This window comes from Cucumis sativus, chromosome 7, assembly GCF_000004075.3.
Source record: "Cucumis sativus cultivar 9930 chromosome 7, Cucumber_9930_V3, whole genome shotgun sequence".
In the NCBI taxonomy this organism is placed as follows: Eukaryota; Viridiplantae; Streptophyta; class Magnoliopsida; order Cucurbitales; family Cucurbitaceae; genus Cucumis; species Cucumis sativus.
This window is the reverse complement of record NC_026661.2, coordinates 15,350,995-15,401,949: the sequence shown is the minus strand read 5'-3', so window position 1 is coordinate 15,401,949 and position 50,955 is coordinate 15,350,995. Positions and strand designations below refer to the sequence as shown.

General features: G+C 31.4%; 3 protein-coding genes across 3 annotated transcripts; all 3 read right to left on the bottom strand.

Moving 5' to 3' along the window:
* Positions 1–8,807: 8,807 nt before the first annotated feature.
* On the bottom strand, positions 8,808–14,744 carry LOC101203876 (E3 ubiquitin-protein ligase PRT1). The gene is made up of 7 exons (XM_004139587.3): positions 14,474–14,744; positions 12,962–12,990; positions 12,702–12,881; positions 11,648–11,971; positions 11,257–11,460; positions 10,474–10,568; positions 8,808–9,595 (listed from the first exon to the last, which is right to left on the bottom strand). The coding sequence occupies exons 1-7, from the start codon at positions 14,533–14,535 to the stop codon at positions 9,410–9,412; spliced, it is 1,080 nt and encodes a 359-aa protein (XP_004139635.1). The 5' UTR covers positions 14,536–14,744; the 3' UTR covers positions 8,808–9,409.
* Positions 14,745–19,919: 5,175 nt separating this feature from the next.
* LOC101204121 (desumoylating isopeptidase 1) lies at positions 19,920–23,713 on the bottom strand. The gene is made up of 5 exons (XM_004139588.3): positions 23,571–23,713; positions 22,800–22,887; positions 22,559–22,656; positions 20,777–21,093; positions 19,920–20,685 (listed from the first exon to the last, which is right to left on the bottom strand). The coding sequence occupies exons 2-5, from the start codon at positions 22,806–22,808 to the stop codon at positions 20,303–20,305; spliced, it is 807 nt and encodes a 268-aa protein (XP_004139636.1). The 5' UTR covers positions 22,809–22,887; positions 23,571–23,713; the 3' UTR covers positions 19,920–20,302.
* Positions 23,714–33,190: 9,477 nt separating this feature from the next.
* On the bottom strand, positions 33,191–36,730 carry LOC101222872 (probable serine/threonine-protein kinase PBL25). The gene is made up of 5 exons (XM_011660879.2): positions 36,121–36,730; positions 35,291–35,511; positions 34,648–34,837; positions 33,840–34,231; positions 33,191–33,658 (listed from the first exon to the last, which is right to left on the bottom strand). The coding sequence occupies exons 1-5, from the start codon at positions 36,305–36,307 to the stop codon at positions 33,257–33,259; spliced, it is 1,392 nt and encodes a 463-aa protein (XP_011659181.1). The 5' UTR covers positions 36,308–36,730; the 3' UTR covers positions 33,191–33,256.
* Between the last annotated feature and the right edge of the window lie 14,225 nt (positions 36,731–50,955).

Sequence of the window (50,955 nt, the reverse complement as noted above, 5' to 3'; positions counted from 1 at the left end):
ATATCATCTAACTTTTTCTTTGAGCTTTTCGGGACAAATTGAAATGGAATGTGGAAATGAGAGAAAGTACGAAACACTTTTTTGAGTCATTTTCTTGGGATTTGTTGTGTGAGACTTCTAAACTTCTTCAGCAAGCCATTAACTACAACAATAATAAAATAAAAAACTATGGAATTGAGGGTATTTTCATCAATTTGTTATGAATCCCAAGATGAATTTCACTGAAAGAAAAAAATACGGCCCGAGTTTGGTCCGACTAACATTGAGATTCACAAACATGAATCTTTCTATTTAAAACATCGGTGGTACTTGGGACAACATTGCACCGAGAACTAAAACATGAACCTTTCTGCTTAAAATCTCAGACAGAACATGGAACAACATTACACGAAGATCTAACACATAACCTTTTTGTTTAAAATATTGATAGATCTCGTGACAACATTGCATTGAGTTCTAAGACATGAACCTTTATGTTTTAAATCTTGGTGGATCTTGGGACAACATATTGCACTGAAATCTAAAATATGAACCTTTGGTGAATCTCAAGATAACATTGCATCGTGTTCTAAAACAAATATCCTTTGTTGTGCTTCTTTACACAATCCTTTGTTGAAATTATAGTTGAAAACATGTATTTGAAAATTAGTTATTACAATAATTAATTACAATATATTTTTAACAACACATTTATTAGGGTAATTAATTGCAAGACATTTATTAGAAGTATTAATTATAAGACATTTTTACACAAATTAATTACATAATACTTATTACAAGACATTTATTACAAGAGTTAATTACAATAACTATGTTAATCTACTAGAAATATTTATTCACCCATAACTCATCTACATATTGTTGTCTAAAAAACTTCATATTCTTTTAGTTTAGACAATCCTTTCAAGAATTAGATACAAGATACTCAACAAATTTAACACAAGAAATATCAAAATCCAACAATTTCCCATATTGTAGTACTTCTTCGCTCCTATTTACTAGTCACGAGCCACTAGTTGAATCGTGTAGTTGAAATATCAAGTTCGACCGCTATAAGGAGTGAGAGAATGACACAAATGGTTGTTTGGAGAACTCTGTCAATAATCATTTGATCGATCTAGTTTGGAATAGAGCTGAAGACATGTATCTTGCAGTGCTTTATGTCAACTACGACCATCAATCAATGTTGTCTTATGTTGATTGGCCTAAACAATTCACTTTCGACCATGATCTGAGAACCTCAATGATACCAATGGCATAGTCAAAGAAGTATCTCATCTTCAGATCGATCCATAGTTGGGCATAGGCAATTTGGTTCGTCCACATTGCCTTATTGCCATCTTGCATGAACACTCTACCGTCATCTAGACATGCAGTGATCAATTCATCCGCCTGAATTGTATCCTTAGAGAATACAAAAAAGAAAAATTATAAGTATTATAGCGTTCATTAATCTAATTTCGTTAAAGTCTTTTTAACTAGAGAGAACTAACCATAAATGATGTGTCCAATACCGTAAACTGGTAGATGCACAGATCCGTTCTTGAGAGCATTTTCTTCTGCATGTTCATCATCAATAGATACATGGTCTACAAAAAAGTAAAGTATAACATACGAATAAATGACATGTAACTCTAAACTTACATCTTCTATGACCCATGTGTTTTTCTCCAGTATCAGTAAGAAATCATTTTTTTCAGAATGTGTAGACAATAGTCTGCTCTTCGTTCTATTTTTTTTTTTTCTTCAGATTTCCCCTCCAAGAAAAGTACACCCTCCATAGGTTTCTATCAACTAGCCAAAGGGGATCATATCTTGGTATCCACCACTCTTTGACTTAAGGAATAAAAGTTATAGACAAAGGTTCCAGGAAATGGTTCCAGCCAGTTCTTTTTGTTTCTTTCTCTCACGAGAGGGGAGGAGGTGGAATTTTACCAGCTTTTTCCTCTTACGTCGTGGTGGAGTCGATAGGGTTCATATTTTACCAACCCAAATATTTTGGGTTGGTCCATAATTTTTCTTCAACCTTGTCCAACCTGGCTTATGTACACTCCTAAGCACGTTAACAAAATGGCAGAGTCATAGATCTCTCTCTTTAAAATATTATGCGACTTTGCTCGGATGTGCAAACAGATGTGAAGTGCCCTATCGTCCCTAGGATAGAACAAGCTCTAATTTGTCGGTAGGAATTGCATTGGAACCAACCAGTATACCAACACTCCCTAGATACTTAGTTGCTCCTCAAACAAAATTAGAACAAAAGAGCAAGGGTGGGAGAGAATACGAAGTAGAAAATGAGAGGATGAAAATTTGTTTTTCGTTTTTTATATAGAAATGAGAAGAAGGTGTGTCATATATATAATGGAGCAAAACGTAACGATTCAACTAAATGGTTCAATAACGATTGCAATGTTTGTAACGTTTGTAACGGTAAATAAAATCTATCACCAAATTAGATTGTTATCAAACAATATTTTTAGAAACTAAATTATTATTTTCATAAAAATTTAGAAAGTATAAAAGAATTTTTTTTAAACTAAAAATGTAGAAGTGGAAATAACAAATAAATGTAAGCAAAGAAGTGAAAAAATAAATGTGTGATTTATGGGATTTGTATTTTGCATAGTAATGGGTGAAAAGTAGCTTCAAAAATTTTGGTACACAGTAAAGCCCTAAATTTAGGTTTTTTTTTTTTTTTTTATTTTCAATTTCTTTTACTTTTTCTTTAGTTTTTTTCGAGGAGTAAATAATAAATATTATACTTTCACTTCTTCTACTCATTCATCATTTCATCTTTCATAATTCAATATCCTTTTACCTTTCTTTTTTCTACAATTTTATTTGCAGTTTTTATAGTAACATGAAAAAAAATATATATATATGTTTGTTTGTTTCACAAATATATTATCAACCAATTTAATCCAAATGAGTTCACTCATGGCAAAATTTAGAATGAAAAATAAGTCCATAACTCGTAACTTTAAGATTTAGAGGTAACCGCGAGAATGATTTGGATAACAAACTAAAAAATAGTAAATTTCCAAAATATTAAGATTAATGTCAAAACCGCTAGCTATGGACATTTTTTTTTTACCGAGTATAGCCATTTATGGTGGAATTTTTTTTTTCAACAGATACAGTGTAGTTATACAGATTAAAAATGATGCATCACAAATTCTGGGATACAGTGTATTTGCAAACGTTTAGTTTTGAAAAATCTTAACTAATTTTTTATTTTCGGGCTGGATAAGATTGCACCAACATTTAGATTTATGCCTCTAATTTATACCAAATTTTCAGATCCTTAGGTTTCAAATCAAATGATTAACAATTTATTTCTATAATTCATAACATATATCTAGTAATAATTATTTGAATTCAATTTTTTTTTGGTACCGTGCTAAGATAATTTTATAACTCTCTATTTCATAGTTATACATAATATTTATTAATATTTTGTTATAGAATACATAATACATATTTGTCCTATTTCTAATAAGAATTTGAATTTAGATTTTATAACAATTTTGACTTGTTTTAGACGATCATTTCCCACAAAAACATAAATTAAAAATTTAAGAATTATTTATTTGCTTTAAAAATTTATAAAAATATATATTGTTAATACTAATTTGAATTTAAAATTTTATCGATCTCTAAAATCGTGCTAAGATTATTCACTTATTTTATTGAAAACAATTTGAAATTTGAAATTGAAATTTTATTAGTTTTGGTTTTTTTTTTTTTTTCATGACAACGTTTTAGCTTAGTTTGATATGGGAAAATATTTTATTAGTTTTAATTTATGTCAATTATTTTCAAAGTTATTTATTTATTAACAAAAAAAAATCCAATTGATCCAAAATATTTCATTCACCTCCTTAAAAATATTGGTATGGTTAGTAAATAAATATATTTCATTAACCTATTTAAAAATATTTTTTTCTTAATTTAACAAAAATCGATTTATTGATTAAATTGGTCGGCTTTGATTACATTGATTATCTATAGAGTTATATTGTATTTGTACGTTCTACATGACAATATTATTCTTTTCAAATTAGTTCCACACTGTATTGACAGAATGTATAACATATTTTGCTGACACAATTACATTGTAATTTATGCTTTTAAATAGTGTGATAAACTATCTATTTTATAACATGATCACATATTCGATTATTAATATTTATTTGCTCATATAATCATATACTTTTCTAATCCAAAAAACTTAACATTAAGATGGATTTGTTACAAAACTAACAATAAGAACAATTTCTTTAATAGTGTCGTTGAATCATAATCAGACTTGTTTAACTAACCAAACTTTATAATAACCAATAGAATTAAGATTTTTCAAATATAGTATATGTCGAGTATGAATGGTGTTATAGACAACAGATTTTGGACACACACAAAAAGATAAAAAAAAAATTGGTCATCAAGATATAGTATCATTTCCTAGGTATAGAATAATTCATATATTTTAAATACAGTGTATTTGCATAGCTGAAAAGATGAGACAAAATATTTTGCAAACAACATCCAAATTTGGTAAAATCTTAACGAAATCTGTTATTTTGTTGTTGAACAAGATTGCACCAACCTCCTCTATAATAATGACAAATATATATACAAGATTTCCTATTTTTGTTATATTTTAAACAATTTAATTATTAACAATTTATTAAATAATACAAAATATATTTTTAATAAAAATTTAAATTTAAATTTTAGATCCTCTCCTAAAATAATATCAAATATAAATACAAGATTTTTAAAAAAGGTATATTTTAAACCATTTATTAAATAATACATAATATATTTTTATTAACAATTTATCCAAAGTAAACTATTTATTTTGCTATTCTTCTTGTCAGCACTAAAATTTATAGGAATGAAAATTAACAAACTCATCTCAATTGAAATTGTCGAACGACTAGAATACCCTCACAAATAAAAATGTGAAACGACATTTGATTATCGTTTTATTGTTATCGACTTTTTCTAATTACCATCTAATTATCAATGATATCGATTGTTATTTGATTGTTCTATGAATACCGTCTCATTGCTATTTGATGTTAATTGTTATTTTATTGCAATTTATAATAATTTATCATCTCATTGTTATTTAATTTAATATTGATTGTTATCTAATTGTAAATGATATTATTGCTATCTAATGATTTTTTTTTAATAATTACTAAGTAGTTTTTGATAAAAGACAAGTCTATTCAAAGCTAGATCTCAAATAGGTTATCTATTCATATGGAGAAACTGCTATATGGCGAGCAGTGAAACAAACCATAACAGCCACATCCTCAAATCATGTTGAAATTGTTGCAATTCATGAGGCTAGTGGAGAATGTATATTGTTAAGATCTATGACTCAAGACATTCGAGAATCATGTGGTTTGTCTTCTAGTAAACTCTCTCCAACAACATTATATGAAGACAACACAACATGTATAGCTCAAATAAAAGGAAGCTATATTAAAGGTGATAGAACGAAGAATATCTCACTCAAGCTTTTCTATACTCATGATCTTGAAGAAAATGGTGACATCAATGTACAACAAATTCGTTTAAAGGATAACCTAGCAAACTTATTTATAAAATCATTACCTACAACAATCCTTGAAAAATTGGTACACAACATTAAAACGCGGCAACTCAAAGATCTCAAATGATGTGTCCATTAGGGAGAGTAAATTTTATTTTTGTAAGTATATATGAAATATGTACTATGTTTTTCTTCACTAGAATTTTTTCATTAGGTTTTTCCTAGTAAGGTTTTAATAAGCATATTGTAATGGACATCTAAGATGGAGTATGATAAATAATATTAATATAAGTACATGCTCATTAGTGTGTGCTTAGTGGTCATAGCCACATGTAAACCCATTAGTGTGCTTAGTGTTCACCATGTGTCAGCAAACATAGTCTCTTAGTGGCCCGGGCTTTGATGGATTTGTAAGAACATACTTGAATTAGATGAGTTTCCAAATTAATGGAAGATAGTGGAGAAATTTGAGACTTTGTTTCTTTTTTTCTTATTTTCTAAATTTCTTATTTCTTTATTTGCTTATTTATATATTATATTATTATATTATATTTTTTATTGTTTAAATATTATATTTCCTCTCTTTTTGTATTTGGGTTGTGTCCCGTTTTCATAACTTATAAAACATTAAATAAAAATCCTACATCCTTTTTGTTGCATATACAAAATATAAAAACAGAATCCACATTTGCAAATATATATATATATATATATATATATATATATATATATATATATATATATTTCTATCCAATCTAATTTTCCTGTGTAATTAATATTTTTAACAAATTGGTAAAATATATGGTATAGAACACTTTTGAAAATGGAAAAAAGGTCACAGACCCACAATGTGAAACACATCAAACTAGTTAACACTCGATTAACCGACCACACTCATGCACACATAATCTTTTTCTAAATGAATGTGACACTACAGTTTAAATAATGGTTTAGATCATGATACATGATCGTTTACCATAACTATGCGACTGTTTTAGATATATTACAAAGATAGACGATCGTGCAGTGAAATAATATACTTTAAACGATCATGTTGATCATGGTAGACGATTGTTTTTGTTATGGTAAGTGATGGTGTAATCCAATGTAAAAGATCTTTAAAAACTTCAAATCTAACAATCGTGTTGGTTATGGTAAGCGATCACGTAGACCAATGTAAAATATGATCGTGAAAAACTTCAACTCTAACGATCATGTTGACTATGGTAAAAAATTATGTTGATCATTTAAAACGATATTCAAACGATCTTGATATTCTCGAATATGAGAAATATAAAGAATAATATTGAAACAACCGTGAAATAACTTCAAAGCATCTTGTCGTAGATGATGGAGATGACATAGGAGATTTAAACGATTGGATCTTGTACTCTAAAACGCCCAAGAAAAAACAATAGAGAAGAGAAGATGAATAAATCACAAAGAAAAAGAAAAAAAGAAGTGAAGAATCGTCACGTAATATTCAAGGACAAATATGAAATTTATGAAAAATACTTTCATGACTTCTGAACTTTTATCTTTTATTACACGAGCCCATAAATACTTTTAGATTTTGTTCTATATGTAAATTTAACATTAAAAAAATAGAACATTTTTTAATTCGCAAACATAGCACTAATTTTTCAAAATTATCAAATATAGTAAAAAGTTTCAAATTTATTTGTGGAATTTACTCATATGCCAAACATGAAAAATAGAATTTTATACAACAAATTTTCCAAATTTATCATTCACAAATATAGAAGTGCTTCTGCATTTACTATTATTGTTTCTTAATTTCAATCTTATCTGTTATAGAATATTAGTTTTCTAATGCATTATTATATTATTAGTTCAATTAGGGCTCAATCTACAGTGTTAGAAACCATTTTGAATGAATATTGATAAACTATTGAATTTGAAATTTTTGATATATTATTGATCTAATAAACAAATGTATTTGTAAGAAGTAATGATATACTAAGGATGCACCAACATTTTATACTTATAAATGAGTTTTGAGTTAACATTTATATACTACTAGTACATCAATCTTATTCATGAAATTTTGTTTACCACGTTTGATATATAAAACTATACATAATGAGATATACTTCAAATTACTTATTCATGTTTGTGGATGAGAATCAAGATCTACCCAAGTTCAAAATCTTACCTATTCTTTTTTATTTTTTCAAAATTTAAGTCACATTGCCAAACATTACACAAATTGGAGAAAATTGAATCCAAATAGATTGAAAGACAAACAATAATGAAAATACAAATGTGTTTGAGGTAATTCGAACCTCTTGAAGTCCCAAATTTGAGAGTTGAGATAACTCTCAAGTCCCTCGTTCAATCACCAAATATTGCTCAACTCTTTTCCTACTCACTATATTGGTAACCAAACTTCCCTATTAAATGATATTTATATGAAAACCACTTTAATGGATAATTGAAAATATGTCAAAACACAGGATTGAGTTTAAGATTTGCAAGATTAAATAAGATTTGGGAAGAATTACATGATCAAATTTAAGAAGACGTAAGAGTTGGTATAAGAATCAAAAGAATGTATATTTGGTGTCATCCAATACAAAAATAACACCAACATTCTATATATTTAGGCTTTCTTGATCAAATCTATCTACTTTCTAAATCTTACATAATCTCTTGCAAATTTTCATATTTTCCAAATTAAAGAAAATGAAAGTGCAATATAGAAACAAAAATTTGATAATATAGTTTGATAAAGATACAACGAAATTTAAAAGATGGAAAATTTGTTAAAAGATTTGGAAAGATTTAATAATGTTTTAAAAAGCAAAAACCTGGTTTAATATAACAGAAAATTTTATTGAGAGAACCTCAAACAATTGATATGGTGGAAAGTTAATTCTAACTAAATCGAGAAGGTCGATCTAAAAAGCTATATGCTAATTGAAAAAATTGAAACTTCAAAAGGGATTATTTCTGACAATTTCTCATTTCTAAGATTAAAAATTATTAACATAAATAATGGTAACAATTTCTAAAAAGAACTGAATGAAGATATAACTTTATCATAATCCAACTTTTTAAAGAACACGTTATGATTTAATTCTAATAAAACATTTAACCATCATTACTCTAAAAAAATAGAATACTTCTCCTAATTTGTATGTTGATGAAAACTTGAGTGAAGAAATCAATACATAAGGATAAAAGTTGAAACATCTAAAACATAATCAATAATATCACCTGATAATAACTCTTTGTGCAATAACACTAAAAACTAAAATGAAAGCTCATTTTCGAAGTTTGCTCAGAAAATGTTATTTGAATAAACCACCACCATTAATATACTTACAAGTTGGCTGTAGCTAATTATAAGAAGAAACCAACCTCAGATGACTCCACTGTTTGTTCAAATTCAAGAGGAAGAGGAAGCAGCTGAATTTTGAAGAGGATTAGAGGACACTTTTATGTACATTGATGTGAGGTCTTTTATGCCTCTTTTATCATCTTCCCTCGTAAAAAAACATAGAAATTTCAGTTTATGAATCATCCACACACTAGAGAAAGAGGTCGTGTTCCGAAAACCAGAGTGGAAACTCCATACGAAGCAATGTTGTATTTTGATTCCAGATATTTTAACATTTTAGGTGGGTTCAGAGTGATTTTGATCAGTTCTATTGTCATTGGAGTTTGTTTGAGTTCTACCATCCACGTCGGAATCATCCTCATCACTCTCACGATCATCGCTCGAAAATTCGAGAATTGCACCTATGTTATCTGAGCTATCTGAACCTTCACCATCAGCAATAATAAAGGTTGTAGAACCTTCCTCTAACATTTCTGTCACTACCCCTCCGTCATATTTTGAAACATTGAAGGATGTACAAGCTGGAACCTGTGTTCTGGTCTATGTTGCTGGTTAAACCGACCGGGACGTTTTGAACGTGTATTGTAGCAGTCACCACAGAGATCAAAACCTGATGCCTCTAAACAATCCTTGCACTTGTATCTGTCGCCAATGAGGGGAAACATCTGCAGTGTATAACAAAAGAATAACAAAGTGAGCACCTGGTAATCAAATTCTAGTCAGCAAACTAGTTTCAATATTTGGATCCAATTTTTAGTTCAGGCAGAAGAGTTATAGGTTATCCTCATATGAGACATTATGTTAAATCTCCATATATCTATTCACCAAGTCCATGGTGTATGAAATGCAACTATTTTATTAGGTAAGGCCATGTTTGGGAGTGATTATGTTGGGACCCGAACTTGAGTTCAATCAATAGAACTTTATTGATGTAATAGTGTCTGAACAGAATACAAGAATCAATAGTATGAAAAGATCAAATTGAGAATTTCTCAATTCGATTACAGTCTTCCTCACTCTCTCTCTGTTACCTTGTCTTCCAAAGGTGCATAGATGACTTCTCTCTCTACCAAGATCTTAACTAACTTTCCCTCCTAAAACACAATCTATTTATACCCATTCTTCTAACTGCCTCTTTACTTAACAGACTGCTAACAGACCTCTTTACTAACAGACTCCTTCATCCGCACGTGCCATCCTTAGCCTTCTTTCCTCTTCTACTGTATTGGTGAACGATAGGAGGTCTATCAGATTACAATCCTTGATTAATTAGAATTAGGATAAGTTCCCTTGATTGATTAGGATACGGATTAATTTCCTTCATTAGTTAGGTTTAGGATTACTTTTTTTCATAAATTTGGATTAGGATTACCTTGTTTTCCTATTCTCCATAAATAAATGGATTATCTTTTGGTATTGATAAATTTTGATCCATAAAAAAGACTTTGGTTTTATTGATCTCCTTTTATCACTAGGCTACACTAAATAGCCTTTTAACAACATTGACAGCATGATAAGAATGGTGAACATATAAGGAAATTACCCCACAATAATCACAGCCAATAAAAGTATGCACTTTAGAGGCAACATCACCCCATCTTGGCAGGTACTCTCCCTTTTTACCCTCTTCATTGGAACCTGGAAGCAAATAATAAACGTAAATAAACCAAAATGATATTATACAGACTAGTTTGTGTTAATGAAGCATTTACAATATTGTAGAGCAACAGTACGCCATCAAGTATTATAAGTACATTTCTACCCTTACCAAAAGGATTGAAGAATACAATTGTAAATAACACAATTATTTCAAAATTCCTACATGTGTACAATATCTTGTTTTCCTGAAATTACCAATACGAAAGAAATGAATAGAGCATGGATGGTAGTAGAACAGCCCTGCTATCAGATAAATGGACCTAAAAACATTAGTAAATTTTGATAATATGATGCGGGTTTTCGGAGATGATGTAGAAATACCAGAAATAATGTTTTAAAAAGCATTATAAGTACATTTTCCATTTTGAATGAATCATTCCATCACTTCAAAGATGATGTAGAAATACCAGAAATAAATGGATACGATCATTCAAAATCATTCACAAAGAAATTTTCCTACAACCTCTAACAATTACATAGTTTGGACAGCTAAACTACCTTCGTCCGCACAAACAAAAGTGCAATAAATACGTGAACTAGAAATTAAGAAAAAAAGAAGAAGAATGTAACAAATACCAAGAACTAAAAGCAACAAAATAGATTAATCCAATAACACAAATGCAACAATATTAAAAACGATTATTTAAGCAAGTGTAAACAAACATACAGGAAGTTGGATTGTCATGCTTCATACTGTTGGCTAGTTTAAGTTGAACTGAGTCTCTGCGGATGCTATATTCTTCAGGAAATTTTTCCTTCAAAAACTGATCAAGCTCCAAACACACATTTCGAAATCCCCTTGGTTGCAGCGACTGACAAACTTGGCACTCAAGTGTCTCAACTTGTGAGTTGATACAACTCTCACAAAATACTATAAACATAAGAAAATAAGTTATATTGAAACCTTTTAATTTATGGCATTGAAGTCAACATATTTTGGGAATGGTAGTAAAGTTGAAAAATGAAATAAACCGATACTTAAACAAATACTTTTACTACATAACTGAAGGTAAAATAGAATGCGAGCTCACACAGGGATGAAAAAAAAGAATATATACCATGGCCACAGTTCATAACCACAGGTCGGAAGAGCAATTGGGTGCAAGCTTGACATAGCACATCAGCAACTGAAATTTTCTCCTGATTTTGAGTCTTTTGAGCACAAGGATCTTGAAGAGAATTGAGGCTTACAACAGAAGTAGAACTAACAACGTCAGAATTTTCTTCTAATATTAATTCAGCAACAGCGTCATCATTTTTGGTATTTGTGTTCAGCTCGCCATTAGCAGAATCTTCTAAGTGTTCCACTTTCATACCAGCTTGGGAGCCACAAGCAAGGGAATCAAATTGTGGAGAGAAAAATCCAATTTTCTTTTCCACCTCTGAAAATGAAAATCATTTAAATGGTGACAAGGTTAAAATAACTCTACCAAAAAATTTGAAGAAAATAGACAATGAATGACTACTCATTTGTTGAACCGACATTAAGAAAATATCATTTTCATGAATACAGTTCCATCAATTAAACAATATGTTTGAGATTTATGTGTATTTTAACACAATTAATATTTAATATCAAACGCAAAAAGTAATGGATCATTAGCATTCTGCATTCTAATTAGTTTTTTCATTATGAAACATTATTATCATTGATAAAAAGAATTAAGCAAAAAATAAATAATCTGAAAGATGGAAGACAAGATAAATCTTACAAATTATTAAATTAATCAAGGAATACAGCAAGGGCACTAGCAGTCTTGTCAAGAAAATATAAAAAACAGGTACACTAGATAGATAAGCGGCTCAAAAAGATGTGTTCCCTTGTACATTAAATAGATAAGCCCATTTTCAAGCCAGTTCTTTGTGTTATTCTGGCTTTGCAACTTTGATCTCATTGGCATTTAAATACATCATCATAACAGGGATCGACTTTCCCTGTTCTTTGCTCTACTTTTCGTTGGGTTTTACTGACTGCAGGTGGAGTAGACACTTAACAGATTCAAAGCTAAAACCATTACACCTCAGTCATATAATATTGTTTTTAACAGCCATGATTGCAGCCGTTGCAGACATTAGCACATTAGTGATAACAGCATCCACTAGAAAGCTCACCTAGAATTTGACTTTCCCTTCTCTTATAGGATGCGGGATAAATCTTCAGGATCAATTGGTGAAGAATCTCACAGATGGTAGGAAAGTGATAATATGAACGTCTACAAATTGGACAGTGGGACTCACGAAAGCCATTCATGCATTTGTGCACGCACCAAAAACATGAAATATGACCACAAGCTGGAATAGAAGAAACTAAAAATTAACAAAAGGATGACACCTCTCAAAAAAATGTATGGTCAACATCTAATTATACTCACGGAGCACTATAGGCTTGTAGAGAAGATCCCTGCAATTCACAACCAACTTAAATTAGCCATATGAAGAAGAAACTGGTGAAGACAAATAATACCAACAAACAACAGAATAAAACAACCTCCTTGCACCCAGTTGTTTCTCGTTTCTAATAATACTATAAGCCAATACCTCATGATCATGTAATGGTCAATTCAAAGTTTAACTTTCCTCCAAAATCTAGGAAAACCCAGTTTAGAACTGTAGTCCTATTGGATAAGGGACTCTTAGAAGATAAATTATACAAATTGAAATTGCCTACTATGTACACATTTATTTGGCATAATTCAGGCACAAAAAGTATGCAATAGAAAGGGGCCTCCATTATTTGGCAATACGTGCAGAAATCTTATCAAAAGAAAACTAGTCAATGCTTGTTTGAAGTCATTACTGAGATCTTGAAAAGAGCTGAATTGATATAGACCATCCATTCTTTAGTTATTTGAAGTCATTCCTACAATTTATGCTAGTATATTTTCTTATATATATGTGAGTGTTTGGGCCAGCTTACGCACCTCAACTAATCTCGCGTGGGATAACCGTCTGACACTACAACATTTGGATGTCAAGAAAGCTCATAGAAATTAATTCTGGGTAGATGACCATCATGGATTGAAGCTATAACCTCTAAGTTAGTTATTGAAACTATGTCTCCCTTTTTACCACTAAGCTAACCTATGATGGTTACAATTTATCATAGTATTGAACATGAACAAATTCCAAATGCAATGTCCCACTCTACTATGTATCCCTCAGCCAAAGAATAGTTAACATCAAGCCAACTGTTTCTAAACTTTACAATGACTTCAAATGAGCATGCAAACAATTGAGTGAGCTTAATAAGAAAACAAAAAAGTCCTTGATGTCTCTCAGTGTCTAAATCTTAGGGTAGGTTCGAGCTTCCGAATCAGTTAGAGTGGGACGCCACATCTGGTTCTTGAAAGAATAGCTAAAAACCAGTCAACCCCAACTCAAAAGTTTACATCGAGTGTTCACTTTGGATCCAATAGATGACAACAATGCTTTGACAAAATGAAACGAGTCCTTTTTATCCAATTCTATTATTTACCAACCCACCTAGGTGACTTTCGGGCCAAACGAGGAATAGGGCAATTCACGCAAATAGAAAAATACTAGGCATCCCAAAATGGGATTTTGAGAAATAACGTTTAATAATGATAGCCTTCCTGAAAGCCTCGCCTCTTCTTAAGAAAGTATAGACCGAACATGTAAAATACACGGCATAGCTATTAACATATAAGCACATCGCGAATCGAAGATGACCCAGAACAAGAAATCATTAGCTTTGCCATTGAAAATAATTGATTGTTCAAATTCCTAACCTCAACAATAAACCATCAGAACAAAACAAGAAACCCACATAGATATATACAAACATCGAACAAAAAATCATTCCAAGGCGTATTTTGATTCCAAAAATGAAGGTAAAACAAGAGAGAGGGAGAGAGGGAGCTGACAAGCAGACACAGCAGAGGAATGCGTCGGCGTCGACATCGTCAAGCATCTGATATTCCGCCATTGATAAGGTTGAGGAGAATGTTGAGAAGGGAATCGGAGGAGAGAAAAGAAATGGCGGTGAATAGAGGGAAACGTGAAACTGGGGGACTCTGATTAACAGAGCAGATTAGAGTCAAATGGCAGCCTGTAATTACTCGGAACGCCAAGTCCGTAACCAACCAAAATCAAGATCATAATAGTAACTCTAAATGGGTTGGATTTGTTTGGCTTAGAGATATTTTGGATGAATAGGTTTGTCGAAGTCACCATCCAAATAACTCAAATCAAAATTCCAGCTGACCAGAAAATTTAAATTTTCAACTTTTAGATAAAATAATAAAATTTAATTTGAATTGGTGTAATACCAAAATCGTATCAATATTTTATTGATTAAGATTTATGGTATATTTTACATTCGAATAACCGAGGGATAAATAAGCAATATATACAACATAAATAAAGTAACAAATGTGATTAAGCCTAAATTGAAGAATTTACATTACCCTCCCTCAAACTCAAGATGGTAGAATGGTGGTCAGCTTGAGTTTGGTAAGTAACTGACTGAAGCGACTAGGTGGTAAGGCTTTTGTGAAGATATCTCCTGGTTGCTCAGTAGTGAAAACAAATCGTAAAGGAGGGTGTTGCTCAAGAGATGATGACGAACAAAGTGACAGTCATTTTTTATGTGCTTTGTACGTTCATGAAAGACATCATTGTGAGCAATCTGAATGGCACTACGATTGTCACAATGAAGGAGAGTGGGATCCTGTTGAGGGGCACCCATATCAGAAAGGAGCCAACGAAGCCATAGGAGTTCAGCGGTAGCATCAGCAAAAGCACGATATTCTGATTCAGTACTGGAATGAAAGACAACACTTTGTTTCATACTACGCCATGAAATGAGAGAATCGCCTAAGTAGAAACAGTAACATGTGGTAGATCGTCGATCAGTGGGGTCTCCAGCCCAATTTGCATCAGAATAGCCAGACAACACAAGAGAAGATTGAGAAGAAAACTGAAGACCATGTCCCAAAGTTCCCTTGACATATCGAAGGATGCGTAGAACAACAGTAAAATGGATGGTTCTCAGAGTAGCCATAAATTTACTAACAATGTGAACAACATATGCAATGTTTGGACGAATTACTGTTAGATAGATGAGACTGCCAACAAGTTGTTGATATAAGCTCACATCTTCAAGAGGAACACCATAAAAAAGGGTTAGATGGGTATTGAGATCTAATGGTGTTGAAGCTGTGTTGGAGTCGGTGACCATCCGAGCGTCGAAAGACTTCAAGACCAAGAAAGTAGTTGAGAGATCCAAGGTCTTTCATCTTAAAATGTTGACCAAGATAATGTTGTAGGTCGGATATGGTCTGTGGATCATAACCAATAATAATCATATCATCAACATAAAGAAGAAGAAGAACAATACCATGTGGTGTCTGTCGTGTAAAGAGTGCAGTGTTATGAGAGTTGGAGGTAAAGCCAAGTTGAGTAATGGTGGAGCTAAATGTGGCAAACCATGCTCGTTGAGCTTGTTTATTAGACATATAATGCATGAAGAAAAAGACACACTTTGTTAGGAGGAGGAGAAGTATCAGGTGGTGGCTTCATATAAACTTCTTCAGAAAGGGTCCCATTAAGAAAGACATTCTTGACATCCATCTTAAGAAGAGGCCACTGCTTGGCAGCAGTAACAGCTAACAGACTGCGAACAGATGTCATTCGAGCCACAGGAGCAAATGTTTCTTCATAGTCAATCCCATATCCTTGCGAGTATCCTTTCGCAACAAGACGAGCCTTATAACGCTCAATAGTGTCATCAGAGTGAGTTTTGATTTTGTAAATTCACTTGCATCCAATGGGTCTTTTACCAGGAGGTAAATCAACATAATCCCAAGTGTGTGTCTTTTCAAGAGCCTGTAATTCATCATTCATTGTTGTCTGCCATAAAGGGTCAGTATTGGCCTCTTGGTAAGAGGTGGGTTCAACAAGGGAAACAATGGTGGGAAAACAGTGATATCAGTGAGATGAGTGGGAGGTTCTCTTACGTGGAGCGACGAAGAGGAGTATCTGAAGTAGGTTCAGGAATGTCATTGGAGACAGACGGTCGGTTCGAGTTTGCAGGAGTAGGTGAAGATTGAGCAAGCTCAGTATCCAGAGTGAATTCAGAAAAAGAAAAAAGTTCAACAAATGTATCAGTAAAGAAATGATAAGGACTTGAGAATGAGGTGTGGAAGGAGGACAAACGAGAAAACATAATATATTCCCAAAAAGTGACATGTCTAAATATACGAAGTTTTCTGGAAAGAGGATCTTAACAACGAAAACCTTTATATTCGGTGCTATAACCAAGGAAGCAACAGAGACGGGCACATGGTTCAAGTTTAGTATGTTCATGAGAATGGAGAAGAACAAAGCAGGCACAACCAAAAACTTTAAGGCTAGAGTAGTTGGGAGAAGTACCATATAGTCTTTCGAATGGAGAGGTGTTTTGAAGAACATAAGAAGGAAGACGATTTATGGTAGAGACAAATGTAAGAGCAGCTTCACCACAAAAATTTTCAGGACAGGAGGCAGAAAGTAGGAGGGCACGAACTGAGTCAAGAATGTGGCGATGTTTGCGCTCAGCACACCCATTTTGTTGAGAGGTATGAGGCCAAGAGCGCAGAACAAGAGTGCCCTGTTGGGAGAGAAATGAAAGAAGAGTGGAGTCTTTATACTCTAAAGCATTATCAGTGCGAAGAGTTTTGATAGGACAAGAGAATTGAGTGCGAATCATGTTAGCAAACTCAATATATGTGCGTGATAATTCAGTATGGTGTTTAAAAAAATAAATCCATGTAAATCGAGAGTAGTCATCAATGAATAAAACATAATAGCGATAACCATGAACAGTAGTGGTAGGGGCAGGACCCTAAATGTCAGAATGAACTAAATCAAATGGTTTATCACATATAGAGGTTGATTAAGAAAAAGACAAAGCATGCTCTTTAGCAAGTTTGCAATTTAAACAATTGAAAGGAATAAACTTAGTAAGATTATTCAAATTGTTAATAGAAACTAAATGATGAAATTTTCCAAAGGAAGCATGACCAAGACGAAGATGTCACTGATATGTGTCAGATTCAGTGACGGAAGTAGAAATGAAGGAAGGAGAAGAAAGTTGAAGAGATATGAATTAAAATCTTCCCACTTTGCGACCCATACCAATCGTTCGTCCCACCTGCAGATCTTAACTTGACAACCATTGGGAAAAAAAGAAACAGTTAAGCCAAGGTCACATAATTGACCAACAAACACGAGATTAAATGTCAAGTTGGGGACACAATAAGTAGGGGTGAAATCGCATTGGGTTAGGTTGGGTTGGAAGAGATTATCAACCCAACCCATATTCTCAGGTTATTTGGGTTGACAACTCGAATTTAGTTTCTAACCTAACCCAATCCAACCCATAAAATATGGTTTGGGTTGTTGGGTTGTATATATAAATTTTTTTAAAATTTTTTTTTCCCGTTTTCTAGTTTCTAATGGTTATAAAAGTTTGAAATTATTATATTTAAATTTCAAACATACATAATTCAAACTTTCATACAATAAATTCAAAATTTATATACCTCTAATTTGTTTTTTATTAAAATAATATATATATATATTATATATATTATATTAATTCGAGTTGGGTTGGGTTGAACCGAATTTTTCAACCCTCCAACCCGAGACCCAACCCAACTCGAAAAAATCAAATCTTTTTTACCCAACCCAACCCATATTTTAACCCAACCCAACCCAACTCTTATAATATAGGTTGGGTAGTCCGGGTTATTCGGGTTCAACCCATATTTGTACACCCCTAACAATAAGTATGGGGAAGATGCAGGCTAGGAGTGTCAATGGTACTAGTATGAGAGATGTTCATACAATTACCATCAGCAACATAAATAGAAGGTAAAGATTTTGCAGAACTAGAAGTAGACATAAGAGAAAAGTTAGAGGTCGTATGGTTACAATAGGCAGAGTCAAGAAGCCATCGGTTACCTGGCGAGACAACAAGAGTAGAAGATGATGAAATTAACTGATTCAATAGGCTTTGAAGATCACTTATCTAAAGGTGGGAGGTGGAATCATCTGAAATATCAGCAACGACAGAGGAGGTCCCAGGAAAGTTCTTATCTTTTGTAGAAGAACTAGGAGGTCGAGGTGGTCTTGTAGGAGAATTATCCAGAATATGACCACGCTTATGACAGTACCTACACTCTATTTTAGGACAATCAATAAATTTATGACTAGAGAACTTACAGTTCTTACAAAAAATGTTTGGTGCTCTATTGGGTTGATAAGTGCTCGCAAGGACAACATTAGAATGCTTAGCAGGATTGATGCCAAGACGCTTCTCTTCAAACAGAATTTCGTGGATAGCTGCATCCAATGAAGGTAAGGGACTGCGGTGTAGTAAGGTTGCCCTGACATATTCATATTCTGGACGTAATCCCATAAGGACCTTAATAAGTCAAAGATGATCTTTGCTAATATTAGCTTGATCAAGCTGAGTCCAGATAGGTTGGACCAATATCTTGATGGAGATGGACAAGTGTACCAGTTGGTAGTAATGAGCTAATCCAATAGATTTAAAGCGTGTAGACAGAAAACCCATAACTCTTTAGCATCATCAAAAGCATCAATAGTTATTACATGGTACATTGTTAGATGAGATTAATTGGATATTAATTTTATTACATGGTACATTGTTGGATGAGATTAATTGGATCTTTAGAATATACCCTTTTAGAATATACCCTATTTTATATAGAACATTATTGCACATTATTGCAGTTGTTTATAGTATGAGTTTATTATATACAGTTATATGAAGTATATATAGTATGAGTATATATATGTGTGTGTGTGAAATAATTAAATATACATATATATATATATATATATATATATATATATGATAAAGTATGTAAAATATATCTGATGTAACTTACTAAAAATGTATAATTGTTATAATTATATTTTATATAAACATGGTATATATTTGAAATTAATAACTAAACAAACAAGTGCACTGATGGGCGACGAACGATGGTTTGAGATGCACGAACAGGTAGATCAAAGGGGTAGCGTATTAAAGAAAGAAAGACCGAAGGACGACTGACTTTGGACTTCGGAAGAGACAGAAGGAAGACTTTGTGACAAAGAGCAATAGGCAACGTTAACCAAAACTCAACTACATATAAGCTTACGAACAACTTATTTCATCGAAAGGAGTTCCACACAGGAGAAGGTAACGACAAGTGATGATTTTGCAAGGAAAGAAGAAGGTGGATACGAGCTGAGAGTCTCAACTGACTTGGTTCTGATGGGATGATTTTGCCTCCGTTCAGAAAAAATAATATCGAAATAATAATTTCCCTTCATAAATTTTATTCAGAAATTCGTTAAGCATGGAGCAAATAAAATACCTATAGATTATGGGACGGGACTCACTTAATCTACTGTATTCCTAATTAACACGAAGTTAATTCTTCCATCAGACAAAGGAAATACGAGAGAGGCATGCTGAAAAGTTCCATCTTCATTTTTCCACAAATTTCCTTTCTTAGACCCACTCCATCCCAGTCTAACAAAGCCCTCAATTTTACAGCTATCATTAAAATTTGTATTGATTTTGAATGGCTGTTGGGTCATCTTTGAACCCACAAAATAATACAATCCCTTCTTCTTTCTTTCCAAACGTATAATCAAATGAAAATCCAATCATCAATCATATATGATACTCACTATCCCTGAGATAGAGTAGCATGTCCATACTTCTGCATCACTCTTTTTGTTGCCAATGCTGCCGCTTCACTCGCACGCAGTGTCCCCGTTGCCATGATTGCTGCAAATTCCCGGCCGATCTCTTCCTGCACCTTGCTACGAGCATCCCCTAGTGGGTCGGCTATCCCATTTGTATTTGATGTCTGCAGTTCTGCAGGTGTTGTCTTCTCAACAGGCTTGGCATGATCTACCTCTGGCTTTGGTTTGACATGATCCTGAGTCCTAGAGCTATTCGAAACCGATGATGATGATCTAGGGACGTTAGTTGAAGCAGGGTTGAACTGGGGTGCCATCGGAACTCCACCTGCCTTCAGTGTAGCTTCCAACTTTTGAATCATGGGCACTGGAGAAGAAATGGTGTTTTCAATTAAATGAACATGAATTTATTAGACCCAATTGATGAATTGTGAAAGCATGGTGTTAGAGTCACTTACATATGAAGGCACCCATAGGACTGCTCATAACTATGTTAGGGAGGTCAAGAATGTAATCAGGAATGGTTGCACCGACTAAAAATTGTGCAACTTCATTACTGAAGTTATTGCAATTATGTGAGAGTAAACTATAGGTTTCGGCTGTGTAACGCGGGCTGATTTCCTCCAAGTACATCTCAAAAACATCCTTGGGAACGTGTGTTGTTCCTAAATCTATCGACCGCATCGGTTTTCCATATGGAGTTTTTCCAGCAGAATCATGTTGAATACCTCCACCAAAGTAGTATTCATTGCCATACACATCAATTCCTGTGTGCCTGTCAAATTTGACCAAACCATACAAATCAGAACAGAACTCTATTGACCCAAAAGAATAGGAAAGAATTTTCTATCAATCATCAAACAAAGATCATATGGAAATACAATGGCAACATGTAAACTGAGTTATTTACATAACTTAGCAGAGAAATGAATTGTGACACAATATAAACTAAAAAAATAAAAAGTCACTTCTAACAGGCTCAAACTAAACAATGTTCAACCCATGACTACGAGCATCATAAAAAAAATGAAGGTTGCAAAAAGCAAAGTTGCAAATTTTCTACAAAGACAGACTAGAATTGATCATTCAAGTGTCCAAGGCATACTGGAAATCTACAATGACAGGAAGAATTACATTTACAACTAATAGCATTGTGAACTTTTTTGCTATTAGTTTTAATTCAACAAAGTATCTCATGACTGCCACAAAGTATCAGACTTTTCCACATGCAACAAACTGTAATCCCTAGAATTATAATACAACATGCAAGTACTCAAAGAAATCCAAAATTGATGACATGATGATGATAGAACCAAACGCTACATCTATGATCAACCAAAAACCAAAACTTGGGCACAGTGCAAAGTGAAAAGTAAACAACAGAAATGGAATTGCCTGCATTTAAGGGAAACATATTATCTTGTGATTCGTAGTGCATATACAAACAGAGAGATAACTTCAAATCCACATTTTCTTTTGCTACATATAAATGCCATAGTTGTAGGAAACAAAAGAGAACAAGAACAAGACGAAGAATACAATAGCTAAAGCTATTTCATTATTGGTTTTTAGAAGGTGAGCTTATAGACACTAATTCACCTATGGCGTTTCTATTCTGTTATAAATTGTTAAAGAATGTTCTTATAATCCGAGCAATGCTTTAGAAACTGAAGAAAATAGTTATTAAAAAATTAGTTTAGTCGATGGAATTCGGCTGTGAATTCAAATGTTTACTTGTGAAATATGAAAACGTTAAGAAAGAAATTAGAGAAAAATTAATACAATTTTCAAAAACTAAAATACAAAAACAAAACAATTATCAAATGGAGCCTACATGAAGCATATGTTTACAAGAGAGACAATATGGCTTCTCAACATCATGTTAAATATCCAAGGTCGATACCAATAAAAACACCAAGTAGGTAAATTCATTTGGATCATCCCAAATACAAACATCTAGAGCCTGCTTAGTAACCATCTCATTATGGTTATTTATGTTTTGGAAAAATACGTTTACAATCACTGCTGCAACTAACAGTTTTCAAGTAATAAAAAATAAAAACTAAACTAAGTAGTTTGAAATTTTGCTTAGAGTTCCAATGTGCTTTTAAAGTAAAAAGCTTACCAAAAGATTATATACAAACAAACATAATTTTTAATAATGAAAATTCCAAAAACAAAACGGTGATATGTTAATAGGCTATACCCATTTGTCTACTAAACTTGGAGTATTGACTTACCATATGGCCTCGATAGGTCTCCCAAGGAAGGTAGTGGAAAGTTGTCGCGCTAGACCTTGGCTCAAGTCATAAACATTCAAAGTGACTTTGTGACCCTCCTGCAACAGATCCCATAATTTCAAAGAAAATATAAAGGATCAGCTTCCAAACATCACAAGGCACAAATGGGAGAAGAAGTTCAAAGAAATTCAAGTATGTAAGAGGAAATTGAGCAGAATTAAAAGGCGTTAGCGCGCTTTACCTCAGCCATAACTCAAAAAATTGATCAACAGTTATTCTTATTATCTTCAATTGCTCAAGGAAGCAACCGACAATAAGAAACGGATGACCTGTACAAATCACAACGACAAAAGATGAGATACAATATCAAGAAAAAGAAAACGCACACCAAAACAATCCCATTTCATAACCATTTGCTTTTTAATTTCTGAAAATTGATCTTGTTTTCTTAGAATTTCTTTAAGGGTCCTCATCTTTCTAAACGTAAGATTTGAATTCTTAGTCAAATTCAAAAACCAAAACTACCCTTCTCGATTTTCAAATTAACAAAGACATCCCTAAACCCATATAGAAACATTAAGCCTCACAATATTACAACCTCATTCATAGATCTCTCTCCACATCCCCAAAATCCTATTATCACGGCAAACGGAACAGAGGATTCTGGAAAGCCTCCTCAATCTTAGAACAACATCCTCTGTTTCAAGTCAATTCACAAAACACAGCACCTTAAAACTAACGCATCAAGACAGATCTCCACGCGCATTACCAATACACCGGACTCCAAAATAGAGGGTAAACATAAGGAAAGATCCGTATTGTATAATAAGGTTCAAGAGATGAATACAATTTGCTGAAAACCCAACTCAGATTCAAACTCGAGGATTAGAGAAAAGAAGATGAAGAAAATTGCAAAAGACCAACAAAGGAAGAGAATTAAAATCCCAATAAAGAGGGAAAATGCAAGAAACCCATTAGAAAAGTGATGGAAAAAAAAGAGAAATGGACGAACCTGAGAAGGGTAGAGAAAGGGAGGCGATGCGTTTGCTAGAAAATACTAAACGTAACAACGAATTTGTTAATGGAAGTGATATTTATAATTGGAAAGTAAGAGGAGCCATTGGAATTGTCGATGACTTTCTAGAATCTACCATTTCACCATTCAATTTTCCTCTCTTTCTTCTTCATATCCAAGCGTTTGAAAAGTCAACTTTTTCTTTTTCTTTTTTGTTACCTTTATTTTTCTAAAAATATTATGCATTACTTATCACCATTCAAAAACAAAAACAAAATGAAATGAGGGAAATGGTCAATATTCTTATTTACAGCAACAATTTTAAGTAAATCTTATCAACATAAAATTCTTGATAATATTGCCATAAAATTTTTCAAATTAAAGGTTTGAAAATACTTTTAAAATATATATTCAAAATGCACTAAATATATATATTTTTTATTTTGAGGCAAATAGAGAATAAAAATGAAACCCACCAATGGGAACAAAGCCATTAAGCTTGGAAACCATGGTGGACTGCCACATGGACATGGAAGCAAGCCTGTACGTACCACTCAACATTTTCAAAGATTTTGCTTCTGAGAGGGTTTAACTATCTGTATTACATTTAAATTTAACTCGACTTTTAAATAGAAAATTGTCAAAAATAACTTTCAATACGTTTTGTCTCGTAAAACTAACATTCTTTTTTAAATTGCTTAAATATCTTTTCTCGAACCATCTTGAACAAAATCTACCCTCCATATTTTCCTACGTTATCAATTGCTTTGGCTTTTCGGCTGGTAGGGGAATTGGATGTTGATACAAAAATATTACACCTACTTAATTTGGCTTTTAACTACGTAAAATTTGCGTCATAAACAGTTTCAACGACACACTTTTTGTGACAACTAGAGGTACATTCAAGAAAGACTATTTAACGACATTGCAAACACATATCCATTTTTCTTTCATAAACACAGACTCACAGTGTCACAATCGTAGCCTTTCAACCTCGGAGTAGACGATTGTGTTGCACTTGTTTGAACTCGATGAACAAGTCAGCCGATCAAAATCCAAAAACTACGGACAAACTCGCGGTATGAATCAACCTCCTGTCACGTTCTTGAGAAAATGTTTTAGAAAACGTGAGAGAGAAAGAAATTCATTGAACTCGACGTTACAATATACATTGAAGACTCTCAGTTGCAAGGGAAAAAGTTTGCTTGCAGAGAGTGTGACAATGCTTAGGCGGGGATTCAACTACTATGCATCCTCTATAGTACATTTTGGACTTTTTCAGCTCTGGTAGGCTTGCATATAAAAAATCCAAAAAATGTTACATAGATTTATTACATGAAAAGGAAAGCAACTAGCTAGCTAAACTAAACATAAGACATAAAGATAAGATAAATCGAGATATATGGTTATACGACCATAGGCAAACAACGCCTTGGACAAGTACGATCGTGACACGCAACACCCCTTTCCACAAACCATATAAATTAAACATTAGCTTCTTATTCAATTTTACTAAGAATATGGATTGTTCTGTGCGCCAAAACTAATGTTATTCACACTCGTCAGCATCTTGCATTTAGAGTACTATGATGTTCACTCCATCACAGCTTTCGAGAATTTTCCTGATTCTTTTCTTATTGCATAGGTCGTTCACACAACGCCTTTACACATTATATGCACACCACTTAACAACTGCTCACTTGATTGGAACAAGACTAGTGGTTTACTCACACACAAGCATCACAATCATCGATAGAAATCGTCAGTTCTATTTTCAATTAACAACATATCAATACAACAATACATAGGTAGATATATATAACCACATACTCAAATGGAATGCTTTCAAATATATTTAAGAAAATCATTCACAAAAACTTATAAAATCATCCATAGAATAATTTTTTCGTCTATGAAGGTCACTTCACGAAAACACTTGATCTTCTTCTATCCAGGGCATCTAGCTTACTTCTGCTAGTTCCAACTTACAACTTTACTCGTGTCCATTTCTCCAAGTAACAACTTAGTTGTTAGCACTTCTGTGCCCATTTCTCCAAATAACAACAATTCTCCTGACTACTTTACTTCTATTTATACTAATTCTTTTGACTGATCCCCCTCTTTATCTACCCGGTTCGACTTACAACTTTACTCATGTCATTTTACTGCATGTCAGACCAAGCAACCGACTAAAACTTTACATGTTGCCAACTGGCAACTCATAATTAATTACTTTCGTGGGAAGTCTCGACTTATTTTCTAAGAATGCTCATATGAGAATTAGACATTTTTCTTGAAACACTAAATTTATCTTCTTGGAATGCTCAGGTCTTTCTCCCCGGACTTCTTTTCGCGATAGATAGCAATCGTCCATTCCTTCTGGCCAAACTTAATTTCTCGCCACTACGTGAAATGCGTAATTAACTTTTGACTAAACTCCTGCTTCTCTTTGACGCAAACTTTCACCCGCATTGCTTTTCTTTCAAACACAACCTTCTCCACATAACACTTCAAAACTGAACTTACCCGAAATAATCTATTCATCAAGGCTATACTTCAACCCTTTTGGATCTAGGCCTCACAGAATATGTGTCGTTCTTTTACAATTCCCCCATTCTTCCCTTCCAATTTCATGCTTCCCATTCTTGCCCTCATTCTTCCTCTTCACATCCCTACTATTTTCTCCTTGGCAGATGGCAAATGAATGGTTTGGACGTCGACTCAACGAACGAACTGTCTATGACCATCTGCCAAGAACGTGAGCAACCTTATTCTTCACGTGGGGTCCTATCGTCTGTGCGATCTCTCTCTATATCTAATCTCTTGTTTTGCCACAACATCTTCGAACAAAAGGTGAAGAGGATCAGACAAAGGCGATGCGATGTGGCGAGGGAGTTCGAACAATGTGACAAGGAGACTTCCATTTGGTTGCTAAACTTCTTAGTAGGTGATAAATTTTTAGTTGATGTGAAAATCTTGTTTATTGATTTTTGCTTCAAAAATTTGTGTGAAAAATTTATTTCCAATTGATCATTCCATTGCTGTATCGTATAAAACCTAAAACAGAAATAACAACGAAATTTAAGGTTGAAGGGTTGTGTAAGCGTGCAAAATAGATAGATCTAAAACATCTTTTCTATCCTTGCCTTGGAAAATCCAAGCATTTCTTTCTTTCCAAATATACCACAAGACCACACTCACAGTCACAATGTTTTGCATAAGCAAACTTCTTGGTAGTTTTGGAGGGACAGTTGACATTGCATTACATCAATCGGTAGCATTCTTGACCAAGCCAATCAATCTTGGGGAGATACACATTGACAATGCAAAGGCATTAAAAGATTCTTCCCACACTCGCAACTAATTGATGAACTTAATTATATATTTAGAGAGAAACTAGTAAAGGCACCAAACAGATAAACTTTAATTTATGATTGATTCAAGATTTTCCAAACACGTTTGCAGTAATTTAATAAACTTATACTTAGATGAGCAGGCACATATATTTTTACTTTTACCTAGACTCGAAGTATTTGGAGAGGAAGAGTTCAGAATGGGAAACTCTTAATATTGGGGGTTCTAAGAAGGTACTGTGTAGAGACTCCAACACTCTCCAAGTTTAATGGCTATTTGGGTTTTTTTTAAATCTATCTCCATTCATTTTCAAAATAAATAAGAGGATTCAGGCAAGTTATTGAACCTGAGATATGGAAAGAAGGATTTGTTTAGAAGAAGTTCATATCTGTAATTAAAACCTTGCTTAAACAAGTTTAAAATCACTATATAATATTTTTTAAAACACCTAAAACACACACCAGATAAGGCTAATTAAAAACTTCAGTTTTCCATGTTGTGAGTCAGGTGGGACTTACGAGATACAAAACTCTAACTGAGTTTACTAAAACATGTTTAAAATCATCTCAAGTCTAGAATTGATTTGAGGTTTAAAATTTTAATTTTGATAGCTGCAAGATTGAGATAATCATAAAATAAAAAATATGTAAATGGAAATTTGCTAAAACATGTCAAAAATTACTCTAAATGGCCTAAACTAAGTATAGAATTGGTTTGGAGTTGATATTTTTATTTTTGAAGTTGCGATATATTTGAGAGTTTAGTTTAGTTTTTCTTTTTTTAGCTTTTTAATTTTTAAATTTATCATGGATTAGAATGTAGCATGGTCAGGTTTTGCAAATTTAGAAAAAAAAAAGACTCATTACACCTATTTTTTTGCATATTGCGAATATGACAAAATTAGTGATATCAGACGGCTATCAAAGGGTTATCGGTTTTTAATAATTTGCTACTTTTGCAATTTAGAAAATGTAATGACATGAGTCCTATTATCATAATATTTTTTGCTATTTTTGGAACCGTCACAATATATAATTGATTTGAAGTTGAGTATTTCAAATTTAGACTTTGCAACATGTTTGCAAGATAAAAATAAAAATAAAAGCTAACAAACTCTATCAAACATGTTGTAAAATCACCCTAAATCACATAAAACACTTAAATTTGGAAGTTACGAGATGAGTGTGAGATAAAAAAAATTAGTAGCTAAAAATGTTCTAAAATAGATATAGAAGCACCCAAAATCACGTAAAACAAGTATATGATTGATTTGAGATTGAACGTTTGAAGTTTGGAAATTGTGAGATATATTTGTGAGATGCCCGAAAAATGTTTGTGAGATGAAAAAGAAAACAAAAAAAGAACATGCTAAATATGAATTAAACAACCCTAAATTACATCCACCGACTATAAAATTGATTTTAGGCTCTACATTTAAGATTTAAACATTCCACCGAGATAACCTTAAAAACTAGAAAAAAATTCTATATAACAATAATATTTAGAAAAAAAACAAAAAGAATTTCCAAAATAGCGATAGAGTTCGTTGATTAAGAATATTCTAAGAAATGACTAGAGAATTTGGGAGAAAAAAAGCTGATTTATTTATTTATTTTGTAGGGATAGTTACAAATTCAGCAATTAGATTCAAAATAATTGAGTATATAGCAACATTTTAAAAAGAAATCTATTATCGATAGACTATGTTGTAAATATTAGTCTATCACTGATAGACCATACGATACATTTGCTATATTTGCAATTTTTTTAAAATGTTGCTATATCCTTCATTATTATTCCTAAAATGACCGTCAATTATAATTACCCTATTTTTTATTGTAGTTTTTTAGGGAAAAAGAAGAATAAAGAAATTTATTATGTAAGGGCATTTTTTACCTTTCATACTCCATTTGTCCTAAAACTTGGTTCCCTTTATTATTCAAATTTCTCAATTTTGAAATAATGATCCTAAAATAGAAACACAACATTATTTGAATTTGTAAGTCTTTCTAGAGCATACTATTCTCACTTTTTTTTTTCTTTCCCTTTTAAATGGTAGCTTTTGAAAAGTCTACCATTTTATCACACTATTATTTTCTTTAAAAGAATAGGACTAATATGTTATGGTTGGAAGCATTTAAAGGTATAATATACTTTTTGGTGGTATCACATATAAATACGACCGTGATTGATTCCATTCCCACACTATGTCATAAAATTAGTTCAATTATAAAGAAAAAAATGCATAGTAAATATTCTTAACCTTTTACAAGTTTAAAAAATGATCTTCAATTTTTATATAAAAGTGTTAATAAATATCGTTATACTTAATTTTTTTTTGGATGAACGACTGTTGACGTTTTATTTTTAAAAAGCCCATGATTTTTTGAAAATTTTTCATAAATACGTTTGAGCTTTAAAAAGTTCGAAAATACTCTTATGCAAATTTTCTTACCAACCAAAACGAAAACCTAAATTTTAAGTTAAAGTCATTAAATTTATTTAAATATTAACACACAGTGTTTGATTATGAATGCAACTAATCTCTATCATGATTATGGTAAGTAACACAAAGTTAATTTTTATATAAAAAAATAAATTTGAATATTAATGTGTTATTTTTTTTGTTTGACTAATTATTGTTTTAGTATGTTTTAAAGAAAATATTTTATTTTGTAACTTTGTTAGATTTTGTGGAATTTTGTGTTTTAACTAGGTTTAAAATATTGATATATCAAAGTCTTAATTTTACATCAAGTTCAACTTTGATGGATATTTTTGAAAAAAATTATAAAATATTTAAATTTTAAATTTAAATTACTAAATAAATATTTTATTACTTTCAAATAAGAAACATGTCTATTATTTATATTATATTTATATCATTGTCCTTTTGATGTTTATTTTTTGTGATTCGTGGATTTTTTTAAGATGTAACGGAAGTATTGCTTCACTCGTTCTATTGATTTCGAATCCATAGAAATGTGAAAATACTGATAGAAACATTGACATTTTGATGAAAAATTAAAACTACGTTTTTAACTTAAAATATGATTTTTATTTTGGGTGCTAAGAAATTTAGTGTAAAAATTGCATTAATGAGAGTTTTTTTTTTGTTTTTAATTTTGTTAAAGTTTAAAGGTATCTATATGAAACTTTTATAATTCAGAGGTTGATTTTTATAAATATAACAAAACACCAGAATATTTACGGTCTGTGTAATAAAATAAAAAAGTCCACGAAGTCAGTAGAAAATTTTCATAAATTTGATATTTTTCCTTGATATTGCGAACGACTTGTCACTTCTCTTTCTTATTTTTTTGTGTGGTTTATCCATTTTTTTTTTCACATTTCTTCAAATCATCTTTAAGATTTTCTTTCTTCTATTTTTATTAAATTTTTTTCTTTCTTTCTTCATCTTCTCCCTTTTTGTTACAACTCCTCTTCTAGAATATCAAGATTATTTAAATATCACTTTGATATAATATAAACAATCGCTTACTTAGTCAACACGATCGTTTAGCATGGTTAACACATTTGAAACATTTTTTCCATCGTTAAAAAGAACTACACGATCATGTATCATTTCTTTACACGATCGTGTATCATTTTCTATACACGATCGTGTATCATTTTCTATACACGAATCAGATTGCTTCGGAAATCTCGTGCGAACTAGCCAAATAATTCAACACAGTGATTCATGAACCATGAATTTAAAAAAGTAATAATAATAAATTCTAAGCCGCAATTTTAAAAAAAAAATCAAGCCATAATAATTAAATTAACCTAAAAAAAACTTACATAGCAAACATGTCTGACTTAAATGCAATAAAATTGAAACCACACCTGATTTGGAGAAAATACTTCTTTCTCAATCCTCCCAAATGACAAGTAGATGAAAAAAAATTTACAGTAAAACGTGTCTTTCTTCTAAAAAATCTCAACGTCCTCTCCTGAAAAAAATAATCTTCCTTTCTCTTTTTATAGGGCAAGATTGATCGTTTTATTTTTAGATCAGAGTGAAAACTATAGGAGAGAAAGTGGAAAAGTGGGAGAAAATGGGAGAGTAAGAGCGTGGCGAGGACACAAACAAAAATAGTGGGGATGATTGAGAAAAATAGGGGAAAAGATTTTTTATTATTTTTTTTTTTTTGTTTTTATTTTTTCTTACTTTTTTAAAAGTTAAATTCCAAATTTAAATTTAAATTTAATTTCTTATATAAAAATAAAAATAAAAATAAAAAATAAAAAATGTAGAACAAAATACCGTAGCTACACTATTGATTTATTGATTATTATGAATTACATGTTCTTGTATTTCAAAAGTATTACATGTTCTTGTATTTCAAAAATTAAGTAAGCATGATGTTAATGAAGCTTTTGATGCCACCATTGATAGAAGTCTTGTGGAAAGTTTAATATATTTAACTACAACTAGATCTGATCTTATGTACTCAGTCAATTTATTGAGTAGAGAAGTCATTGGGAAGCTGGAGAGAAAGTTTTTAGATATACGACTGATAATGGAATCCACTATAAAAGGAATGTTGATAATGTTCTTGTTGGCTACAATGACACTGATTGAGGAGGAAATATTGATGATTTCGAAAGTACTTCTGGGTATGTATTCAATATTGGTTATATGGAGCAGTTTCATGGATATAAAAAAAGTAGGATGTTGTAGCATTGTCAACAACGAAAGTTGAATACTTCTTTGTCGGTAGCTAGTTGTCAAGCACTTTAGCCAAGAAATGTACTATATCACATGGATTGAGTTCTTTAGAGAAAGGGATCATCATGTTGTGTGAAAATCAATCATCTATTCACTTTCGAAGAATCCAGTTTTTAAAAACAAACACATAAAGATCAAGTATCATTTCATCAGAGAATTGATCAAAGATGGAGAAGTATATATATATCAAGTATTGCAAGACACAAACTAAGATCAACTTGCAGACATATTTACAAAAGCATTAAAGACAAAGTCATGCTTGAAAATGAAAGAGAAGCTCGGAGTCTAGAAAGTCTAGCTTAAAGGTAAAGGGGCATGTTAGAAATTAATAAGCTAGATACATAATGCATATAACACATTCCTAGATGCATTTATAATTCTAAGATACATGCATTTCTAGATACATGTAATCGTTCAAGTACATGAATGATATGTGTGTATGTACTTCATTCATTTTGTGTCTTTTAGAAAGTGTCTCTTGAGTACTATATAAAGAGTTCATTTTCTTCATTTGTATGCAAGAGAGAAAAGAATAAAGTCAATGGAATCATATTGAAATTTAGAAAGAAAGTGAGTTTCAAGAGAACAATATTTTTCTATTGTGTGTTCTTAAGTTTTCTAAGAGAACTAGTTTATTCTCTTATTAAAACTGGGACATTTTGTGAGATAATTTAGAGTGAATTAGTATTTTTTACAAATTACCTCCAATCTTGAAATAGTTTACTCTTTGATGTAATTGTTGTGTTGCAACGTAACTATTGCATTAATCTTTCTAATCCTTCGACGTTTCTTATTAAATTAAAAGATAAAAGAAGCAGGAGTGAGTGCCTTTTCACTATTGCATGATATCATTAGATTTTTCCACTTTTCAACTTTGGCCACACTACAAAACCTTCCGAATGAAAATGGGCCATCATCTTGAGTATAAGTCGAAATTAGTCTATATATAGATTAATACCAATTACAAAAAACCTGTATGCATTTCTTCTTTGACCTGAAGTTTACAACTCTCAAGATGACCAAAGTTGTTTCACTTGAAATAATAGATTGGACCCCCTCTTGAAACTATGTCAGACACAAACATTAATACGTGGTTACAAAATAAAACCATCTAGTTTGATCGAAAACTTATTAGTTATTATATTAGACAACTATGCTCAACTAGTTTAGGCTAATATGGATAAAAAGATTAGAGTTTTAAATCTTCATCAACCTGTTTCTAAACTAAAATAATAATAATAATACTAATATATAACTATTATTGATTAGTATATTGTTACATAATTGGAATCATTATTTACCAACATGTGTAAGGCAACGAGTATAATTAGGAAGAAAGGACAGTTGATTGGTTTGATGAATAAAAGAATTTAAAGCACACAACGCCCTACACAATCCTACTTGTTTTTCTATATTTTTGTATCTCCTTTTAAGTTTTTCCTTATCTCTTCTTCTTCATTATAATATTTCTTTCAATTTTCCATCGAAACAATCAAGAGAAAAATTGTGGATAATACAACACATAACGTAGGTTAAATAACACATTGCATATATATATATATATGGAATATGAGAGAGTGTTTTTTTATTATATTTACAAGGAAGAATAACTTCCCGGGCGTGAAGCAGCAGCATTTTGCTTGGACGTTGCACCCCATTCGATGGCTTCGGCGACTGCTCGTTGGCGTGCCTCATCTGTTTCGTCGTCGTGAAAATAGTCGACGGGTTTGTTGGATAGATTGATAAGATCTTGGTCATCAACTGGTGATGGGACATCACCTGACGATGAGGACGGTGATGAATGCGTGGTTTCTGCTCCCAAGAAGCTGAGAGCAGTGACGACGTCACTGATCAATGGTCGGGCTGTTGCTTCCTCATGAAGGCACATGGCCGCAACCGCAACCGCTTGGTTCAGACCCCTCACAGGGAAGTCTCCACCAAGAAGAGGATCTGCCAACTCCTTGAATCTTGCTGGTTCCTTAAATATTGGATATGCCTATACGTAGAAGAAGAAACAAGAAAAGTTGAAGGAATTACGGTTCTATGGAAGTTTTTGGTAACCCTGTATTTGTATTTCTAAAGTAATGTCTTCTGTTTATAAGACATGTTCGTTATTCTATCTAACAATAAACGTTTTGTTAACAATATAAGATCTGGACAAAAGAAAGTTGACTCACCCAAGCGACCAAGTTTTGTTGTTTAGCTGGACGAGTGTTGTCAATAACTCTCTTGCCAGTGATGAGTTCCAATAAGACAACTCCAAAGCTATAGACATCAGATTTCGGAGTCAGTTGGCCAGTTCTCTGATACTCAGGAGCACAATATCCATAGGTTCCCATAACTCTGGAGGAAACATGGGATTTGTCCCCAACAGGACCAAGCTTTGCAAGTCCGAAATCTGACAGCTTTGCATTGAAATCATTGTCCAATAGGATGTTTGATGCTTTCAAGTCTCTATATATCACTGGTGGGTTGGCTTTATCATGCAAGTACTCCAGCCCTTGTGCTGCTCCCAACCCTACTTTCATCCTTGTTCCCCAATCCAATGCCTTCCTTTCAAATGGAAGATCTATAAATACCAAATGAAAAAACACACACACAAGTTGAATGAGTCGTCATCTTCTTTTTGATCGAAACTTCCATGGAGAGCATGGTGACATTAGCATTTATATTTATATATATATATATATATATATATATATATATATATATATATATATATATATATATATGTATGTATGTATGTATGTATGTATGTATGTATGTATGTATGTATGTATGTATGTATGTCTATTGAACTATTTCTAGTAGGGCTTATTAATTACTAGTTTTGATCATAATTAGTTGACTAGTTTGATCGCATATGCATATTTGTTTATTTTCAAAAATGAAAAATGTATATGGAAATCAAATTAATTAGTGCGAAAAGTGAATGTTTAGGGCGGATTTGATTAACAATTAAAAGTTCTGTTTTAGAAATTTAACCTAGCAGATGATCTTCTAAAGATCCCAAAGGCATGTACTCATAGACCAAGAGCCTTTGATCACCATCAGCACAATATCCAATGAGATTGACAAGGTTTTGATGGTGTAAAAGGCTTAGCATCAAAACTTCCACAAGAAACTCTCTGTTCCCTTGCAATCCATTTCTATCCAGCTGCTTCACTGCCACTACCTGTCACATCTCACACATACATTAGTGTTATTTTAACAAAATTACATTTCAATAACTCACTTATATTCTTTGTTTGATAACTATCATGGGTGTTTTTCCTTGCATGTTCATTTATATATATAAAAAAAGTTTTTAGGAGCATTTGTAATGAAATTAGGTGGACTACAAAGATGATCAAAGAACTATTATTGAGCTCTTTTGAAAACAATATTTCATGTAATTTGAAAGAATAAGCTTAGGATTATTATATATACATGTGAACTATAACTTTAAATTTAAGAAGAAATTTTAACACCTAACATTAAACCAAAATCTAAAACTAGAAGAATATCATCTGTTATTGTTAACAAATAACATAAAAGGTCATTTTAAAAACAAAAGCATATATATGAATTATATCAAACGAACCGTAAAGAAAGCAGGTGATGAGTGAAGGTTTGTGTAGGGCATTACCTGGTTAGTTTTATCGAGTCTGCCTTTATAAACTCTCCCAAAACCTCCTTCACCAATGAGACATTCTTGACGGAAATTCTTTGTAGCAGTGGCCAACTCTCGAAAAGTGAATGTTTGTGCTGCAATGTTATTCTTTTCCCCAATCTCATTCTCTCTCTCTTTCTCTTTCTCTTTCTCTTTCTCTACAGCTTCCTTTTGCACAGGGTTTGCTTTTGGATTTTCTGTTCATTTACAATATCCAAGTTCAAATGCACATTTATATACATATAGTAACTTGTAAGTGACTTTGAGAAGATTTGTTCTCTCAACTTTTCGATTATGATTTGTTCTCTCACTTTGGTTAGGTTCAAATGTTATTTTCTGTTCATTTAAAATAACATTTGAACCTAACCAAAGTGGTAAATGAATTTTAAACAAAATCTTTAGCTCAATTGGAATATAGCATGTTTAGTCATTAACAACTAATTAGTAAGGGATGGAAGCCCCATCCCTCTTATGTTTTTTAATAAAAAAAAAATCCTTATTTCATAGATCAATTACCCTACCCTCAACATTTAAGTAACAAAAACTAAATGGATAAATGGTAACTTTTTGAAAGCTAAAGTCTAAATTTATAATAAGACCTAGAACCATGGAGCTAGGTTTGAGATATGTTTCCACCATTTTTTTCTTGTCTCGGTTGAGATTTAAACTTCTAACCCTATTTTTACAAACTGGGCTGGGTTGGGATGCTTTTTCCATTCTATTCCAGTCGAGATATTCGATCTCTAACCCTATTTTGGCATTTACAGAATAATAAAGAGAGAAAATTAAATAAATGTTATTGGAACCTGGAGGAGTAGGACGAGGAGGAGGAGCAGGAGCAGGAGCAGGATGGTGATGTTGTTGTGGAGGTGGTTGATGTTGTTGTTGATGTTTACCACTACGTGAATGTAATGAAACAGATTGTTCCCTTCTGCCACTCTTTGCTCTTTTTGTTGCTTTCCCATGAGATGAAAAACATGGAAAGCAACTCATATTTTTTCCTTTTCTTTTTTCACCAAATCTCAATTTTGTATCTTTCTATCAACAATAACGGTGATACACAATAATATCCTCCACAATAATCTTAAATAAATCAATGAATCAATCAATTTAAAAAATAATAATAAAACCCAAATGGGGTTTTCCTATCTCTATTGTGAGTATGAATATGAAAGAAAATTCATAAAAAAAATGAGCCAACAATGGGTCTCCTTTGGTCTAACAACAGAAAATCATTCACCAAAATTGATGAACTACAAAAATGTAGGATTTGAAAGAGGAGAGAGAGAGAGAGAGAGAGAGAGAGAGAGAAATTTGTAAAGAAATAATGAAGAGAGAGAGAGGGGAGGGGGCACCCTCCCAAGAGGGAAAAATTGAAAACCAGAAAGAGGTTTGAATGAGGAAGTTAGGGATAAGGAAGAGGATGATGAAGAGCTAAATTAAAAACAAAATATTGAATTGGATTATTGTTATTGGATTGAAAAAAAGATATTTCTTTTTTAGTATTTCCGAGTAGTATGGGGAAATGAGAGTTAAAAAAAGAAACATAAAACAACTCACACACAAAAGAGAGAGAAATAATAGAGAAATAGAGATCAGACGTGTGAGGCATGCATTTTTAAAGGAGGGGTCATGCTTAATTGTGGAGGATAATGCCCTTCGCCTTCTTTAACCATTGACTTATATCTTTCCCTTACAAACATTTTTCCATAGGTAGGGAATTCAATCTCAACTACAATGCTATACTTCCTACATATTTATTGATTTGGTTCACATACTTTTTAGCTTCTTCACTTAGAATGCATACAGTTAATTTACCATTTTTCTAAGGTGTAGATTTGAATCTATATGACATCTTAATTTGATATATGTATTTTTAAGTTAGAGAGCTACCTCAATTATGTCTTTGAGAATGTAGTACTCTTCTCATTTAATTAGGTGACCCTTAACAATGATAAGACTAACTCTCCTTAACTAATAATTAATAGAAGACTTCAATAGAGGTTTTAAACAAAAGAAACAAGAACTTGTTTCTAACTTTCTTAGACTCTTTCACAGACAAAAAAATTCATGCATTCAAATTTCAATTCTATTCTTGATGAAAAATGTCCCAATTATTTTATATGCTGAAAAGATATTCTTGATGACTAAATTCATCTATCACCCTCTCAACTTTATCACTAATATAAATACATGAATTAAATGTGTACATTATTCACTAATGATATGGGTGAATCTGAACTTTCGAATTCTTAGTGGCTTTTATAGGCAAAAATGTCTTTTGATACACGTTAAACCTTAGTTTGGACGTGAAAGGTATCGTTTAATGTTCTAGCCTCTATCATTGACATTTATTTACTTATCAAGCGTGTTGATGATAAAGGATATTTAAATAGGTATAACCATGAGTTTAATTTATGGATTAAACGTGCAATCTAGCTAAACTTTTAAATAGTTAAATATATTTGTTCTCTCAATAATTTGAGAATATGATATAGCAAATATAATACAGGAAAATTTTTACTTATAAAAGAACTATCTATCTTAAATTTGTTATTATTCATAAACTACTTTCAATAATTTATTCCTATTCTTCTTTTTAACGCTCCTACTCATTATTTATTTATTATTTCACTTTCTAAGGTCCTAATTATTTATTGATTCTTATACGATAAAAAAATATTTGTTCTTTTTATCTTAATCTTGATTTTAAAATATCAATAGTACAATAATTGCAATATGAAATATGATGTTTGTTGATTAGAGTAATTTAACTTCATTTGTGATTTTTTTTTTTTTTTTACTTTCTTCAATGTGTATTTTCAGTTGAATCTGATTTCAAATGATTTTGTTATATTTTTTTTATATTAATATTAGTAACGAAAGCATTTGTAATATTTTACCTCTTGATGTGTGAGCTAAACTTTATTTTTATCGTTTTCGTAAATAATATATTATGTATGTTATGGCCATAACTATTATAACTTGATTGAGCAGTTTTAGGAGTACCCTTAAGTTATCAACCAAATATATAATATCAAACTCATGTCTAAAAACATAAAACTCCATAATTAGTTTTTATTGAATTCTTTATTTTCTGTCAAACACAACCTTTAAATTGAGAAATAATCCCGGAAATAAAAAATATTAGGAAGAAATAAACAGTGCATTAATTAGCTTTTACACATTCATTAGTTTTATTCTACAATAAATTATAGTTGTGTAGACCTGTCACTTTTTCTAGAGTGCAACAATGCTGGTGTGGGATTATAGATGTGACCTTTCTATAGAACATATTTAATTAGTTTAGTTATTAATCTCAAAGTTCAACAACTCATTAACAAAATCATTTAGATCATTTGATGTCATACTCTTTTGTGTTGATTTTTTTTAATATAACAATTAGAAGTAGGAAGATTCTTGTAGTTACTAGTGCACTTAGACGTCGTTGAACTAAGCTTTTATTGTTTATGTGAGTTCAAATTTAGATGGATATATATATATAGTTGTATCGGATTAAATAAAGATTATCAATGTAACCACCCTTACTTTCTATTTGTTTTTCTTAGATAAAAAATAATTGAAAATCATTTTTCTAAACTATATTTGAGGTGCGTTTGGATTACATTCTAAAGTTTTTAAATTTAAAAAATAATCACTTAAAACAAATTGAGGTGTTTAATAATTTGGCATTTTTAAAAAATTAGATTGAAAATAATCTATTTCAAAGAAAACATTCAAAACCAAAATTTGAAAAAATATGTTTTTAAATAAAATTATGTATATAAACACTTCAAAGAAGATGTAATCAGACATGTAAGTTGTAAATTTTTAGCTCATTTATAAAAAAAGTGTTCAAAAGAAAATGTATTCTTCCAAAATATAGTTAAAACACAACTGTTGACTGATTGTTTAAATTAAACCCTAATGTATTTTAAACCCTAATGTATTTGAAATACGATTAAATTATGGGCTACCATAATTGATAAGTTGATCGCATATACTATGGATCTCTTGAGAGAAAAAGAATGGAAAAATTGATAAGGAAACTTAATAATTGGAAATTGAAAAATGTATAATTAAGTTATGTTATGTATAGGCGTATAATTCATTTGGTTGAGGTTTGCTTCCAATCTATTATATGTCAGAACATGGGATGCCACTTTGTGTTGAGGTCAACTTTTTTAGTTAAGTTTATTTTATATGAGTCAAATTATTGAAGAGATACGTATTTAGTGAAGTTGTCACTTATTTGGCAACATTGTCGACATGGACTATATGTTATTTATTAGGGAGACTACGTAACTTTTCAATATCTAAATTCTGTATCGCTCATTGTACCTTGACAGACTCCGTTCATTTTTAGTCACACTTCCAAAATTTATAATGAAAATCGATGTAATCGTCTGAATCACAAAAGTAATCCAATTACTTTTTGTCAAGTTTTACACGCCACACTTAATTTGACAGGACCTTAACCGAACGGTAACCACCATTTTCACCATAGTTAAGAAGGTCTATCTAAACTCTTCAAAACTCTGAGTTTTAGCATTTAACCCAACATAACAAGTCACGAACCCACACATTGTATAACCTTAAGAGTACTGCCATTCAAAAAGCTCTTCTTCAATATTCATCATTGTATTCTGGTTATCTTTCACCAAGAAATACACCCCTTACAAAATTTCTCATAAGGCCATCATATTTTGAGTACTAAGTGCTTCTCCTTCTCGACGCATAATGCGATAAGTTTACGAGGAACAAGGAAAGCGAGAAAGGATGAAGAAGGTCGAGGTAGAAAATGTGGGAATAAAAGAAAATGTAAGCGAGGAAGTAGAAGAAAGTGAAAAGATATACATGAATAAAAGAAAATGTAACAAGAAGAAGAAAATAAGAAGAAAGAAGAGGTGAAACAACCAAGCAAGGAAGGGGGATCTTGAGCTTCCAATGGAAAGCACTTCCTCACCTAATGCTGATTTTATAGGATTAGCAACAAGGACCAACATAAGATCAACAAAAAAAATTTGAGTCCTTGGAAGAAGAAGTACATAGATAAAGTGGGAGACAGAAGTGGAGGAGGATGTGACTGAGGATTTTGACAAAGAAAAGAATAGAAACACTCTGTCGGAGGAGAAAGTGTCGAACTGCAAGAAAGGAAGAGGGACAAGTATATTCAAGGATGCTCTTGCGGGCACAAGTAGAGAAAAAGTAGAAAGAACAATTGATACCTCATTACCATCCTTATGTCCTAAAACTCGTAGATTGTAAATATAATCCATTGACCGTTATTAATAAAGTGTTATTATTGTAATAATTGTTTCATTGATTAAATTATTAGTTTTGTCTTAATAATTCAAATCCAATAAACTAACATCCAAAGCTGTTTTATGAGTCTTGAACAGTACGTAGAGACATACATGGATCAATGTTTAAACTGTTTTATGAGTCTTGAACAGTATGTAGAGACATACATGGATCAATGTTCAAGATCAACTTAAATGGTCTATAGTATAGGGATAAAGTTGGGTACCTTATTCTGGTAACACTATGGATACGACTCACTTTGTATTTGATACAAACGCAATGATCCAACGCGTTAGTGTAGTTGACATGAGAGCGAAGGTATCCAATGAGTTTGCAGAAGCTCGGACCGCAAAATAGTAACCACTAGATGTAACTCCGTTAACTAGTTAGATTTCAATTTCACTAGGATGACCTAGGTAACTTAGCCTTAATCCTGAGTGTATTATGAACTCCTGTCTGCGAGAGATTGTCCTTTGATTTGTATGGGTAAGCTTATCATTTTGGGGACAAGACCGAGTGGGGAGCTAGGAACATAATTACACAAGATGAAATTCACTTCTTCCCTACTTTAGGGTAAGTAGATGAGTGTTTCCTTAAATAGTGTCTCCAGGTCTTGTACAAAGGGCCCTACACTCTCTATAGCAGGAGAGGGGTTTCTATTTATTGGTAGGATCATAAACATGTTGTTCATTAGAGAAACACTAGTATTTAAGGATAAAATGTAACCTAGGGGTAAAACGATAAATTGATTCAGCTAGTCTTATGAACACTCGTTAAGGACTAACTTATTGTTATTAGTCTATATCCGTGGACACAAAAATATATCTACAGTGAGAAGAGTTCAGCTGTGAGTTTTTAGTAGAGTGTACATACAATTAACAAATATTGATTAATGTGGTTAATGAGTTTAGCCAATTCATCTTAGATCTTTGTAGCTTCTGATATGTAGGTTTATTAGGTCCCCTTCCTAGCTCGTAAAGGATAATGAGATTTATTTATATTGGTTATAATTTGAAATGTTCAAATTTACTTTGGGAATTAGTTTAATGTATAGTGATATATTATAATATAAAGTTTGTGATACATTATAATATAAAGTTTATCAAACTTTATTATATAAATTTAATTTTGGATATGATTCAAATATTAATTTAATGTGAATTGGATTCATATTAAAATTATTGGTTAGGAGAGAAACTTATATTTGAATATGATTCAAATTTAATTTAAGCTAAATATAAGATATTTAATTTAGCTATTAATTAATTAGAGAATTAATTAATAGTTTAGTTTTATTTAATTAAATTTATAAAATATTGTAGAGATATTCATTCAAATAAGATCTGAATTAAATATTAATTAAATATGATTTAGTTAATTATTAACTAATTGATTAATTATTAATTAATTAGTAAATCTCCTACTCCTTTTTCCTATTCCAAAAAGAAAAGAGACTTATAAATATATAGAAGAAAACAGTTTTCTTTAAGAATTAATCAAGAAAAAAATTCAAGGTTTTTGCCTGCAAAAGAAAAGAGTTTCTCTCAACTACCTCTAAACTTTTCCCATCCCAATTGGTTTCCACAAATCAATCTTCATCTCAGAGGATAGAAAGGTTTCTGACGGGTGGTGTCCCCAATTCGGTAGTTTGAAAGACGTCAACTAAAGTAAGTTCTCTGTATCTTTTAAATAAAAAACATGCTTAGTTTTTATTTAGAATTTTGATTCTAAGTTTTGCCAATGTACTGGGTATTTTGGGATTCCCAAATTAAATTGAGCAATAGTTCTGTAAAATTTTCCGCTGTCATAGGGCTATGATCCCTTCACATACAACATTCAACAAAAATGTGATGATGCTACATACAAGAATAGGAGAATACCCGAGGATCGAAGAAAAGAGAACCCCTTAAGGTTGAAGACTCCAATGATATCTTGTCGCATGCCCACCACTATGGCCTCTACGTCATAAGAAAGGCCCTCCAAGGACAAACCACTCAAACTCCTCGCAACTCTCACTTGCCAACATTCTCACTCACCTACAACTCTTCTAAACAATCCTTGTTCGCTTGTTTCAATCCATAGCAAATCAAACGAAGTCACATGACCTGGTAGCAAAAGCGAGGATAATTCCACTAGAACCTCACCCACAAAACCCTCCTTTTGCTGCCTAAGTCTTAATAGGATTTGCTAAGTATCACAAAATGTTGTTTATTTCTTTTTATTTATGTCATTTACAATGCAAGTGACCACTTTTGATGTACTCTTTTAGCATTCAATCTTTCTTGTTGCAAGTTTGGCTCCTCGCCTTGTAGCATTCTAATTTTTCTTTGTAATTCAATAACATTTCGATGAACTAAAGTATGCGAAATAAAGTTTCATTTGTTATCTCTGCGTTTAACTTGTTAAGGAACCTTACTTAAAGATAATTTCTATAGTTTATTAAGGTGAGCAAGTTTTACCTCAAATCACTCTTGTAAAATTTTTCTAAGGACTAATCTTATCATTCATTTTTAGTAATGAGACTTTTGCTAATCTCTAAATTTAGGGGTGTGTGAGATCCGCTGTAAAATTTTGGAAACCTTTTTAAAAACCTCGCGTGGAAAGAAAAAATAAAGCATTTTAACAAAAGTTAAAATTAAGTCAAAAGTGCAAAACCTTCTAAAAGATGGTATTCGTTGATTTAATTAAAATAAGAACTCCTATATTGCCTCCTCTCATATAAATAAGAAAGAAAAGCTTCAAAGGTAAAAATTTAGGGAGTTGAGTAATAAGAGGCGATAAGAGTTACAGATGAGAAGAGAAACAGACTCATAGAGTACTTATGATTTTCCATTCAAACGTCAAATCCAATGTAAATATAATAAAAAGCATTCTTTCGCCAAATAAATGAGATTTGATATTCTTTCAAAATTTTAGTCATTTCTGAAGTTGAAAATAAGATTTACTGTGCGGAATGAACAAAGGTATTTTGAATATTAAGTTTGTCGCATTCTGAACTTAGAAATATTTTCATAACAAGAAGTACAAGTTAAGAGTAAATCCTGAATAACAACTAAAACTTGCTTGCGTTTTGAGGTGTTGAAAAGCAGAGCGGAAGGTGAATCTTTAAGAAGGAATGGTGCTTGAGGACAAGCATAATACGGAGCAATGCCTGAGAACATGCATTATTCTAAATTTGGGGGTGTGATAAACGTACATAAATGATCGTTATTATAGCCATTTTTATTAGAATAATGAGGTCAAAACACATAAGAAGATTATCAAAACGCGTGATTTGTGTTGTAAACGCATAAGTATTTACATATATAGCTTACATTAGTATCATTCCAGTTTTACGCGGTTATCACTTTTAAATGCAAGATAAGTGAAAAAAAAAAAGAAAAAGAAATGAGCAAATCATACAGAACATCTCGTGCAAATTTTACTCGATGAAAACTAGCTTGGTGATCAACAACTTCAGGCAAGAAACCAAGATATCACGCGAGGAAAGCTCACTAGAAGACAATGATGGTAGTTGGGATGATGTGACCTCACAGAGTCAGATGACAGCCCTGACAAGGAATAGAAGTTTTCCACCGAAAAACAGCCTATACAAGCACTTCGTCTCCACCAAGAGAAGGAGGCCCGAATAGGCCAAAGTAGGTTTGAAAAGGCCAGAGAAAGTCTAGATCGACCTTGAGAGAGCCCAAAGGGGCTACTTAGAGAGAGTATGTAGTTTTGATGGAGAAGAAGACTATCTATGTTGATCCCATAACTTGTAATAGCGATCCATTTTCTTTGCCTTTCATTTGTTGCATTCCTTTATATTTTATAGTTCATATTATACATATTGTATATAGGTCTATGACCTACATTCTTTGTGGTTTTATATAAACATAGTCGTTCAATTCGATATCGCTCTTCTTCTATAAGCCAACGTGTTATTAGTAGCTTGGGTAGGTGATAGGTCATGATAAGAAGAGTCACTTATAAATTTTAAAATGTTAACTGTTCTTTTGTTATTGCTTGGCTAGCATAAGTTGCTAACTACATGAGAGGGCAAGTAGCGAGAACCTAACTAGTGTGCGTGAAAAGGAACTTTGCCTTTTCACGAGAGTATTTCTAACATTTGGACCCCAAAAGGTGGACAAGTGTGAACAGTGAAAACGGAGAGGTAGCAATCCTTAATCACGAAATACTATAAGATTCATAAGTGGTCTCTTCTAGATATAACTCACCTAGCCATATTTGGTCATATGGATCTTTGAAAAGTAGTCATATGTGGCATATATGCCTTCGAGAGAAGCATGCCTTAATCATAAGTATGTCTTAGTGAGTTGAATTGCATTAAAGTTATCTCTCTACTTATTTGAATGGTAACACTTGGGCATCCCTGTCTTCGTTCCCTTAATACAAGTTAGATGCCTTATTATTATATCTTTTTCTTTACTTCGCCTTACAGACTATCGTGGTGTAATTAACCGATTCTTGCATTTATTATTCTTTAATTCTTTCAACTTGGCTAAATGAATAGTGGATCCTAGAACTAACGTCCAAAAACAATTTCTTGTGTTCGACCTTGGATCACCCAGGTAAGCCTATTGTTTTCCTCGCACTACTTGAGTAAGCAGTAGGAAAACTTGTACTCAATGAGGATTTAGGAATTGCGCGATGAAAAGGTACATTGTGAGCATTTCTCATGCTATGATCGTGATCCATGACTCATCGCTTAGATTTGAAGCATGCTCTACAAAGAGTTACGGTGAGCACATTACGCGCAATGACCGGACTCGATGACGAATTGCAATTCCATTATACACACACGAAATTAGTAAGTCCAAATAAGCAACCAACCATCTTCACCATTGATATACGACCATCTCCACCAAGGCTTCCTATACTCTTTTCCATGGGTTTGAATATCAAACACTATTCAAGCCCATGGAGTACCTTTTCTTTCTTAATTCAATGTAAAAAAATTTGTCAACCAGCTTCGCACACTACTCCCGATGATCATTGTCAGTCAACTGCTACGTGTCATTTCTGACAACTTTGCTGCCAAACTTTCAACCACCATCTCCGACGACTGTCGCCAACCTTGAAAATTTAATCAAAATGAATTTTTGAAAAACTTTTTTTTTCCAAGTCATTCAAAATACACCTTTTACTTAATCATAATAAAATTTTCTAAAATACATTTTCTCATTCTTCTAACCATTTTTATTTTAGAGTTTTTTAATAATAATTATTCTCATTTTTCTATTTTTTTCTTCTTTGTTTAAAATTAATCTTTTCTTCAATTTATGTGATTTTTTTTACATTGTTATATGTTTCATAGGTGAAATTTGATGACTTGTGTACTGTGATCTCTCAAGTATAAATCAAATATAAAATTGTAAATCTAACCATAACCATGACTAAGTGTAATTCTATTAAAAAATTCATACATGATAAAATATAAGATGTACAATTCACAACAGAAAAATTAAAAGACTAACTAAACCCATAAATTCAAAACCAACACCCCAAACATAAGCATCAGAAATCCAAATTTCTAAATCCTACACCTCAACCATATACTTTTGTAATTCTTAGGCTTCAGAACCCCATTAGATAAAGCCATAGCATTTAGTTATCAGGCATTTGATTATGAACCTGTGCGTCAAACACCCCTAAGGGATTCAACATTGTGAAAACCCTAGGGTCTTAAGGCTTAAACATTTACACTTCATACCATTTAACTTGCACATTTTTTTCGTTCAATGTTTATTAATGTCATTGATAGACAGTGAAAGAAGTCTATCATATTTATCAACGATAGAATCTAATTAAAACTTTACTATATTTGATAAATATTTTAGTTTAATGTTGCTATTTTTTAAAATGCTTCTGTCTTGAAACCAAATTTAATAAACTTTTGATTAAAAAAAACCAAATATACGTGTAGGAATATAAAAAGTAAAGTATTTAATATAGGATTTTCAAATGATTTAATTGTGAAATTAATCAAAATAACCCTATAATCATGATCTAGAAAGGCGTAAGGTTTCCTTCCTAGTCACTTTTAAATAGTAATAATATGGGACACTTACAAAAGGCAAAACAAGTTATAATAATTAAATTCATAGTACACAAATTTATTGTTTGCAAAAATGACAAAAGCAAAGCTCAACCCACATTACACAAAATCTATAGTATCACAAATGCCCTCGTTACTGATATACATTTGATAGAGCTGCCTAATACACTTAATACACACCTGATACACTTAATATCCTTTAATACATCAGATACTTCTTAATACACTTGATATACATTTGACACTTATTGATAACCTTTGGACCTTGATACGTACGCTTGATGCACCATGATACTCTTTGACACACTCAATTCCCTTTGATACACCTAAAACACCTTGATATACACCTAATACTTCTTGTTACAATTGAATCTTCTTAATACACTTGATACCCTTTAGCCTTTGATACACTTAAAGACCTCACTGATAAGTTTGGTACACTTGATGTGCTGATAATAAACTTGTTATGCTTCATTGGTACACTGAACAAATTTGATAAGCTCAATGTATGTAATGTGTTTGATATGCCTGAAATACTACAGATACACTTATTATTATTTATCGATACACTTGATTGATTGAATCACTTGACTACTTATACACTATTGATACACACTTGTAAACTTGATTGATATACTTGATAGTTATTCACTACTTTACTGATATGCTCATATAATTTAATAATATGTCGTTGATATACTTGACAATTATACGCTAAGATATATCATTTACATACTTAATAAAATTTGAAAATTACGTTGTAATTATATCAACCAACTAATACATATAATATAATATTAGAATATAAATACATTGCTAAGATTGGTATACAATATGCTTTATTTGCTATATTCTCCAAAGGCAATCCACTGTGATTTCTCTAATAATATAGTATAGCTTTTACTTTATTATGGGCCAAACCAATTTATTGATTCTAAATATGTAAATAGCTTAAGGGAGGAGAATAATCCATTTATATATACACAAATTTTGCTAGTTTTCTTTTTCGCTTTTGAAACACAAATTTTCCTTTAGAACTTTGGGTTGTGTTTTTTCTTTTATTCAACTAAGTTCTCATTAACTCTAAAAATATAAATTTAATGACCTAAAAGTATTTGATTGTCTTTCTCTTTTTAAAAATAAGAGCATATGGAAGATTTTTCTTTTTCTTTTTCTTTTTCATTTTCAGTATGATTATATCTTTAGACACCAAAATAAAAATGGATTACAATCCAAACAACTTTTAAATGTGTCTCTCAAAATTCAAAGGGTAAAATAATTAAGTAAACCCTATATATAATTTGTTTTAATAAAATGTTTAGCAGTTATAAATCTTTCTAAACATATCCAATTACATAGATCCTAAAAAGAAAAATAATTGATTTTTTTAAAAAAAGATGGAAAAAGTGGTACTATACAAAAAAAAAAAAAAAGTAACATAAATGGTTTTTTTTTTTTTTTTTAATTTTTTGTCTTTACAATTCTTTATATGGTTAAATTAAATGAATGCAACATTGACCGAGTGGATATCACTTTTGTGGATTTAATTATATGTGTAACAAAAACGCACAAAAAACATTACAAATTTGTTCTTACATTTTAAAATGAGTAAACAAATTTATTTTAATGCATGGTTAATTAATTCTTTTATAAATTATTGAAAAGAGATGTGACGTATAGATGTGTGTGTATGCTTTTCATTTACTTGATTATATTAAATAAATGTATGGAATAATATAATAGGCATTTCTGAAGTCAAGAATTATTTTATTAAATGAATAATAACTTATGTTAAATTTTATGAAAAGTGCTAAAGCAATAATAACATTTTATTGAACATAAAGTGAAAATCAAGCTATCAAAGTTTGGAAGCAAGTAATTTTAACTTTAAAAAATTAAAATTTTATTCAATATTGTTAGGGTATAAGTATATATGTTAGAGATGTTTACAAAAAGATTAGGAGTTAAATGCAATACAAAGAAGAGAATAACATGTAGAGGTAGAAGAAGAAAAGATAATAATATTCTCGTGAGCATTTTCAGAATCTTTGAAGAGATACGATCATTCTTTTTCAATAGAGATGGCAAAAAACAGCAGAGAAAATATTGAGGCCAAGAATTTGCTTTTGTGAAGGGCTATAATGGAGATGAAATTCTTCAAAAATTGTTTCACATTAGGTTGGAATGAAGACACAGAAAGCTTAAGAATAAAATTGCAACATGAACATAAGCTAATTAGTCATATTTTTAGTATATTACTATTATTATTAAAATTGAAAATTTGAATCTTTGGTTGTGGACAGTAAATAGTAAAGGTAAAATCAATTTTTTACCCTCCAAATTAGGTTCGTATCCATTATTAAAACTCTAAATTATTGATGATGTTATCATTCTACTTTAACATTAGGGTTTTCGTCGGATCCTCTCATTATGTTTTTAGCATTAGGCTGATCTAAATCCTTTGTCATTAATTTTGTGTTTTTTTTAAGTATTAGTTAAGAGAGATTGAATTTTGCAATTCATATGTTGAGTTGAATGTCGAAGACATTTAGCTTATTCTTTGTTGTTTTAATGTTTGAAAATTTATAATTTAAATTGATATAATTATTAGTTTAAAAAGTCTTTATTGTAATATTAATCAAGTTTGGTGTAAGTATATATTGATATGCCATAATACCATTACTAATTATATATACAACACAACAAAATTATATTGTCTCTTATTGTAACAAATCATTTGTGTGTAATTTTGTTGCTCACGTACTAGCTCGTGTGTTGTAATCTAATTTCATTGTTCAACCTTCTCCATTTAATTTGGAAAATTAAGAGGCTTGTTGGCTTCCATCTTAACCTTGTTGATTGTCCTCAACTGCTGTTAATGCAAGATTATACTTGTATGTTTGTCTAGCTGCCATAAGTTAATTTTTAAAGAAAAAACAATAAAAAATTATATTATTAAAAGTAAAAGACAAAATAAGAATTGAAAAACTAATGTGTAATAATTAGGTAAGACTGATAAAACCTATGATTGCAGACAACTTATCTCAAGTTTTTCAACAAAAACAGTAAAATGACAATCCTCATTATTATCAAATCATAGGCTTATTTGGGTCTCATTAGTTTCCCTCACATCCTCTTTTCTCTCTCTAGTATATATTATAATATATATAAATTATTGATTGTGGTATCAATAATCAACTTTATCGGATAATGTGTATTAGAGAGGACAAAAAGCCAAAGTCTCAAAAGTTGTACAAATAATTTAATTTCCATGGCAAAAACAAAAGGGGTCCTCTCTCTCTGCCCTTTGTCAGTTCTGCTCCTCTTCTCCTTCACTGCTTTATATATATTATTCTTTACCAAACTTTCACATTTAAATCCCCCCCTTCTGTATTAGATTCTCTAATTATTCATTCATCTTTCAAATATACATATATATATGTAAACTTTAAATATATATCATGGGTTTAAATATTATATGCAACAAAAGTTCAAGCATTGAACACCTTGGAGTTAATAGGTTTTTAGGTAGAATTTTACGTATGTAATATGTTTTGGAAAGTACTTATAGGTACTGGTTGGGTTGTATCTTTTTTTTCCTTTTTGTTCCGTTTCACTGATTAATTTAACTTAAAGTTGTCACATAACAACTAATTCTATATTGTCTTAAAAAAATTGAATTACAATTCCCCATATCTTTTTTTTACACTCTCTTAATGAGAGACCTTGTTCATTTGACCATAAAGGGATTAGTACACTACCAGTGGCAATGAATAAGATTTAAAACTATGATAATTAAATTGAGTAATATTTAATATCATTTTGAAAAGTTTATTAATTTAATCTTAAAGTAAATACATCAAAAGTTGATATCAATTAAAGATTTCACAATAGCCAAAGCAAGCTTAGGCTTGGACAAGAAGATGTTTTGAGACTTAAGATATTCCATAGTTTAAATCTTCTCATTACCATTCCTACCTTAAAGGAAAAAAAAAAAAACCATTAACTTTAATAAGATAGAGATTTGAAATCAAAACTCTGGCATAGATTTCACAATAAAAGACTTTTGTATTCTTGAAAATTAACTTGAGCTACGAGAGAACAAAAATGCAGGAGTTAATTATATAAATTTTAGAAAATAAAATTCTAGAAAGTTAAACTCAAAACATTCTACGCTAATTAATTCATTCTCTAAAGCTAAATAATATTCGAAAAGCTTATCAACAAAATTAGAAATTGTGAATATTCGAAAACCAATGTATACATAATAAATTACCTC

What these genes read in the sequence shown, in the direction of transcription:
- LOC101203876 (XM_004139587.3), bottom strand. Translation starts at nt 14,535, where the DNA reads ATGGCGGAATATCAGATGCTTGACGATGTCGACGCCGACGCATTCCTC. An exon ending in AAGGGAAAGTCAAATTCTAG is followed by an intron (nt 11,972 to 12,701) that starts GTGAGCTTTCTA and finishes TTTCATTTTCAG; the next exon opens with AGGTGGAAAAGAAAATTGGA. An exon ending in TTGGCTGTGATTATTGTGGG is followed by an intron (nt 9,596 to 10,473) that starts GTAATTTCCTTA and finishes TATACACTGCAG; the next exon opens with ATGTTTCCCCTCATTGGCGA.
- LOC101204121 (XM_004139588.3), bottom strand. An exon ending in AGACCTATCGAGGCCATATG is followed by an intron (nt 21,094 to 22,558) that starts GTAAGTCAATAC and finishes CAAATTTGACAG; the next exon opens with GCACACAGGAATTGATGTGT. An exon ending in TCCTATGGGTGCCTTCATAT is followed by an intron (nt 20,686 to 20,776) that starts GTAAGTGACTCT and finishes TTTCTTCTCCAG; the next exon opens with TGCCCATGATTCAAAAGTTG.
- LOC101222872 (XM_011660879.2), bottom strand. Translation starts at nt 36,307, where the DNA reads ATGAGTTGCTTTCCATGTTTTTCATCTCATGGGAAAGCAACAAAAAGA. An exon ending in GACTCGATAAAACTAACCAG is followed by an intron (nt 34,838 to 35,290) that starts GTAATGCCCTAC and finishes GAGATGTGACAG; the next exon opens with GTAGTGGCAGTGAAGCAGCT. An exon ending in AACAAAACTTGGTCGCTTGG is followed by an intron (nt 33,659 to 33,839) that starts GTGAGTCAACTT and finishes TTCTACGTATAG; the next exon opens with GCATATCCAATATTTAAGGA.